This window comes from Macrobrachium rosenbergii, chromosome 22, assembly GCF_040412425.1.
Source record: "Macrobrachium rosenbergii isolate ZJJX-2024 chromosome 22, ASM4041242v1, whole genome shotgun sequence".
In the NCBI taxonomy this organism is placed as follows: Eukaryota; Metazoa; Arthropoda; class Malacostraca; order Decapoda; family Palaemonidae; genus Macrobrachium; species Macrobrachium rosenbergii.
Window position 1 is genome coordinate 48,264,435 of NC_089762.1, and position 71,210 is coordinate 48,335,644.

The 71,210-nt window shown below is 36.8% G+C and overlaps 6 protein-coding genes across 10 annotated transcripts in view; 4 read left to right on the forward strand and 2 right to left on the reverse strand.

The window, feature by feature from the left end:
• LOC136850851 (uncharacterized protein DKFZp434B061-like) overlaps positions 1 to 6,661 on the forward strand; it is a 168,360-nt gene extending 161,699 nt beyond the window's left edge. The window contains exon 4 of one of the 2 annotated variants that reach the window (XM_067124880.1): positions 3,192 to 6,661. In XM_067124880.1, coding sequence (XP_066980981.1) covers positions 3,192 to 4,517 — 1,326 coding nt within the window. In that variant the 3' untranslated portion in view covers positions 4,518 to 6,661. The remainder of the gene's footprint in view (positions 1 to 3,191) is intronic. The other variant, XM_067124881.1, reaches the window with a different exon arrangement.
• A 12,177-nt stretch (positions 6,662 to 18,838) lies between these two features.
• On the forward strand, positions 18,839 to 38,237 carry Noc1 (Nucleolar complex protein 1). 2 transcript variants are annotated; one of them, XM_067124882.1, is made up of 19 exons: positions 18,839 to 18,946; positions 22,331 to 22,518; positions 23,076 to 23,213; positions 23,614 to 23,722; positions 24,128 to 24,319; positions 24,949 to 25,145; positions 26,146 to 26,381; positions 26,654 to 26,789; positions 27,171 to 27,373; positions 27,929 to 28,076; positions 28,815 to 29,075; positions 30,320 to 30,520; positions 31,476 to 31,629; positions 31,958 to 32,090; positions 32,769 to 32,944; positions 35,531 to 35,686; positions 36,965 to 37,023; positions 37,164 to 37,314; positions 37,750 to 38,237. In XM_067124882.1, the coding sequence occupies exons 2-19, from the start codon at positions 22,354 to 22,356 to the stop codon at positions 37,965 to 37,967; spliced, it is 3,033 nt and encodes a 1,010-aa protein (XP_066980983.1). In that variant the 5' UTR covers positions 18,839 to 18,946; positions 22,331 to 22,353; the 3' UTR covers positions 37,968 to 38,237. The 2 variants fall into 2 exon arrangements, with proteins under 2 accessions (XP_066980983.1, XP_066980984.1); XM_067124883.1 differs by having other exon boundaries at positions 18,844 to 18,956.
• Positions 38,238 to 39,046: 809 nt separating this feature from the next.
• Positions 39,047 to 42,338, reverse strand: LOC136850853 (NADH dehydrogenase [ubiquinone] 1 beta subcomplex subunit 2, mitochondrial-like). The gene is given in 5 exon segments (XM_067124884.1): positions 39,047 to 39,318; positions 39,320 to 39,346; positions 40,010 to 40,032; positions 40,035 to 40,132; positions 42,151 to 42,338. Coding segments are annotated over 5 exon segments (279 nt in total). The 5' UTR covers positions 42,234 to 42,338; the 3' UTR covers positions 39,047 to 39,270.
• An 8,347-nt stretch (positions 42,339 to 50,685) lies between these two features.
• KFase (kynurenine formamidase) lies at positions 50,686 to 55,421 on the forward strand. The gene is made up of 8 exons (XM_067124885.1): positions 50,686 to 50,796; positions 51,301 to 51,374; positions 51,620 to 51,812; positions 53,416 to 53,547; positions 53,763 to 53,890; positions 54,473 to 54,615; positions 54,775 to 54,910; positions 55,108 to 55,421. Exons 2-8 carry the CDS (start codon positions 51,318 to 51,320, stop codon positions 55,240 to 55,242), a joined length of 924 nt encoding a protein of 307 aa, XP_066980986.1. The 5' UTR covers positions 50,686 to 50,796; positions 51,301 to 51,317; the 3' UTR covers positions 55,243 to 55,421.
• Positions 55,422 to 56,059: 638 nt separating this feature from the next.
• Positions 56,060 to 64,169, forward strand: LOC136850856 (leucine-rich repeat protein 1-like). Its single transcript, XM_067124889.1, has 8 exons — positions 56,060 to 56,242; positions 57,357 to 57,535; positions 57,997 to 58,129; positions 58,772 to 58,935; positions 59,812 to 60,042; positions 61,253 to 61,365; positions 62,537 to 62,737; positions 63,642 to 64,169. Exons 2-8 carry the CDS (start codon positions 57,365 to 57,367, stop codon positions 63,865 to 63,867), a joined length of 1,239 nt encoding a protein of 412 aa, XP_066980990.1. The 5' UTR covers positions 56,060 to 56,242; positions 57,357 to 57,364; the 3' UTR covers positions 63,868 to 64,169.
• Positions 64,170 to 64,944: 775 nt separating this feature from the next.
• LOC136850855 (mucin-2-like) lies at positions 64,945 to 70,882 on the reverse strand. Of its 3 annotated transcripts, XM_067124887.1 has the most exons (4): positions 70,791 to 70,882; positions 70,316 to 70,495; positions 68,215 to 68,385; positions 64,945 to 67,236 (listed from the first exon to the last, which is right to left on the reverse strand). In XM_067124887.1, the coding sequence occupies exons 3-4, from the start codon at positions 68,383 to 68,385 to the stop codon at positions 65,038 to 65,040; spliced, it is 2,370 nt and encodes a 789-aa protein (XP_066980988.1). In that variant the 5' UTR covers positions 70,316 to 70,495; positions 70,791 to 70,882; the 3' UTR covers positions 64,945 to 65,037. The 3 variants fall into 3 exon arrangements, with proteins under 3 accessions (XP_066980988.1, XP_066980987.1, XP_066980989.1); XM_067124886.1 differs by lacking the exon at positions 70,791 to 70,882 and having other exon boundaries at positions 70,316 to 70,522; XM_067124888.1 differs by lacking the exons at positions 70,316 to 70,495; positions 70,791 to 70,882 and adding an exon at positions 68,499 to 68,604.
• Between the last annotated feature and the right edge of the window lie 328 nt (positions 70,883 to 71,210).

Consider the following 71,210-nt stretch of genomic DNA (forward strand, 5'->3'; position numbering starts at 1 on the left):
TTCTCAAGTCAGCGTAACTTCTCAAAAATATTCGACGGAAATCTCCAACTTGATAATTGAATTGAACTGAATATAGAATTTAGGCCAAAGGCCAAGCACTGGGACAAATGAGGTCATTCAGCGCTGAAACGGAAATTGACAGTATAAGGTTTGAAAGCTGTAACAGGAGGAAAACCTCAAAGCAGTTGCACTATGAATCAACTGTTAGCTGAGAGAAAGAATATGAAAGGGGGTACAGTAAAAGGAACGAAAGGGGTTGCAGCTAGGGGCCGAAGGCACGCTGCAAAGAACCTCAAGTCATGCCTACTTGATGATCCCATCCATATCGAATAAATCGAAAATGTTGGTGAACTGGTTGGAAAATCTATAACTTCATCCGTGACATTTTCTGAAGCATTCTCCAATCCAAATGGAGGATGCCTCATCCTCTCTAGAATCCTCAATAATGCAATGGAGGATGCCTCATCCTCTCTAGAATCCTCAATGCATCTGCTTAATACAGTCTCGTTAGAACTGCATCTGCGCGATTGTTTAAATGGATTAAAGACCATTGTGGCTGGAAACTGTATGTTAGGCTACATATATTTATATGACATTGTACATCTCATTTTCATGTCATATACATCTGAATCTAACTGGCAAACGACAAAATGAGTTTCAACCTTCAAGCGGTGAGAGAGAGAGAGAGAGAGAGAGAGAGAGAGAGAGAGAGAGAGAGAGAGAGAGAGAGGGTACATTTAAATCAACGACATGAAAAGAGATGTAGTGTCGTGTAAATGCATAAAAAAACTTTCCATTCTTGGTTTCTTATTCCAGAACGATGCAGTCTACATATTCAACTGTACAGACATCTTGTTTCTGAGAACTCTCTCCCTCCGGGAAGACTGTAATTTTTCGGCATAAAACTGCGACTTTGAGAGAAGATTCTAGTCTTGTTTACGAGGTGGAAACAATTCCACCCTGCCGAGTGTGGATCGCTCGGTGAACAGCCACCCAATGCACTTTACTGTAACGGCTTTCAAGATGGGTTGCCATTTGTCAGAATCTTTCGTCATGTCGAAAACCGTGTCTGTATGTGTATGCGCATGTTTGTGTGAGTTTCTCTGTATGCGTAGGTGTATGTTTGCCTCGAATACTGCATTCCTCCAGATAAGAATTTCCCCAGTTAGTCTGGAAGACGATAAAATGTCGATAAGGAATTTTCCGAGTTGCCAACGAATTCTTTTCTCTGTCGCGTCTTGATTTCTGCAAGATGCACCTTCGTTTTCATGACTTGTTCATTTCCAAAATGCCAAGCAAGTCATGCAAATTAAGTTCGTTTGAAGCAGGTAATAAATATGATAAAATGCAAGGAACGAAACGCATTATACATTTATATTTTCTCTCTGCTTGACCTCGTTTTTTCTCTCTCTCTTGTATTCTATTCTGCCCTAAAATGGAAAACTGCAGTATCTGCAAAATTTTCGAAATTGAGATATGCCACTTATTGGGCTCATGAAACACTAATACACAAATTACTGCAGTTTCAGAATGATTCTTCAATGCTTTCCACGAGTATTTAGGGGTCCCATTTGCAGTATCTGCAAAATCAGTAGTAAGGCAAGGGAAAACTGCAGTACCTACCATTTTTCTCATTTTTGTATATTTTAAGGCAGTATTTTCAACCAGCCTCTAACACTTCTGTAAGAAGGGTTCCTAAATGAAAAGTATTTTGCTGAGAACTGCATAGTTTTAATGTGTGATAAATGAACAGCTACTTTGAACACAGAATTATCTTCTTATTTTATTTCTCTTGTTATTGTCATTATTGTTTTTATGTACTATATATTCTAAGTATCATTGAATTCTGCTTTAATTTTCATCTTCCCGTGAATTCTGTTTTCATTTCTATCCCTTGGTTTATCATTTTAAACCAGACGCTAGTTAGACTTCCAAGTTTTCCATCTACTAAAAAAAAGCAATAAATTTACAACTGAGTGCAACTGAACCAAAGGGAATAGGCAGCTATAAAAGATTTGTTATGAAATACAAGAAAATCTCCTCTAAAAGAGGCTGAGCTTTTCTTTGAGTAAAATCTGAGACAAAGGCAAAAATTTTGCTTTGATTAACCCTTTGCACTGGTCAGAATTTCAGCTTCCATCAAACTATTGTTTAATCGCACAATCCTCTCAGTGATGGGTGGTATGCAAGCAGGCATTACCAATAATATCCTTAAGCTAACCAAATTAAAGTGGTTATCCTAGGTTTGATTTGACTCACGCCACCACATTCTGTCCTGGGCTAACTCAAGATCTCCCTAGCACTCGTCTTCTGCTTCCCGCCTCATTGTCCTCAAACACATCTCCTTTGGCCTACCTCTACCTCCTCTACCAAGGGCAACCAACCCTGGTGTATCTAATACTATTCCCTGTCTTCTATACACATGGCCTAGCCACTTCCAGCGTGAGAACCTAACATACTCATCGACCGGTTGCACCCCCATTACTTCTCTAATTCTTATTTGATATCCTATCCCTCCAAATAATAAGCAATATGCTTTACTAATATTTGTTTAGATGATGCTTACTGAGTACAGAGTTTGTGATCTGCATTATACAGTGTAATTAATAATTTCAGATCATGATGTTTATAAAAATAAGAACAGTGCAATACACTGAAGTTAACTATCTCGAATTTTTATCTGATTCTTAAATCTTATTTTTCTATTGCCATCTAGTGCAAATTCTGTTCCAAAATCTGTGTAAAAGTTATTTTGTTTAAAAAATTTTTGAGGATTGGATCAATGCTAACCATGGCTGAAAATTGCAACCCAATGCAATAATTCAGTCTATGATTGGTGTGTTTCTGTGTGTGCACATCAGGGTCACAAAAAATAAAAAGACTAAAGTAACAAGGCTCAAACTGAAAAGGTTCTGTAATTGTCCCAAATCCTCCTCCAGTAGATTTCATTGTCAACCCAGTAATTGCAAACTCAATCTCCAAATAAACATTGAAAAACTTGACACTTTCAGGCTTGCCAGTTAAGAGATAAAAATGCAGTTTGGTAAAAGAATAAAATTCAACCACTTCAAATGATTCATCATCTAACCTGAAAAGGAGTACTTGTAGAACTCTTACAAAAACCAAATAGCTTTAGACTTGATATTAGTGTTTCACTTTCTCCACTAAATCAGCATATTTTTCTCTTTCAGATGAGGCGGGCATCATATTCACCACTGGATCAAAATCCACCATTTGTAGCAGATCCTGATGGTCAAGGGACAGCAGGGTCAATATCTCCTGATGAAGAAAAAGAAGCTCCAAGTTGGGCAAACTTCAGGCAAAGGATATTATCCTTTACCCGTGGTCGCAGTAAGAGCCCTACAAGCAGGAGCCCAGGAAGTAAAAGTCCTTGCAGGAGTCCAACAAGAAGAAGCCCTGCATCTCGTAGTCCAGCAAGCAGGAGTCCTACTTCCCGCAGTCCAGCTTCTAGAAGTCCAGCCAGCAAAAGCCCTACTTCACGTTCTCCTTCTAGCAGGTCTCCCACTTGTCAGTCACCTAACAGGTCACCGACAAGTAAATCACCACCCCTTCGATCTCCAACTAAACACTGGTCACCAGTAGCTCCATTAGCCCTTGCTAAAAGAGGGTCCTTCTCTAGAGGCTCATCACGTGAATCGAGGGGATCTAGAGAATCTCCAACAGGAGGAGCTGCAGCGGAGTTTGCAGAGGTATCACAAGTACGTCGAAATTCTGGATCAAAAGTAAAACGATGCTTGAAAAAAGCATTTAGTTTAAACCTTGAGGGAGGAGAAGTGGAAGACACTGGAGAACTCGGTAGTCCTATTGCAGCAGCAGCAGTGGGAGCCGTTGGAACAGGGGGCCGGAAGGTAAAGCTCAAAATACGGTCATCACCAGTTGAACAGGTACTAGAGATGACACAATTAGAGGATGAAGAGAGCCAAGCAGCTGCTCTGAACAGAGCTAGAAAATGGTCTTACCACGGGACAGCAACACCTGCTTCCCCTGTTGAGGCACCTAAACGTCACTCATTCAGTACAGGTACTGGTAGATCTGGAATTGTAGTAACCAATAATGATTTGGCATCTTTACTAGGGCCAACACACCGTCTTACACCCCCAGGAGTGCCACTTCCGGAGGATGTTGCACCAATGCCTCCTCCCCTTCCAAACCCAAGAGCACGAGGTCGATCCCAAAGCATTGCATACTGTTGGGACGTTCAGCAAAATCCAGCCACTGGTGCTAAACCAGAAAGCGGTGTTCCTATCACCATCCGCAGAACTGACTGTGACCACATAGCTGCATCATCTTTAGACTATACAGAAGAGGAAGAGGAGGCTGGAGAGGACAGCGAGAAAGAAGTCGACGAAGAAGGCAAACTTCTTTGGGATTCTTCAGGTTCTACTATAGATGCTAGTCTTTTGGGGTCAGTTATAGAAAGCTTTTTAAAGACAAGCAAAGACGACGAGGCCAGTGGGAGCGTTACTTCATCGCTCAAGGGCTTGCAAGTCAAGTGACGCCCAACGAGAGGCAATCGCTTACAAGTGACCACAACTTCAGTCATACGTCGTGCTTCTGACCCTAACCGGGCTTCCTCTTCCCACTGGAGGAAGCCCACCATCCGCCGGCACTCCTCTCACGGAGAAACTTCCAGACCATCTGTCTCAAGCGTCTCTCAGCCGCAGCACCACGTGGTTATCAACATGGACAGCGCCGAAGAAGAGACACAATTCAAAGAAACCATAACCCCTTTCGATCGCTTCTGGAGACCCTCATTCAACTCCCTGGACGTCATTTCTATGCTTCCAACTCTCATTAACTGTTTCATGTTCGACGACTCTGCCTAAGAAGCGATTACAGTATCTTGTCCTCATAAAAAAAAATAAGTTCAGTACAGTATCTTAGTTTAACCAGACCACTGAGCTGATTAACAGCTCTCCTAGGGCAGGCCCGAAGGATCAGACTTATTTCACGTGGCTAAGAACCAATTGGTTAATAACAAAATATCACCTAAAAGGGTTCTTGAACTTTGGTTACCTATACCTTTCCAACTACAGTGCTGCAACGCCTAAGTACAAAAGTGATTAAATAACTTTCAGTTATTCCATTGGGCTTTAATAACTTTGGTACTGTATGGTTATTTTCTTCATATCGCCTCTCAGAAAATAAGTGTGATATCGAAACAATAATGAATACAAACACTATCTTTTTTTAATGAATGAACTCCCAACAAATCTAGGTCATATCAGCAAACTTTGAACCATATCATTAGTCGTTTTAACTTGAAAGAACGTGCTCTCTCTCTCTCTCTCTCTCTCTCTCTCTCTCTCTCTCTCTCTCTCTCTCTCTACCTTTGTCTCTGATCTCCAAAAGTGCAGGCAATACCTCCAAGTGACGTGAAGTGACTCTCTTCCCGTACTTGGCAATTTGTACATATCCCTGAACAATCACTTTCGATAAATGTTTGGTGTGTGACTCCAATGTTCCTGACGAGTCTGTATTCTTATATGTGATGATGCCTCCGTCAAAGCAACTGTAAAGTACTTAGAAACTCTCAAAAATCTGACAGCAAAAGTGGATACCTTCCTCTTCGAAGGTGATGGAGGCAGTTCTGACGTATCTCCGCGTATCAGTGATGTTTGTGAAGTGAACGACAGAATCAATTTCCGCTGAAAGGGGTGGCATCGGGTCCAGCCAGAATGGTTGGCATTCGTGAGAGTCTCACTTTCCCTTCAATCCGAAATGCACTGTGACGTTTTAGCCCGGGACTATATATTGGTTTTACGCGACGTTCATTTGTTTTTCCGCGTGGACAAAGGGCCATGGTGCTTGTTTTACGCTTCGGTCACGAAATCTATATTCTTTTTCTAAAGTGTTCCTTTACAGTACAGTGGAAAACGAATGCAGTGACAGGGGAAGTGTAAAACCAATCCAGCAAGGAATCAATGGTCGATTTATGTAAGACATTCCGATTCAGTCCATAATCATAATGGAGTTTTAAATCATTTAGAAATATGCCCATTTTCCCCCTTCACTGAGAACTGATGAGGCTAAGGCTTTAATCAATTTCAAGTGCTCTGACGATGAAAAAATTCCTCAAGAGTAAACAAACGCCCTATCGACTTGTTTCAGAAATTTGAATAACCTGACTTCAGATTTTGTTATTCGTTTCAGATCACTGATAAAATTGGTATCTGCCGAGAATTTGTATTCATCTCTTTTGCCGTTTGCTAAAATGGGCCTGGTTTGGTATGAAAGGTCTAACCTCTGGAGTGACAAGGTCTTTCATCAAACAAACGTTTCTAGTCAAATACGGTTGAACTACTTTAAGCTATATGAATTTCACGATAAATTCAGCCACTCAAGGGTGATCTTTACCTGAACTATCAAAAGACACCTCTTAATTCATTAATAAGAATTATAAAGATTAAATGACTCATATGTTACGCAAAAAAAGGCTTGTTTGAAATGTTCTTTCTTTACTGACAAAAGCTCGATTCTATGTCATGGTCCATTACGGCCGTCTTAAAAATGAAATAAGAATGAATCGGATGTCTTTTAAACAGATGAATTTTAAAATGTCACATAGAGTATTTTTACTAATAAATATGAGTACATTTTACGTGAGAGCAGAAAATCTAAATAAAAACTTCATTAAAAATTAATCCAATATCTCAAAATTTTAGTTTTCGAGAAATAAAATGTACAATGGTAGTCAAAATGATTTCATACACAGTGGTCTTGCAAGAGGAATCTACAGTTGGAATTGTATATATATACTGTACATGTATATACATACATATATACATATACATACATATATATATATATATATATATATATATATATATATATATATATATATATATATATATATATATATATATATATATATATATAAATTCAATTGGAAATAATTCTTCACAGCACACTATTTATCTACTTTTGATTATCTTTGTGCATTATATTTTACTCTCTCTCTCTCTCTCTCTCTCTCTCTCTCTCTCTCTCTCACACACACACACACACACACACACACACACACATACACACACACACACATACACACACACACACACGCACACACACACACGCGACCGTGAGAAGGCGCGAGCTTATTCGCACAAGAAAACACTGGACTTGAATTGAATCTGTCACTCCACCGTGCTTTTTAGAAAGGTATTCGCACAACGTTACATTTCCCAGCTTCTTTCTTTTCTAACTTTTGCTTTAAGTTGAAATTGCTTGGCTATTCTCACACTTGTCGGTGCCCTGTTTAGATTTTATCGTGACAAAAACCTCTATAGTTTCAGTCGTGCCTGTGTTGACAGAAAAGTTAAAAATGTTAATTTTTGAGTGTCTATCATGTATACAATAGAGTTGTTCTATGCGTGGTTCCTTTGAGAAAATCCATTGTGATATACTATTACAAATAATGATAATAATTAAGCTATTACGTAAGACTCGAGACCATAAAATGTTGACTGAAAACAACAAGAAGAAGAAATTGCAATGTGGTTTTTTTTTTTTTGAAAATCTGACACAGCAACTTTTACCATTACAGCTTTTTGGGTTATTTTTCCAATGCTACGATTTCGTTAAAATATTTTCTCATCTTTTCTTCATCAAATTCACCGAATTTTATTTTAACGTTTGTCCATTTTCTGTGCTTGTCTTGATCACATTCACATCATTCTGTTTTAACGTCTGTGCGCATGCGTGTGTCTGTGTGCTCTGTTGAGTGAAGGCAATTTTCTTGACATAGTCAGAGTTTGTGGATTTCAGCCAGAGAGAAGTACTCGTTGAATATGCGAGAAAATCTTCCACGGGCAATCGTCCAAAATAGCAGATTTAAACTTCCAGGTAATTAAATTCAAACATATACATCACATATAAGAATACATCTCCCAGAGCTTTTTTTCTTTCGAGAATCTGTTCAAGTATATCGATGGTGTCCTCTGACTACGTAAGAATTATATATATTATATATAAACACTACCATACCTACCTACCTACCTACCTACCCCTTCAAACCCGGCCCCCAACAAAAAGAGATCTTAGATGTGTCTAAAATATTTTTATTAGGCGAAAAAATAAACAGAATGAGTTTGAAGTCATAGACGGTACTTTTGTATGTTTCAATATCATAATCATAGGATCTTCTCGTACTCAAAGTTCATGTTTTATACGCGTTTCCAAGACTTGGCTTCTCCCAAGAGATAGATATCTTATATTTCTCTAAATAAATGGTGTAGAAAAGAAAAAATAAAAAGGAAACATGGATTTTTGTGGATGTTTTACTTCAACCTTTCAATGTTTCGTGCTGATGGCAAATCGTGGTCACGCGCTCTCTCTCGAATGGGTCTGCCCCGGTCTTTGTACTTTCCACTGTGCTTCGTTTTCCCAGCGTTTATCATTTCTTTCTCAGCTTTCCTTCTGTCGTTAACAAGGATGACAGCTGAATAACGGAAATGATAGTAATGATGATGATAAAAAGAAAAACAGATAAATATACAGAAAATCTCACTGCCCTGAAACCCATCTTAATACGCCTATACTAATCAGTTAGGTTCCAATAATGCATTAAAGGTATCCTTATGGAATGGAATGGATGGAATGGAACACAGAATTTAGGCCAAAGGCCAAGCACTGGGACCTATGAGGTCATTCAGCGCTGAAACGGAAATCGACAGTAAGAAGGTCTGAAAGGTGTAACAGGAGGAGAATCTCAAAGCAGTTGCACTATGAACCAATTGTTAGGAGAGAATTGAAAGTAAGATGAAAGAGAGAGAATATGGAAGGAGGTACAGTAAAAGGAACGAAAGGGGTTGTAGCTAGGGGCCGAAGGCACGCTACAAAGAACCTTAAGTAATGCTCACAGTGCCCGGCACGAGATGCACTGACGGCACTAACCCCCTCCGGGAGAAAAAGAGGGGGCAGGAACATCAAAGCATTCTGATTTAAAGCATTTTTTATGTGTTGACATTTCTTCCCATTGAATCTCATAAAGCCAATTCTTCTAAAGCCGAAGGCATCAGTATTACAACCGTGCAACAGCAGAAATTCAATTTAAATCTGTAGTTTATCGCTAATCGACTGACCTCGTAAAGAGGCAGACTCTTAGAACGCAAAAACAGTGAGACTGAACTGCCTCCAGATTGATCATTTCGATTTAAACTCATGAAAACTCTTAATCATTCATAAATAAACCAAAACACAAATTTATCTATCTATATAGCCTATATGTCTACATACCTATCTATTTATCTATCTTCCTTTATTTTTGGAAGTCTTTCCATTGGTCCCCATTCAGCCTAGGTGCCCTGAGCAGAAAAGTCCTATTTTTCACAATAAATACATTCCCTGAATACAATTTACACCTCCTATTTCAGACGGTCTTTTATGGGAATTCCAGCCATACTCTTAAAGAAATCTGATGCTGGCAAGGCAATACAATTAAAAAAAAACTAGACGCCGGTAAAACAACTGAGATTTTCAAAGACAAAGAAAGTGAAAGATGAGTCATCGATAAACTCTAAGTCAAGCCTACGACAAAAAGCATGAAAAAGGAACTAAACGAACGCAAAGAATGTCTCTCCGGGCGTCACTACTAAACCTTCCTTCGATGGTAAGGGTTCAGAAAACACCAATGTACTAAATCAGGTTCTTGTTTAGTGATCATCATTGTTCGTTTTAACGAAAAAAATATGACGTACATTTCTTCAGTTCAATTAAGAAGCCAGGAATAGGGTTCTGAAGTTATTCAATACTTTATACCATTATTTAGTTTAATATACACAGACAAAAGCAGAGTCAAGAGATTACAGATTGACAGAGCACAGGACATTTCAAATATATTTATAATAAATCAGAGAAAGAGTACATGAAATTCTTACAAGCAAAAATATATAGATAAGAAAATGGTTGTCGTGTGCCTTCACTATAGGGCTAATATTTGAAAGAATTAATACCCTTATATGATAAATAGGATACATTAAAGAATATCATCATCTGTAGGCTAATTTATCAGTTTACACACCACATGCAATTTGATTCAAACGAAAAATGTTTTTAAAAAATCCCAACTTTTCCCCTCATTCCCAAGGGTTCATTTAATACCCCTCCCGTTCACTTTTCCAGTTTTAATTTTACTCTACTGCTACAATCTATAAAACGAAACCTTGGAGGTACACTTGAGGACGCAGTGTAATGAACTCCGGTTCTTTCAGAAATACTGAGAAACACGATAGCTGAGGAATCTCAGATTTCTCTTCTTCAGTTCCAGTGGGAAAAGTATGTACGGAATTCTAATTTCGCTTTCAACAATGGCCCTTTTCCGTCTTTCTTTCCAGGAATGAAATGCAACACTTACTGGAAAAACACAAACATACACATACAGTCTCGCAACTGGACGTACACACAATATGTTTTCTACACAAAATGTCCATGTAAGACATAGGCTAGCATTTCAAGAATAATTAAAGCAGTGATTGTGGTCCCATGTAGGCTACCTCCAAAGCCACCCCCACTACAGTATTTACTGTATATAATATATACCCATAAAATATACATACATACATACAGACATACATGCATACACACACACATATATATATATATATATATATATATATATATATATATATATATATATATATATATATATATATATATATAAGCATATTATAGATGCTGTACTTAGGCTAGGTTAGGTTAGGCTGCATATCTTCATAATATTTCATTTCTCTCAACACAAAAAACCAGTTTGCCCCTCTGTTTCCCCACTGTTGTGAAAAGGTATGTGGTGGGTTAACCACGCATTACTGATAGTTATGTCAAATTCATCAAAACATCCATAGTATAACTATCAGAAAACTACATTTCCCATTTCTGAAAAGTAACACCAGTATGACTGTGAAACCTTGTTTAGAAAATTCCTCTTCTTATGCTATTCTACAATATTCCTCTCAGAAATAACATATTTAGGACTACCAGACGAATTTCACAGCAATAGTCTGCATTATATTAAGTGGATCTACTTTAAAAACCATGTAACTAATTGGGCCAAGTGTGGAACACTGTTACTGTCACCTGCCCTGCCAGGGATGAATTTAATTCAGTTCAGTTTCAGCCCTGTTGTGGTTAAGGAAGAATTGTATGCTTCTTGTGATTTTACCTCCTCAAATTTTTCACCTTTTAACAAAATCAATTAGCCTAAATTAGTTTAACATTTGTTTCATGGATATTTCTTGTTGCCTAATGAAAAATTGTGTTGTAATTGTACACTAAGAGAGAACAAAAAAAGCATTACATGGCACTACCGTGTAGGCTACCCTATCCATAAGAAAAGGAACAAGCATTGAATGATTCAAGTCCCCTAGGGTCAGGTTAGGTCACGATGCTCTACGCTAGGTTAAGCTAATCAGTGTTATTTTGAATTTATCTAGCTTGAAATGTTTCTGCCAAGTATTTCCTGTGTTTTGAAACATTACCTTACTGATTTTATGCTGCGAATACATATTTCAAAAGAGCTGCTCAAAATTTTTCCCATACCACATACCCTATTAGGCCTGAAAGCAGAGTTTTTGGGCAACAAAAACCATATGTGACCTTAAACTTGATCAAGCGACTGTGGAAAAAGTCAAAATATGTCCGACTTGTAGCAAAAAGAAAATATACCTCATCTGCGGACGTCCATAAATACAAGCAAAGTAAACGAACAAAAATGCAGAAATCTATGCCTTTACCCTGAGTCTACCCACAGTTCTCTGTGGATATAAAATTCTGGATGACGGACTTAAGAACGTAGCTATTCATTACATAACTTTGACAATTTTATCAATGTCATTTTCTTAAGAAAAAGAAAGAAATACTCACTAAGTTTTATGTTGACAACCGCAATGGAGTCATCCTCCTTACATCTGCGAACAGGTGTATGTCACCAATTCCGTAAAATCACCATTGTCTTCGCTTCCTCACCTCATACTTAAGTCTCCCCTTCGTTATTATCGCTTCCTTACTATCACTAAATACCACTATCATTTTCACTAGCATCACCAGACTGCAATCCGTGATTTATCAGTTACATTCACATATCGCGGTCAACAAGCATAACACATGACATGAGTTCCTCATTTGTTTACCTTACGTCATCAGCTACGTTCTCTCCCGCTTGAGATTCAAATAAATCACTATAGTTTTCTGCAGATGGAGGAGGTGGATGGATATAAGCTATATTAAGAATTTCCGAAAATATCTAAAAACTTTACAGAACAAGACACCTAACCAACAAGGTCACAGAAAAACTATATGAAAAGACAAGTTTTAGATGATCACTTGGAAATCGTTGTTTATCCAATCGTCGATCTTTAAGCTTGTGATGACACAATAATGGCAAAGATATTAAGTAATTTCTAAGTGAATAAGCAATCGCGCCCCTTTCTAAGCCAATAAAAACAGTAAGAAAGCAAAATTAGTTCCAAAATTCAAAAAATTTGTCAGCCGGCACCTCAAAGCGCGAGCGTTTACACGCAACTTTGGAATAAATTATGGTAAATGGCACACGGACTCGATAAGGGGTGGTTATTGAAAACCTTACCCCGTAATTAGAAGATTTAATAGTGTGGGCAAAGAACACCAAGTGATTTGGCCACCTTTAAACCAAAAAATTCACCTGTAGCTGGATAAAATGTGTATTCACGAGTCTGCATTGCGGAGTGAAACATTTATTCCCTCTCAAGGGCTGCATTCGGCAGTAACATGCTTTCCAAAAAACTAAAATTTAAGGCTAAGACTCAAGAGATTCCTGGTGAGTTATTGCTTACGACTGCCGCTTAAAAGGTAAGTAATTCTCTCTTAACTGGTCTGTAGTTATTTGATAGCATTAAACACCAAACGACTCGAGAAAATATAATGAAATAAGTCTGCAATAAACGATGATGAATAATGATGATAAACAACAAACTGTACAGCGTGCCATTTTCCAAAAAAAAAAAAGAAACATTGTTGTGTACGGCCATTTGAAAGGTTTTTCGCCAAAAGAAAAAAGGTATAATTATTCATGGCGACCATTGGTAGCCGTGTACATACAACGATAGTTGCGTAGATCTAATGGCTTATTTAGTGCATAGGCCTATGATTGTCTGCAACAATTTACCTAACTTTGGAAAATATTCTTAGAGCGTGGGATTGAATTCCCCGTCTTTTAACATGAATTAAAACTTTGGACACGTCACTAACATTGACCCATTCGATTAAGCAATTCATTCATCAGAAAATGCGTCGCATGATAACGAAAGCCAATCACCATACTCAAATAGAGCTAAATTCCAACGGTACACAAATCCTCGCCAGGGAAAATGCAATCAGATCGGCAGTGCCTTCGGAGAGAGAGAGAGACGGGGGACTAAGTTTAATCACATTTGGCTGCCGCGTCAGATGTGGAGACTGAGCCAAGCCCTCGGGACAACTTAATTAGTCGATCACTCTTGTCCTTATTAAATCACTCTAGTGGCCCCGGGCCATGGTTGAAATGGCTTCCGAATCCATTCGTTCAGTAGCCCTGCTGTCGTAGGATTCTTCCTGGAAAAAAAGGGATATTGTGGGTTTTAAAAGTAGTTTTATTTTCATTCGTTATTTATTTTTTGAGGCTGCGGAAATGAAAAATGTATATATCAGTATGTGATATAACTGATATCGATGCTGTTTAGACGGTATAGAGGTTGTTTGGTGCAGAAGGTAAAATTTTTAGAATACTGAACATCTTTTATGATTAAAGCGAAATGTAACTTACATACATACAGCGCCTGTTAGGTTTCCGTGGCTATTCATAATTTTTATGGATAAAAACGTAAGATGAACCAAGTAACGGAAAGAAGGACTCAGGGTAGAAACAGCTCGAAAAAGTTCATAAAAATAGTAACACCAGGTAGGGGTTGAGTTAAGAGGAGATATATATATATATATATATATATATATATATATATATATATATATATATATATATATATATATATATATATATATATATATATATCTTCGTTCAGAGTAAGAACAAAATTCTTGCTAATTACGAACAACACGCAAGGGAGGACGTCCATTGATATGCAGAGAATTAGGAGGTGCTGATCCCCATAAACAGACGAGTGCTCATCCTCCATCTTATCACTACCATCTCATTACGAGGATTTCCGGTAAGTTTACTGAAAAGATAAAAATCCCTTTCATCGTGAGAGGATGCGGGGATTTTTTTTCATGCGCTGAATAGAAAATGAGACGGTAACCGTTGCTGCTTCAAATAAATAATGTTGAACGAAAGTGATTTCAAGGAGAAATCTGCTAACGAGTTATGGCGCTGGATCTTAAACACCGATGTTCAGTTACGTGTTTACCCGCAAAAACATATGAAGGAATAAAATCGTGAAATAATAACTTTATACCAAAAGATTTTTCATTGATTTTTTTGTTGTCTTTGGATAATTGCATCATATGAAATAAAAGAGTGATTCGAATGAATTAATGATCAAGTAAATTCAACAACGAAAGGCCTTCTTGAGAAATAGCAAAAGCAACCACCGGGAAAAAAAAATTTTAAAATAAACTTTCTCGTGTACAAAGAAGAAATTAATGTTGCTGTCTTGAGATAAATACAAGATGGGGAATAAAAATAAGTGATACTAGTGAATTAATGATACAATGAATTCAACGATTAAAGGGCGTGAAGAGACTCACCACAAAAAAAAAATTAAACTTTCTAGTACGGAAAGGAGTTAAGAACCAAAATGACAAGGAAGAAAAAGAACATTAGTGACAAGATATTGCTAAGACTTCAGTCAAACATTTCGAGGTTAAGGCAGTAAGAAATAATAAAACAAGTAAAAATTCGCCGAAGTTTCTTCGGCGCAATCGAGTTTTCTGTACAGCATATAATGCTGTATGGAATTTTCAGTCACAGTCTATGAAACTCTCAGCCACGGCCCATGAAACTTTCACCAACAGCCCAGTGGTGGTCTGTGTTATTGGCACCTATAGCGGTGCCAGACGCACGATCATGGCTAACTTTAACCTTAAATAAAATAAAAACTACAGAGGCTAGAGGGCTGCAATTTGATGTTTGATGACTGGAGGGTGGATGAACAACATACCAATTTGCAGCCCTCTAGCCTCAGTAGTTTTCAAGATCTGAGGGCGGACAGAAAAAGTGCGGACGGACAGACAAATAGCCATCTCAATAGTTTTCTTTTACAGAAAACTAAAAAAAAAACTTGGGCACAAAATACTATAGCAAAAAACAGTATAGGGCAATCACGAGCAGGCGTCATCATGTAGCCAATATTTTCTCGTTGCTCCCACCATTAGCTAATCAATAATCAATAAGAACAAAATGACTAATTTCCTGTCTATTAGAGGTATTAGTGCTCTGTTGGATTTGCCATCATTCTTTATATTTCGGATCGTTCATTGATATGCTTAGATACTGTATGTATTAATAGCAGTGGTAACAATGGCATTCATCATCCTCATTATAGGAATGGAATATGGAGTTTAGGCCAAAGGCAAAGCACTGGAACCTATGAGGTCATTCAGCGCTGGAAAGGAAGTCGAGAGTAGGTTTGAAAGGTGTAGCAGGAGGAAAATCTCTCAGTTACACCACGAAATCATTGTTAGAGAGGGTGGATAGCAAGATGGAAGAAAGAGAATATGAACGGAGGTACAGTAAAAGGAATGAAAGGGGTTGCAACTAGGGGCCGAAGGGACGCTGGAAAGACCCTTTAGAAATGCCTACAGTGCATCCCGTGAGGTGCACTGACGACACTACCCCACTAAGAGGACATCATCATTATTATTTTTACAGTGTTTATAATCTTAACTAGTTTAAATATTCTAGTACTTAAAACTGATCTTAACTATTTTAATAATTCTAGAACTTCTTTGTGTTCTTAACAAAGATTTAACAACAAATAATAAAATTGAGTATCTAGACGATGGCAACACTCCGTACCCCAAGTGTCATGCTATCCATCCAATCACGAACTTTAAAAAAAAAAAAAAAACAAAAACAAAAACAAAAAACAATTCCGCTAAAACATTTTCAACCGAGTGTCAACAAGAGGTAGAGTGTGCCGTTGCCATGGCAACCGCTTCCATCATTCCCCGATGCGTTGATTAGAAACACTTGAAAACCTCTCGTATGGCACATGAAGGGATCGGGAACACAAGAGAAAACACAACGGCGGCTCTAGTAAAAATAAAGCCAAGCGCCACTCTTTCATTAGCTTGGCTCTTTTGCCAATCATGCATTTACTCCCATCAGAAAATTATGTGGTTCTTATAGCCATGTGTACTGTACATATTAGAGGAGGTTTGTGTCCTGTTCACTTCTTTTAAAAGGATTGGATTCAGGGATATTCATCAGTTAGTTCAATTGCCTCATGAATACTGGAATTGGAATATAAAATTTATGGTAACGCCAAAGCGTTGGACCTATGAGGTCATTCAGTGCTGAAAGGGAAATTGAGAGTTAAAAGGTTTGAAAGGTGTAACAGGAGGAAAACCTTGTAGTTGCTCTACGAAACAATTGTTAGAAGAGGGTGGAAAGTAAAATGGAAGAAAGATATATGAACGGAGGTATAGTTAAAGGAATGAAAGGGGTTGCAGCTAGGGGCCAAAGGGACAATGCAAAGAACCTGAAGTAATGTCTACAGTGCACTGCGTGAGGTGCACTGATCACACTAACCCCTACGGAGTATTTCCTAAATTCTTTTCTCTCCACCGATAGATGTCGTTTCTGTCTTCTTCTAAAGGCACTATTTTACCCATTGTTCCACTGAAGTTAAGGTCCTTCCTCTGCTTATGCAGTCTCTTAACTATCATCTGGGTGCCTAGTTTCGCATTTATTCTCTGAAAGTCAACTCCTTGAGTCTTCTAACTTCTATCCACTAAGAGGCAGCTTTATCGTTTCCTTCAAGTCTAAAACCCACTCTTCAGCCTTGCAGAAATGACCCCAATCTGGACAAATATGGGCGACATTTAGTATAACGGTTTTTGTGTTGATAAAACTTTAGTCGAAAATGAAAATCAACCTTATTAAGGTATGTTATTTAAATTCCAACAGGAAGCTGCGACTCACGCCACTTAATGAGCATCACTTTCACCTGAACCACCTGACAGTACAAGGATTTATCCCTAATGTCTCGGTACGAGTAATTGTTGAGTGTTTGTCTCCTATGCTTCAACTCTCAATGTTTGGCGGGTGACCTAAATTAAAAGTCAAGAGGCCATTAGCCTTTGTCAGCTAGGAACTGCGCACTTCTTGAAACTGGCTTTTCTTTTGTGGATTTAAACAATAAATCCAGCCACAGCAATGGATAAACTAAATTTAGAAAAAGAATCCAGTCTCTGGAGATGCTAAGAATCTCCTGGTTTATAAATAATAAGGATAAAACTAAAATAAGAATGTAAGAACTAGAATCAATAGCTAAATATGAATTAAAGAGATGTGGACTGGACATATTGCCTGTTTGTGAATGACAGTGCAGAGGAATGGGTAAATTTAGATTGAATGGTGTAATGTGTATATTTATTCGCGAAGAGAAGATGGAATTGATAAGAAAAAGTAGGCAGGATCTTAACACCAAATGCAGAAATGGCACTGGCTTACTGGAAAAATGTGAGCAGTAAATTACTGTTTACAAGATTCAAGTCAAAACAGTGCAATATTAATTATTATAGTGTGCCATGTACCAACTAAAGAACTCCTGAAGAAATGAAAAGATGTACTTTAAGCAGAACTGCAGAATTTTGTTGATGAAATATTAGAGACTTATCAGAATTGTTTTTGGGAATATGAATATAAATGTTACTAGGAACAATGGAGGTATGGGAAATGTGAATGGGCAAGAAATGCCACGGAGAAGCAGCAAACGAAAATTGGGTGCAATTTATTGCTTTTTGAACTGCAAATAATCTCATACTTCCAGGCACCCGTTTCCAAATGCCTCCGTCAACTTCATTCAAACATTTCCAGATGGCAGTCATAGAAACCAAATAGATCACATAACCACTAAACGAGAAAGAAAATCAACTCTGAGGAGTGTTCGGAGCTGTGTGGGAGCAAATGTTGGTACATATGATCAAATTGTCATTGCAACGCAAAAACTGAAATTAAAGCTTCGAAGATGAATACTAAAAGGCTTTTACGATATGATATCGAAACTGATTCGCAGTTTCGGAACCATATCTGAGTAGGTGTAAGCAATCGTTTAATACTGCATTGGCGTCAGGAATGTATAGCAGTCTGGTGGAAATCTTGGATATCGATTAGATCTGGCAAATGATAAAAAAGGTAATCAATAAAGAACTTGATGGAGAGTGCCGGGCTGTGGTAGAATCATCATTTAGATTAAATATTAAAGAAGGGGCGATGGAGATTGCGTAGACATGTCCTTCGCACTACCCAAGGTAAAGTAGTACTTGATTGGGTTGGATAGGCTCCTGTGAGTACTAGAGGAGTTATGATACCCAGACGCACATGGATAAGAACTATGAGAAAGGGCTGGGGACCTGGAAAGTGCATTTTGATGCCTAATTGCCCTTCAGCAGGTTTCTTCAAATGGTAAGAAGAAGAGTGGAACCCGTTGGAAACGTTTATTTCATAATTTTGTCACACTTTCTAGATGAATTATTTAAATTATACATTACCATAAAAAATATTAATTTAATGTTAATTTTATATATATAAATATTTAGATAATTTTAATATACATAGATTTAATGACTTTTTTCCCTGAAAATAAGTCATAATAGGTTATATCTACTCTTATGTCCAAATGAACAATACCAAGTAACATGTGTTAATGTTTACATATTCTTGTCCGTTCTCGTGTTCGTTGCCCTGACGAAATCGTCGTAAATTAATAGTTTAACGCCTATTTTATAATATTATAGCGTAAGTAACGGTAAGAATTGACATTTTTTAACATTCTAGCTTAGTTGAAAATACAGTGCTGCGTGTAGATTTAGATGAGAGAGTAACCTAATGTCGGGTACAATTCGACGTAGGAGTCTAATTTATGTTCATTTAAAGAAATGCAATGAAGTGAAGGTGTGACACAGGTAAATGGAGTTAACTGTGAAACACTGACCCTTCCTTCACATCGAAATGGGCGATGTAGGCTTAACCAGATTGTATGAAATATCCCGTAGTGTAGACGATCAACTTTAGCCTAACTTAACATAGTTTAACTTTAGGTGCCATAAATTTATTTTTTGACTGGTACCATCGGTCAGATAGTTTAAGTTGAGCCATATCCCCATTGCAAAACGACTGGACTACCTGCAAACGGAGGCTTTGTTCATTGTCTCCAGTGTTAAGTGTTACATTGGGAGGTCTAGGAGGGCTGAAGCCCCCCAGCCAGGTCAGGGCACGGCCCCCTAGGCGAGGTTAGGAAGGTAAGGTCTGGTTAGGTCAGGACATGATATTCTAGGAAGGGCGAGGTTTGTTTTCGTTTCTGGAACCTGTTCCCGTCATTATGTTTTTGCCTTTTTGTTTATATTTATTGTCTTTCATTTATGTTTTTACGTTCATCCCTACGGGGCTGGTACTAAATGCGCACCAATTTTGCACGTACGTAAACTGCTGGTTACCGAGGTAGGCTAGTAGTCTGCAGTTTTACCATCAAATGTGACCTATGCTCATATTGCATTATAACCTAGTGTGTTACCTTATACGGTATTCATTTTTTATATGATGATGGTTAGCTCTTTAATATGTAACTTGCATAAAAAAAGATTTGATTTGGCAGTAGAATAGCGGCATTCACATCTTTTTGCTATGCACAATGCCATCTTTGGGGACCAGTGTCCAGGACTGCAAAGTTTGACATGGCAACTTGTATATAACTTATAACATACCTCAATCATACCTTTTTTTGTTTATTTTTTCGTCTGTTTCAGTTTTCTTATGAACTGCTTGGTTTTGTTTTCTCCATTCCCTTGCTTATAATAATTATGGAGGGCCCAAGTTAGAAACCAGGGCTTTGTTGGGGAAAAAATAGATAAATTACTAAGAAAATTTTTATAAAAAGCACAAATCACAAGATAATCAGCCCGATAAATACATGGTTCCTGCCTGTAATCAGTATCAGTTACAAATACATTATTAGGAAAGAAATGTCACAAGGCCAATTACAAGGATGTATCTTACCCTTACTGTACCTTCCGTAACCTAACCTAATGTAGGGTGCTAGGTCCTTACCTGATGGTTACCATAAGTCATAGAGTAAAATACGGGGATGCATCCTAACCTAGCCTAGGGTGCCAGATTCTAAACTAACTGAGGACTTCAACCACCTCCCCTCTTAGGGTCCCCTTCCCCACCCCTACCAGACCTAGAGTGCAGTACTCATAGGATAAAGTAAGATGTGATTATCAGTGGAAGGGATTGCTTTCAGGTGGATAGAGTTTTGCTGTTTCTTAATTTGGCATATGATAGATATCATTTCTTGAGATTTCCATCATCACTTGTTATCCTCAAGGCAGCTACTGTTAAACTTAACAGACTCGAGAAAAATGGCCAAAGCTTGAGCACATTTGGGTACTTGATCTGAGAATTTATAAGATTTTAATTGATTGAAAACTATTAAGTACTACTTAACAGAAAAACAAAAAAATTACACAATCGTGATTATGGCTGTCACCACCCAACAATTTCCAAGAACTTAGGGAACATCTTGAAAACAACAACAATGGACAAGCCTTCATAGTGTTATTGGCAGAAATGGTATGGACCTCCACATTTTTTCAAAATTGCTGGCAAATCTTAGTGTTATAAAGTTCTCGCTGCAACAGAGATCAGTCCTTACATGCTTCACACATGAGTTTGGGTGAGCATACTTGACCCTTGTAGGCACTGCACACAAAATGGGATCTGTTCTCAATACTGAACAAAACTAAGACAGTCTTTGTCAGGAGCACAAATACGTTTGATGTGTCATATACTAACAACATACCATGGTCATCACAGAAAAGTATAGTACGCAGTAGGTTATGGCTACAAGACAAACCCGATAAAGATGTTATTATTGATGATAGTAAAGCTGTTGAAAATCCTAACAAGAGAATACTTGTATCACAGATGCTTTAGGTTAATTTTAAAAGCTAAACCAGTTAGGAAGGTACGAAGCTAAGGCACAAATAATACCCAGTAAAAAGTAAAATACTACTGTCAAAACAAAGTAGTCTAGAAACATAAACTTTGCAATGATGAGGCACTGCTGAACTTAAATACTATATATAAATGAGTTAATGTAATGACAAGCAAAAATTAGTAATAAACCCAACACTAAGTGGAAAAAGAACCTATTGTTGCATTTCAGACGACTGGAGAAAAAGCCTACACTGACTAAACAGCTGAAACTGCAAACCAAATGGCTTTTCAAAGGAATAAAATAACCTTACTACTCACTGGGAAAGGTGAAGAAAGGCACTTAGGGAGGTGTGGTGCCCAGCTGAGCAAATCTAGCAACTGAGAAAATCATATTTGAATTAAAAAAGGCTAACTAATTAGTAACTAATACCACCGAGGAGGTTAATAACATAAATAAGAATGATTCAAGTGTAAATGTGCAAAGTAAGCACAAAAAGTCAGGGAACATGATTGAGGGTTTTTTAATAACAAATGCAGAGGATGTCCAGTTTCACCATTAGGGATGCTCAGGGGCCTGAATGCAAAAACAGAGGGATGGAAAGGAGGTCCCTTCTTCTTCAGTGAACTGTCTGGAAATTGATGGTGCACAGTAATGGGTTTTGTGTTGCAACAATCCAACTTTAAAAATACAGTATTTTTTCTTATCTACTTTAAAGTAATAATATAAATAGATATGTAATTGCCTTGAAAAAGAGTTTTTGGCAATCTGAAAAGCATTCATTTGCCATCTGGCACATTAAGCATGGGAGAGTTAAATGATTACGTTCTTTACCATTAACTTGATTATACGATAGTAGGATAATTCTTGACATTTGATCTTTAGCCAGTTTAAAATGTGTATCCTTAGATGGGGACTTTGCGTTATTAATTTCATTTAGTGGCTGCATTTATCATTCAGAGGAATTAAAGTACTTTAGTGTATAGATATTTTCATGCGAAAGGCTTTCTGTATTCATTTCAAGAAATAATTCCATCTGAATTTCTGTCAGTCAGATTTGTATGAGACTGGTAACAAAGATAGGACAACCTTAAATACTGCAGTTTTACTCAGTGTTCATTATGATGTAAATGTGAATTGTACAAGTGTTCATTATATTGTATTCAATAAGTATTTCTGTCTTTCAGGACTTTGAAAATTTCTTTTAAGCATGAAGAAGATAAAACTGGAGACAACAGAGGGTCAGTCCACTGCACATATTACAAAATCCAATGATGAAAGTTCTCATTCTCTCAAGAAAAAGAAGAAGAAGAAGAAGAGTAAATTCAAGATTCAAGACTCGGAGGTATCTACTACAACTGATGTAAAACAAGAGGTAAGAGCTGTGTCAAACAGAATTTCTGAAAGTACATTGATATGTACTTTTGACTGGAAAAATAACTTCCAGTGTCAGATCATATTACAGTAGTTTTTCTAGGAGTATCACAAGGAAGTGCAGTTCAATTAATATCAAAAAGAGTTAGATACAATCATTTTACCAAAACAGGTAAATTTTATGTAATTGTAAATGTTTGCTGTAATTCTCAAAAGTATGGTGATAGACACGACTGATGAATTCTCATAAAAGAGCAAAGGATATTGTATGTTTTATGTGAAAAAAGAGTGAAGGATATTGTATGTTTTATGTGAGAAAAGAGTGAAGGATATTGTATGTTTTATGTGTGACCTGCCCATTGTCTCATCTGTATTTAGGGAGTATTACTGTATCACATTTTTTTTTAGTCACCATTGTGATTATTGTTGTTCCTCTTTGAACTTATTGATTATGGTGAATATATCAACGGTGCAATATTCCCTCAATTAATCTGTTAAATTACTCTTCATTCTTCTGTGTGATATACGGTGGGTTAAAAATTTCTTTCATCTTTTCAGTTGCCAGTACCTCTTGACAAAATAAAAACTGAAAAAGGTGAGGGCAACGATTTAAGGGGTAAGCTGAGTGTGCTGTGGCTTAACTACAAACCTCGCTCAACTACTCTTATTAAAAGTGGAATCAGTTGGTTTGATCAGGTAAGCATTTTTCCGTTTCACAATGTAATGTAGGCATTGTTGATAAACATTTTACCGTTGTGTCATCTTGTCATGAGTTTGCAGTGGTTGGTGTATCTCAGGCTCTAACTGTTGCCATTTAGTATACATAACCCAAGTATATATTTGCTAAGTTTTTGTTAAATCTGAAGCTGTATTTGGTAATTCTGGGTAAATTTTGATTCTGCTATTTTCACGCTAATCATAACTGGGCATTATGTGTTACTGTGATGCAGTAAGATCTGGATTCGTGCATATTAAATGGCCATGAGAACATCTGATAAAGGGGCAATTCAGATTTTCTCATTTGTGGAGAAAAATCTTTTAATTCTCATCTTATTAATTTGCCGTTTAGTCAATTGTTTCTTTTGTTTCTTTACAGCTTATTGGAGAGGATTCGGAAGGAGTGCAAATTGATCCTTTAACCAAGAAGGATTTAAAAGGCATTGCCTCGAAAATACTTAGCCAAGATACAGAAAATTACAAGAGAAGTAAGATTCAATTCATTTGTAAAAAAACAAATTGGGTTTTAAATGCATTATTACCAGTATGTTTGTTGTGTTGCAACCATGCTAGGATTAGAAAGGCTATCTAAAAAATTCCTTCCCAAAACTAAAGATGTCAGAGATTGTTTAATCTTTCTAGTTTAAATGAGGAACTGAAACTCATTCAGTTACAAATATTCAGGTTTCTTTGTCCAAGTTTGCGTAGTATATACAGGGCATTGTTTTATTTTACTTCATAAAATTCATTGAATTCATGCCAGTGTTTTTCTTTTTTAATCTTCAGTTGTAAGATTTTTGTGTGTGTGAATTCAGTGACATTAAAATATCCAGTATAAGAAAATGAAAAATATATGAATTACTGTAATAAATGCCCTGAATGCTTCATTTCAGTTGAAGAGAGAAGCTCGAAAAAGGGTGACATGGATTTTCGCAAGACTGTCTACAATGTTGGCACTTTCCGTGACAAGCTGGCAGCCCATGTTCTGCGATGCATGGAATCTCCTGCTCACTCATTACGTAACTTGAATTCTATAATACTGATGATATCTCCCAAAGCCAAAAATGAATTTGAAGAAGCGTTAGGTATGTATAAATTTTTTTTAAATTTTTGTGTATTAATCATCATTCGTTTGGTTTTGTATTCCATGTTTTAAAATCAGTGCTTCCTGAAGGCTGTAAGTGCAGACATATAGTTATTATCTGTTTGTTTGGGAGGCTAAGAAAAATAGAGTGCTGGAAAGGAACATGTTATGTAGAGCATAATGGAGGGTAGGTATACTTTATAAGGAAATTAACGTGCTTTCAATGTTAATTTCCGTTGCTTTATACTTAATAGCTTATTGTTGTATTTTTAAAAAAATAATCCATGTAATGCTTCTCCAGCTCTTTCTAGTCAAGAGTAGTTACTTTCTATCATAGTGTAGGCTGTATTTGTGATGTACAGACATTTTTTTAACTTAAAGTTAGTGAATTATTCATATTGTTTTCTTTTGTTGCTTCATTGGCAAAATGTTGATATGCATAAGGTAGGCTAAGTGAGTGATTATTGTGCCATTACAGTTTAGGATGAAACACATGTATGTGGTAATTTAACTGGTAAATATTTTCCATGCTTACATATTGTGGTGGTTTGTGGTCCAGTTAAACTCTGTAGCATTGATAATAATAATGAGGAATGTTGTCATTATTAAGTTTTATTTATTTTTTTTTAGATTCAGTTCAGAAGCTTCTTGATTCCACTCTTCTTCCTGGGAAAAGAGTTGCCCGGAAGTTTGAGGACCACAAGTTTTCATGCCTTGTGCCTCTGCTTGCAAGTAATAGGGAACAGGCAGAGAAACAGCTTGCTCTTTGGTACTTCGAAGATCAACTCCTCTGTGCCTTCCAGAGGCTTGTTTCACAGCTTGCACAGGTATAACTGAAATAGTCTTCGGTTTAGAATATGCATTTTTTATAGTTAGACTGTACTTATACAAAAAATGAAATGCTCTATGCAACTGTTGGATGAAAGGAAACCACTTAGAAGACAAAAAAATGTTGACATCCAACAAGAGAACAATATTCCAAGTGGTAAAACAAAATATCTGAAGCATTGTGTACTATATAACTGATTTTGTACACAATGATGCTTTGTGAACAGCAAGTGGCTTTCTTGTAATATTCAATATTTTTTATGTTCCGCAAAAAAGCGAGCTTGATGTCAGAAGTTGAAATTGACTGTTGTTAAATAGAATAATTAAAGAATCCTTTCTGTGTTCAGCGAATCATGAGTCGTAATGCGGTACAAGGTTATCCTTATGGTTAGCGTACATATGTGTGTGCACTACTTCCAGGTTACCAAGTTATTTGGTTTATCTGGCATCATGCATCCTACAAAGTTTGCATTCTGCAAATAAATGTAAGCACTCTGCTCTTTTGTACCCACTTTTTACTGAAGATAAATAGGAGGATGTGTTTATGAAACTTGAAAAGGATTTTAAATTATGTCATGCTTACTTACATTTTTGCAAACTTTTAGAATAAACAAAATTTCACTGAATAATTTTTTTCTTTTATTGCAGGTTTTAAAGTAAAATTCTCATAGATTTTCATTCATGTACTGTTGAACAAAAGTCCCAGTTTTGAATTAGGATCATCTTTCTTTCATTGATGTATGGTAGCATTTACTGTATGGGAAACGGTGTTTCATTCAAAACTACTTCATTGAATATATCCTAATTTGAATAGATAGCACAGTTGTACCTTTAATTGTGGCTGTATTACTCTACAAAATGTAGTGAATCAAAAGAACAACTTTTATCTTAAATGGTAAATAAATCTAGAGTGAAGTTGAACTGTACGAAAGATATATCTTGTACTGTTATTCCCTTTGTTTGTTTAATGTAATATAATGTCTTGAGTACTGATTTCAGGTAACAAGCTATACAGTAGATAACACAAAGATAGTTGGAATCAAAAGTTTGGTAAATCTTGTAATAACACATCCCGGGCAAAACACAGAAATTGTGTTGGAAGCTATAATAAACAAATTGGGTGATCCGTCTAGGAAAGTGGCCTCTCAAACCATGTATTCACTCCATCGGTTTCTGCAGCGATGTCCCCATATGAAAAATATGGTGGTGAACTTAGTGGAAATTTTGTTGTACAGGTTAGTATTTGATCGTTTCCCTTGAAAATTACAGAGTAGGTTGACATCCATATATTTTTACGTGATGCTGAAATGGTAAACTACTTACAGATTTAAATGCTGCTTTATTTGTTGTTATAGATTTAGTATTAGTAGTAGTGTATTCCTTATCGCCAAGTGATGAATTGGAGTTTATTTTACTCCTACTTATTAAAGTATTCAGCTTTTCAACAAGTATACAACTTTTGTAGGAGTAAGTTTCATTGTGTTATTAATTTCCGTTTTCATTGCAGACCCAATGTCACTCCAAAAACACAGTATTACTCTCTGTGTTATTTAAAAGACATCATCTTCGGTAGCAATGACTCCAAGCTTGCCGCTAAATTGTTGAAACTTTACATTGGCTTTTTTAAGGCCTGCACAAAGAAGGTATTTTGAGAAGTAGTTTTTGTTCTCCCTTTTATTCCCATACCTATAAGTTATTTAGAATTTAATACAAGGATGCTTGCCAAGCTGATAACCATATCAAAGATTAATTACTGTGAAACTATTATGGAAACAAGGTGCAGGAAACTTTAGCTAAGTCAGATAAATAGATGGACCATTCTATACCGTACCATTGTACACACATCCTGAATTAAGCAAACAATGGTAAACCAGTTATTTTGTACAGATTGTAATAGTCATTCATAATTCACATTTACTTAGTTTTAGATCATCAATAAATTTAATAACGAAGATGTTGTTGTAGTAGGTAAGCATTTGTTTTTCCAATTGGCTTGAACTTTCGTCTATTCTTACTTGTTCAAGGGTGAGGTTGACACAAGAATGATGTCTGCATTGTTGCGTGGGATAAATAGAGCTTTTCCATTCTCACATCTGCAAGGTGAGGCTCTACAGGAGCAGCTTCAAACACTTTACAAACTTTGTCACGTCGTGAACTTTGCTATAGCTACTCAGGCATTGCAGCTTATTTATCAAGTAGTGACGAGCAAAGATCAGGTTGAAGACCGGTAAGTGTATTCAACATTTTGTGATTTTCAGATTGTTTCATCAAACTTTAATAATGTGTTTATACTCACTGCTGCCTTTCTTTTGGGAAAATCACTTGCCATTATATGGTTTTGATATCAGTTGTAAAATTTTTCATTGTGTATTTAAGAGTTGATCATAAACCTTAGAGAAAGAGGTTCATTCATTACATGTTGTGTGACAATGTACAGACAAATCACACTACAGTATTGTGTTTATTTTCTCTTTCAAAGTAAGTTTAATAATTAGATCTTTAAGCTTTGCACATTTTACCCACACATTATCACCAATATTAATGAGTTATAATTAATTTGAACTTATACAGTTCAGTTTAAAGAGTCAGGTTATGTTGGACATTTTAATTTTGTGTGATGCCTTTGATCTTGTCACACCAGTTTATTTACTGCTTATTTGGATGGGGGCTACCGTAACCTTAGTGCCACTCCCTGAAGACATGGCTCTGTCAACATCACCAGCATTTAATTTTGTATGTCTTAAAATGCTGCATCTAGAATTATCCTTATGAAAATTTTCAGCTTCTATCAGGCCCTCTATGGTCAGATGCACGATCCAGCATTCAGCACATCATCTGGGAATGCTGCATTTTTAAATCTGGTATTTAAGGCTATGGTGCGAGATGACTCACTGGAGAGACGTCAGGCTTTTGTGAAAAGACTCCTACAGGTAGGGTGTTTAGTTTGATTATCTTTCACAACTGAGTTACCATAATATCTTATTTTGTACATAACCTTGCATCAGCATTTCATTATTTGTTTTTTGCTTTTGTCTTCCTCCTCAGTCTTGGGATTTGGATTATTATATCAAGATTTTTCATTTTAAAGAAGCTGAATTAAGTAGAAAATTATTTTGTAATGGAAACCCTGGGTGCCTTCGTAATTTATGTTAACAGCTTTTGAATTTTAGTAATTTCTAAGATTGCCACATGATGGTCTTATTTGTTGTACATGGATATAATGTGGTTACTGTATTTAAATGTACCTAGCCAGAATCCATGATACTGTGGTATTACCAGTAATTACTCAAAGATCATAATTATTATTACTACTGCTATATTGTTACAGTAAAATGCCTCGTAACAGGCACCCTTGAGACCAAAGGGTAGCTGTTTAATTGAATTTGCCCAGTGCATCAAAGAAATCCGACTAAAATGCCAAACTTGTATCTGGACTGTCATTTTGCTATTCATTATCAGTAAATAAGCTTATTTTTCACAGTTTTATCATTAAATAATTCCTAACATCTTAAACCAAACCCTGTCCTGTCCTCACCTAACTATGACGGTGGCTTGAAGAGTGTTCAGATCCATACATTGATACAGTAGACTTGATACATCAGACAGTAGAACAGGCACTCTAAAAAAACTCACAGCAATTTACTAATTCTTATAATTTTGTCTTTTAGGTGGCCCAGTATCAGGCACCTCATCAGATTTGTGGAATCTTATTCCTCATTTCTGAAATCATTAAAGAGAAAGCTGATATGAAGAGGGCCATTCAGACAGCGTTGCAGAGCCTTGCAGATGGTGCTGACCCAGATGATTTTGAGACATTTGAAGATGTAGATGATGCTGACGTTGAAACTGATATGAAAGAAGAAGTCAAAGAAGAAGTTGATCCTGTTGAGAAAAGCAATATAAAGGAGGAATCTGATGATTATAAACAGGTATATGGAGAGAAATGGAAATTCAAACTAATTTTTTTGACTTTCATGTGATGTGGTGTTCAGGGGTATAACTGTATACCAAGAAAATAAATTGTTCTTTAAAATCTAATTATCATAACTTATATCATGCCAGCCTTAAGCACAGTCTTCTCCAAACTTTAGAGGCTGAGCTTGCATTTTTATGTTGGTTTTTTACTGGTGGCTCTGTAAAGCATTACCAATGACTTTGAGTCCAGGCTTGCTAAAATTGATACTAGTATTGCCTTTTGACCAGGTTACCGACAGGATAGTTTTCTTTTCAGTACTTGCTGATAATATGATCGTTGGAGGCTGTTTGGCAATTTTTTAAAATAGTGCACTCCCCTCTTGCACAAAACAAAGTTGTTGTTGGTCTGACCGATCTCTTAATGTACTCCAACTCCATGATTCTGTTGAAATTATAAAATTAATGCCATGTGCCTCCCACCTTTTGTTTTGCTATTGCTGAAATGTGGATCTTGTGTATGGATGTCCAAAGCCCAGACTAATAACGGTGTACTGCTTACAGTGTACTGTGTGTCACCTTTCAGAAGTAGTAAATGTCCTTTGCACTGACCCTTTAGTTCCCAGCTGCAATGCTTTTTACATATAACTTTTCATATTTTCTGTTTGACCTTGCTTCAGTTTTCAGGTCTCATTTAAAAAAATAAAGCAGCCTTCTAAGATCTTGTGTTTTAAACACATTTGTTTAAAACAGTTTCAGTTTTCCCAGCAATAGCAGTTGTCAATTAGACCATTGCAACAGTGCCATAGGATCAATAACAGTGCAATATAAAACAGGTTATTAAAGATAGTGATCAAGAAGGTTTGTAGTTGTGTAGCATTGCAGATAAGTTATTTTGCTTCTGGGATTTTGAATGTTCACTGACAGAAAACAGAAAAATAACTATTTTTGCAGTCCACATTTGGCAACACATACTACGGCGCAACAAGGAAAAAAATGAAGCCGGTGAAAATATGGTCGGACGTTTTCTTTCCTTCAACACTACTGTATAGTGTTAAATATTTTTCCCCATGTGGTGCTGAATTATCTTGCCCTTACCATTTCTTTGTGTAGTACACAGATCATTGTCTAATTATTGATTTAAAGTACAATCATATGAAAATGTTTATACAAAATATTGAATATATTATTGGAACATGTTTGACAGCTTTATATACAAATGTCTCCAGGTTATATAAATAATTATTTCATATGCCCACAGGATTTAGATGAGGAGGACGACTCTGGTTGTACAAAATCACAGTCAGTTTTTGTGCCTGCTCCTCTCAGTTCATCTTGGTTTCACTGTACAAATACTACTGCGACAAAGACATTGAAAAGAAATTATTATGATCCATACCTACGTAACCCCCAGTATTGTGGCGCGCACTTTACCTCACTGTGGGAGCTGCTACTTCTACAGGTATGTGGGAAAAATATTTGCATATTCTGCTCTCCAATTGATTGGCAGTGATATTTTTCATCACAGCTTCATGGTCATCAAAACATTACTTTGTTTAGTAATGCCTCTCATTTGCTTTGCCTGTAGTCACTCTTCACCTTTAACTACACCTAGTTACTCTAGGCTAGCCTAGGCATTAATACGAGGTCCCATAGGCCAGCCTGTCATAGCTAGGAAAGACAAACAGTGAAGAAAGTATTTTATATAAATATTTTCTGATGAAACTACAGTAAAAGGTTCTAATGGTTAAAAGTAAATAATAGATAATAATTCAATACATTTCATTTACTTCAAACTAGAGGATGTTTCTGACATAAGTAGTTCATCATATACTACTCAGTCATGAGTCAAGCAATGACTTGGGACAATTATGTTCAGAATCAGACTACTGTAGTATCAGTGTAATGTTTAGTAAATTTTATATCTTGGAATAACTTGTATGGAATCTATAGAAAAAAAGTAACATGGTGCTGTATTAATAATGCAGGAATAATAGTATGTAGATGAAAAGTGCCAAGCAGGCAAAGAACAGGGCAACATAGTAATTTATTAACAGTCTACAAAGTTTACTTTGACATGAGAAAAGGGCAGGGTTGACAGAGATACTACTGTACAATACAAGGACCCTGACACAAGCAAGGATATAAGGCTTTTTTATTAAATATAAAAATTATTTTTTACAATATTCTGTATATGTCCATTAAAGATATTTTAACTGTACTTGGATGTGATGACCATTGCATGCAAATTCTTTTCCATGTGTTCACCACCATATTTGTTTTTTTTTTTATAACAGTGCTTACAGTAATAATGTTATTGTAGGTCATTTGCTCAAGAGTACGGACATTATAGAAATTAGTGTCTTGACCCAAGAGAAATGTTTCAAATCCTTGATTCCACACACTTTTTTTTCCAGGCTCACTACCACCCATCGGTTGCTGTCTTTGCTGAAAAAATTATAACTGGAGAGTTGGTTAGCTATTCAGGGGATCCCTTACAAGATTTTACTCTCATCAGATTCCTAGATAGATTTGTTTATAAGAATCCCAAGAAGGATGTTGAAAAAATGAGTAAGTACTCTGTTACTTAATAAGTAAATGAAATAAAAAACTTGGATCGCAATACCTATAAAATAAGTAGATTAAGCATTCTGACCTATTCATAGTTTGAGTTTTGGGTATACTAGTGCAATGTAAAGTATTGTATGTACTTATTTTTGTCTCCCATCACTTCTTGTCCATCATTCTGCTTTTTGTATGTCTTTGTTGAACAATATTAATGGATGGATATTCCCGAAAACTAAGGTCACATTGTAAGTTTGATACCCAGCAAGGGAATTGTAAGTATAATTGAAATAGTACTTCACATTAGCCAGTTTAATGCATTTTTCTTTCATAGACCCTACGGCATTTACACTTGGAAGTCGAGCATATTACACTCCAGATGGTGCACGAGGAATTGCTGTAAACAGTGATGACTTCATTAAATTAGAGGGTGACAAAGTTCCTGAAGACCAAAAATTTTTCCATAGGTTAGTGTTTTGAGTTTTGTCATCATGAATTGTGTTTTAAGTTTTGTCATCATGAAAGTATGAATTATGTCTATATATTTATTCACTGTAGTTTAACTTTTTTTAAAGAGTTCTTTATTTTTCTGATCAGTTTATTGTTTCCACAAGGGTTACGAAACACTATTCTTCAATACTGTAGAACTTTTATATTGTTGCTCTAGCCAAATTAGTAGGGGTTTCTTGCCCTCTACTTTTTTTTTTCTTTTAACTTTTAACCTTTTCTGGATTGACCTTTGGTTTGATCACCCTTACTTGGGTTTGAATCCAGTCTTGATTTCACTAAAGAGGATGAGGTTGGACAGCACATGTCCTCGTTCATTCAAGTAACTGACATGGTTGAGCGAGATGAAAGAATATACGTATCACAAGGATATGTGGAAAGTAGCCTATTGTAAGAATAATTTTGATTAAATCACAGTTTTGTTTAGAAAATTTCATCTGTAATTGACTACAGTAATAAAATTCTGTAATACAGTAATGTTTTTCAAAAGGTATCAGGGAAATCACAGAGCCGTGGAATGCAATTAGGGTATTTACATTCCTCTTATAGAAATAACTTATTTAAATTAATACAAATTTAGACAATCACATTATTGTGGAATATTACCCAATTTTCATTTGTAACTTTGTTATTTCCAGCTATTTTACCAAATTCAAAACTCAGATAAAGAAGAGGGAAAAAGATGATGATGAAGACAGTGTGGATGATGATGAATTTGACGCGTACCTTAATAAAATCAGTGGTGCAGGAAGTGATGAGTCAGACATTGATGAAGATATAGATTTTTCTGCTGGGACATCTGGCACTCCTAAGGGTATGTTTTCTTTGTGTGCTGTTTTTTCAAATTTAGATGTATACTGTACTCACATGAGTACATAAAGGTGTTTTAAAATATATAGCTATTAAGGCATGGGAGGGGTATCATTCATTAGTTGACACCACCAGCAGATAACGTCAACTACCACAGAGAGAAGGGATACTAACCATCCTGTTTACTTCTGCTCCTCATAATGTTTATGCATTTTGAATGTTTACAAACCCATTTGTGATTACTATATTTGATTGTCCCCAAGAAAGAATGGTCATGGGCTAATCCTTTACTTCACAACACCTTTTGCTACCTTGACATTCATTGCTAAACCGTGGCTGACTTGCATCTGGTGTTACTGATCAGTATGTCAGGAGGGCTCTGGAATGCTAGCATTTGCCTGATAGAATTTATTTTCCATTATGTTTCAGCCATAGTTGAGGTGAAAGTCTGGAAGTTTATTGGTATCCGTGACCATTGTGCCAAGGATGTACATCTCAGTTCATATTTTCTGAAATTTATGATAAACTCTGCTCGGAAGAAAGCGAAGGGGGTGGTATTAGGCATTTTAGCTTGCTTCATCCTGTGGAAATCTATCAAAATCCAGACTAATGATCAACCTTGGTTTGATGATTCATGTAGACAGGCTTGCATACCATGATAAAGTTCAGCATATGAGACAAAATCCCACTCAGGTGAACTGCCATAGCTTTGTGGAAAACATCACGAAGCAGATAATTGTTAACAAATATATGAGAAATCATAACTCGGCCTCATCTCTGGTAGACTGTGTTATAATGTGACATAAGTGGATCTAGTAACCTTCCTAACGTACTTTGACCATGACCCTTAACTTTCCATTGTCACACCTTTTCAGAATCTCGGTTACCTTTGAAAGTGCCTCTATTTCTGCTGCATAGAATAATGCAGACCTTATGTACCCAGCATAAGTCTTTGCTGTCTGTACTAATGGGGCATTTCTACATCCCAGTAGTCTATCTATCTCTTTATTTCATCCCTGCTGCAGCTACTTTTTTTCTTAATCGTCTGTCAACTCTAAAATTTCAGTCTTCCCCCAAGGTAGCAGATATAGACTACTGTACTTCTAAGTCATGCCTGTCTGTCACAACAGGGTTCTCAACTCCCCTCAATTCCAAATTTGCTTTTGTTGTACATTTAAGGCATCAGAAATTTGTTACTCTGTGTTCATTTTGCAATCCTCAGCACCATTATTGACACCATTTACCACATGTGATACACTGTATATAGTTTACCCTCACACCTTTCCCCACAACATTTTGTAATCCTCAGCACCGTTATTGATGCCATCTGCTACATATGGTACACTATACAGAGTTTGCCCTCACAGCTTTCCCACACCAACCATATGGCCACTTACCTGACTATACTCTTTCCTTTGCTTCATTTCCAATAGTCATGTTTTTTATTGCTTACAGTGATTGTCAGTTGTTTCCTCTTCACTCCACTCTTCCACCTTTTATTTCCACCACCAATGTCTCAGATTTTGCTGCTATTGCTAGGGTATCTGCATAAAGCGTCTCCCAGGCCCCCCCCTTTTTCTGTGTCCTTCATGGCTTCTTCATTAGCATTATTACTAGCTTAATGAATACGTCTGGAAGCCTCTGCCTTTGTAATGGCCATTTAATTATCTGTCTCAATACTGTCAGATGCATTTTTAGGATCTACCAATACATGGCATCATTGCTTCCTCTAAGTGCAGCTGAGCCTGCCCAGTGCTACCATTTACCTTTGGAAAATAAAGATATTACTTTATATAAAAAAAATTAGAGAAAAAGTTTGTTGAACCAACAATATGCTCTAGTCAAGGTTTCTGCAGTTATGATTTTCTCCCACCTTGCTCTGTTATTCATCATATATAAAACTAGTTCCATATGCAAGTAAGGCACATCCAGAATATTTGAATTGGCTTGTTAGACCATCGTTTTACATGAGATTAAACTGATTGATGGCAAATAAAAAGAGCTATAAGGAGACAGACATGTTTTTGCTTTTCTCCCCACTTTATGGTAGCTTACAATGTCCACCTTCAGCTCACAGATTATGTAAAATATAGGTTTGTAGTTTAAGGAACATAAATATATTGCAGAGGATATATTTGTGGATTTTAAGAAACACTAAAACTGCACGTAAAGCATTGCATGTACCACTAATTTGCAGGGACATACACACTTGCATATTTTCATGTATTACTGAAAAAAAGTTTCTAAATGGAATACTAATTGTGAAAATTTTGAGTGTCCTTTTTGCCTTAAAAAAAAACTATATATACTGTTATAAATCTCACATGCTTCCTGTGTTATTCAGTTGCAATAACATTAGCATCACACTGGAAAAATTTAAAACATAATTTGTCTCTCCTGTATGTTACAGTGGTTATTTGTGTATTATAGAGGAATACAGAATACAGTAATAACTGCAGAGTAACCACTTAATACTGATATTTCGGCATTGTATAAAATATTAGGCAGTTTAACAGTAAAACATTTTTGTTTTATTCTCTTTTCCTTATATATTAGCTTTTTGTTGTTTAAAAAGTTTTGTATTATGCAGGTTCAGGTGAAGATGCCATGGAAAGTGATGAGGACTTAGGTGCTAGTGATGAGGAAGAACCTGTTTTTGAGGGTTACTCTGACGCCTCTGAAGATGATGATTTGGGCAGTGATAAGGAAGACATGGACTTTGACGAAGAAGATGTTGCTTTTTCAGGTAAGAAATCAGTACCCAGATGTGTAAACTGGTCAAGAAAACTTTCCTCTCAAATCTGAGACAAGATTTCTGTTTATGATTTAGACAAAAGATGTGGCTCTGAAAATAATTTGTGAGATGTGGATTTTTGTGATGAAAGCTTTATATATAATTTAGAACTTTGTATACTGATACTCATTTTCAAAGTTCAGAATTTCAAAAAGTCAAATATTTAACAATCTTATTTACTGGTTGACCAGCAGTTTCTTTATACCTTATTTAGACTGTTTCTATTAATGTTATAACTGCTTGCTTAGTCCTTGTCTTACAATTCAGTATGGCTTCTGTTTCTCCTCCTTCACTATTAGCTCCTCTAATACTTGTCAAACATCATTAATATCATATCACACTTAAACTTCATAATTCTGTATGCTACATTCAATATGCACTTGTGCATTATCCATACTCCTTACCCTGTCTAATGCTACTTTTGCTTTCACACAATCTTCATTTTGCTTACACAAATTTGATCTTATCTATTCCACCTTTCATTCTTTTAAAGGTTATTTATCTATTCCACCCTTTCATTCTTTTAAAGATTAGTTCATCCACATACACTGACATCCCATTTTTGCAGTCCTTTGTACCTTAGTACATTATACTGTGATACTCTTATCCATTCCACTCTTTCATTCTTTTACAGATTAGTCCATCCACATACACCCACTTTCCTTCGTAGCAATCCTCTGTAGCTTAATACATCATACTGTGATAAACTGATTTATCCTTAATAGTCAACAGCATTATTTCAAAATCCTCTGACATACATGCCACTGTCTTCCGTGTAGATCTTGTACCTTGGTAGAGCACCATCACTTGCTCAAGAAGTGTCCTTTACCTTAAAACCAATCCCATTGCTTATTGTGGTATTCTTGATTGCTCTTTCAAGATCTGCTGATACTGAACTTTTTCCTATTTAGATCTGCTGATACTGAACTTTTTCCTTTTAAATATTGTACTACTTTTGTGGTTTCCTTATAACAAACCAAACTGGAAATTAATCATTCTAAAAATTTAAACTTTCAGTGTTTTCATAGAGGGCTCTTCAGTACATCAAAAGATACAGATGACAAAAACTTTAGAACTGTATTTTTTATAAAGACACTGCAATTTAATTTCTGTGCCTGAATCTGAATTTTATTTTGAAATCAAGTAGAACTACCTTTCTAAATCCATGAATTACTTCAAGAAATGGCAAATTCTGCACCGTAATAAGTTGTCTTTTTTTCTTGTTTTTAGATGATGATGATGAGTTTGATGGTGGTTTTGCAACAGCCAAGAAAAAAGGAAAATCAAAGGTACCAAACTTTTCATTTATTTTTAGAATTCTGTTTTTCTTTATTTATAAAGTATGCGGTACTATACTCAAAATATTGATGTTTAACACAGTACTCTTTTGTATTTCCTCCTGATCACCATTCTGATTCAAAATTTACAGTTCCAGAAGAAAGGGAAGAAAGAGTCTGATTCACTGGACTCCATGTTTGCAAGTGCAGATGATTTTGCTCACTTACTAGAAGAGAATGCAGAGGATGATGCCGGTCTTCCAACAGCTACGTCGAGGGAGCTCGCTAACAAGGATCATGCTCGTAAGTAGGGCACGAGTTAAATCATTTAAATATAAGACTCCTCTTGAACTTGGGTTTCTTGTAATCAGCCCTCATTTTCTCTTATATTCTTGAATACAGGTGGGTGGGGGGATAGTTTAAATTGACTTTTCATAATTATTCATCATAACAATACTTCATGAGTGAGTGCTACACATCTGTTGAGATGCAGTTTATTATTTTCATGTATAGTATTTGTAGAATGTAATATATTTTAATAAATTTGCAGTCTTAGTTAAAAGCAAGAACACTATAAACAATTTCAGATATCAGCTTGTACTACTTTAGTAAAGCAGAACTGCTTTTGGAGATATCAATTTACAAATATCAGTAATTTTAAGTATTATAATCTTGCAGTTTATTCAGACGCCTACAACACTGTATTAGGTAAATGACGATCTTCGATTTTTCTCACAGATGCCAAACAGTTGAATTGGGAAGTCGATCGCAATGACAGAATAAGAGACCGCGGTCGCTACGGAAATCGAGGGCAGTGGAAGAAAAGAGGACAAAATAGACCTTCCAGAGGATCGGGAGGTCAAAAACATTTCAAAAACTCGGTCAGAGGACCAAAGAATAAACTCAAGATTAGGGGTAAAGGCTCCTTCAAAGCAAAAAGGGGTAGAAGAAAATAGCCTGTTATCAGCCAGTATGTTTCCTAATTATTCCTAAACTGTTGTTGATTCATGATGTATGAAACATTTTACGGAGCAGATTTTGACATTTAGATTTGTACAGAGATTGTTCTGTTATGACATAAATGTATATTGGCAGTGCATGTCATCTTGGGAACAGTCACACTGAATGTTATAAAACAATAACATGTGACAGTATAGAACTGCAAGATCCATTACTATTTTGTTAGGGGTACGCCTGTGTATTAAAATAAAGTTGTTGCTAATTTTGCTGGTCTTTGTTTTGTATTATCAATCAAGCATTTATATGTCCAAGATATGCAGTAAGGTAACCTACCATTTAATTAATCTGTATAAAACTATGCCACCCAAGGAGGGGTGAGTGTAGGGATAACATCTGTTCATAACAAAAGGGAATTACCAAAACTTCCATTTGACCCTGGAAGTCATGTGTGAATGGCCATGGGGCGCAAAGAGACCCGAGAAACTAGTGAATGATGAGTACAAACATTCAGTACATGATGTATAAGTTTCCTTACAAAAACAAAATACTTAAGCTATCTGAGGTAATCCATATATGCAAATCTTGTTTATTTGTCTTAATTATGTAACCACATTTTTACCCGTAATAACTCGTCCTATAATTTAAGAGGCATTTCAAAAATTTTCTACCTCTTTTTAACTACAATTTAAAAATAACAACAAAAAGTCCCAATAAACAGGATTTTTTAAGTGGTAATTACAGAGCCTCTTCAGTTCACCAGGTTCATAACTTTGTGTGGCCAAGATGGCTACTGAAATGCATTCATGAACAAAGCTGCAAAAAATTGCTATATACACATAACAATGTGGAGCATGAAAAACAGCTTATTATGACCATCAGTTCTAAAGAAAGTAAAATTTGAGAACTGCATCAATAAGCAGCTAGTTTTCAGTTTCACTGCAATCTATTTTTTTTTCCAAGGATGAATTCAAAAGTTCAACTGGATATCCAGAAACCACTGTCAATATACTTGGTTAAACAGCAGAGCACTTGGATGGAGAAGAAGTGATGCTCTAAAAGTAATAAAAACAAGAAGAACAACTGAACATATATATATTTACAGTACATTACATGTCGGAGCCCAAAATTCTAAACATTCTAGTACCCAGTTAACTTTTATTGAAACCACATTCAATAATGCAAAGTGCAAACAATACGGTTGTTATGTAAATAAATATATCACTTTGCTTCATTTTCACAAAAGACTAAAGAAAAATATAACCTATGACTTACACCACACATACCAGAAAATAGAAAATTTTAGTCTTCATCATCAGGAGGAATACCGAGCTCTGCATCTGTCCACTTTGGCGGGATCAGGATACGGGAATTCACCCTGTAAAATAAATACAGAATTTTAACAAGGGAGCTAGACTTTGGTCTACTTTTACTGATAACATGATGTTCACCGAAACAAGAAAATCTATCATATTGAGCTGGTTTAATAAAACCAGACCTTTACATTGACGTTTTTAAATCATACGGGGCCAACCCAAAAGGTATGGTCTTAATGATATACAGTATCTTATTAAATCTACTGCAGCTCCTTAAAAATTTTATCACTTGGACAAACTGAAAATCTTGATTTGGTCATCACTAAAGATACATTTGACTGTAAGGTTGTTCTACATTCTCTACTTTAAGGGGGTTGGGCCATGTGGGCTATCCATCAAATATCCATGAGTCAGCCAACTCCCTTTTATCTGAAGTACTTATCAATAGAGTACTGCACATTCTAGCATGCCAATCTCCATCCTGAGAGTGAGGAAGAGGAGGGTACTAGTTACGTCGCGTGGGTTTTTATAATATCTTGTTTTTATTGTAAAATAAGTTTGTACCAATATCATCAAGTAGCCTGAACTGCTATTTAATATAAAAAAAAAACAAACATAAGTGACCTAACTGTATTGTACTGTGCATAAAACAGAGTGAAGTCTTCTACTTGTTGCATGCAAGAATGACAACCTTGTCAAACTTTAATGAAATTAACAAGACTTACTGTAATATGTTCAGGCTCTGTAAAAGATGATAAAGGATCCACCACCACATCACAGCTCCTACCACTTCAGCTTTCAATACCGTTACCTTAGAAGGAGCTTGGGGTGCTACACGATATGCCCATCTGTGAAATAAAGGAAAGGTTTAGTTGCAGCAACTGCAGATTGTAGCAGTCAACATCATAAGAAAAGATGTAATAATCCCCCACCACCCAAACTTACCCACCTCTCAGTGAAGAGGGTGGTATACCTGGGGGAAGGAGTACAGAAGTGTTTTTGGCAAGGAAGAAGCAGTAAGCTAACTCTTCCACAGTATCTAGCCTACCTCCTCTAGGCTACCAAACACTTCCCAACAGCTGCAATGGAGTAGTACATGGTGGGGGATCCATCTTAACAGAGGGGATGAGAATTCACAATACTCACTAATGCACTTCACACCTCCATTAATGACACTATTTTCAGAGTAAACAAATCATCTCATAAATACAAAAATTCCAATTTATCCATCAGTAGGAGCGTAACAAGACATCCTTACTCAAAAGCACCCATAGAAAAAGTGCTTGGTGATGGCAGGCTCTCCTAAAGCAACAGACTAATAGACTGTTAGCCTAAGTGGGGGCAAAAACCTAACGGGCCCTGGTTAGGTTAGGAAGCATCCCTATTTTTACACATATCTATTACCCTTACTTAAAAATCCCATTTTCATACTGGGAGCCCATATCATTATGTACCTATAAGGGATATGTTATGGATTAACTATTTGGTTCCTGCAAAAGTTTATGTCAAATGCATCAAAATCACATGAGAAGCTATTGGAAATTAATTTCCATGATGAACTAAAGTTTGACTATAAGCTTGCCTACTAGTAGGCAACTTGCAAAACTTTAGCTTCCCCCTCCCCCATAGGCTACAGTCTTCTGTAGCATAACAAATTTCCATTCTAGGAGCGGATTCAGAGCAGGGAGACAGGTAGGCGTGAGAAGTCCAACTGTGAAAACATGCAAAACCTAATCTTTCCTAGAATGCTGTGTCCTGACATAACCAAACCTTACTTTCCTAACCTAACAATGCGCACTGCCCTGACCTGGCCGGGTGCCTTCGTCTCCCATCCTGGACCCTCCCATCCTGGACCCGCCCCAACTAGGCTAACATTGAAGGTAATTCTAAGTATTAGCTCCGCTCCTGTTTTTACCTTGGAAACTGGTTTTTTCTACACTTTTAGGGCTTCTGATATTGGCAGAGCATTTGTTTGTTGTCGGCCAAATGCAGCCAAATGGAATGTCCCTTCACCGTGCTTAGTACTGGCCCGGGGGCGGCGGTACCCATACGTTGACAAGTTATTTCACATGTCGGATGGGATATGAACCGTTTCAAACAGACGTACCTGTGCTCTGTCTTGTGAAGATCGCGTATGGAAACCCTTGTTGGGTGAACTTCGGGAGTTAATTACAGGTTAATTACATTCGTGTGACAAAAACTGAAGGTAAATCCATAATTAGCAATCAAAAAACTGTATAAAACATCAAATTAGAAGGAAATTGCCGCCGCAGAGCTAATGCTTAGACCTACCACACTGAATATCAGAAACACATCGGCAGGACTAAATTTCTGTTCCCAGAACTTACCTTACTAACCTGAATTAGGGTGCCGTTCGCTGACCTGGCCAGGGGGGCTTTCTCCCTCCCGGACCTCAGCAAGTAACACATAGCATTGAGTACATAGAAAAAAATTACTTTTTGCAGAAAAATCCTCGATTGACAAACTGTCGGAAATCAACCATTAGAGTTGCTTTTCGAGTGCTTTTGAGCATGCAGAGTAACTTTTATCCTATTAAAGTTTCCGATACAGGATATTACCAACTTCTACCAGTGTCTCCACACTCTGCATACTAGCCTACCCGGTGTCTTTGCCTATAAATTTCATTATACTACCCAAATTCTTTGCCTATAAACATTAATAATTCCTATGAACAATTTGGGTCGAGTATAATCATCTAGCCAACACGGCAAATCCTATTTGAAGTCGGCGACAGCCGAAGGTATACGGTAAGCAATCACACGGCGAGACCAAATCTACCCGAGCCTGACGGGTAACCTAACTCTTTTTACTACTCTTTTATTACCGTTTTATGAATGAAACTTACGCTCCTCCAAACTTAGTGGCCGAAGTTGAGATTCCTCTTTTCAAAATGGGCACAGTTCTCAAGACAGACCTTAGAGGCAACATCTTTCTTCCCGGACCACGGCCGATCAGCTGTTACTATTTACAATGGTGGACGAAAGACCAGAGACGGCGGCGTTCGGTCAACAACATTGTGGCCCCAGTTCATAATCACATGGGTGGGGGAGAATATTCTCTTCTGTGGACATAATACGCTTTGTAATATTCTGTTCTGTGGTGATGTTAGCTTTTACTGTTGGGTTTCATGGAGACATTCGTTTGTTCAGTGTGAAACTAAAAAAAAAAAAATGTTAGAATAAAATATATACTGTAAGATAACTCTGATGTTACTATAAATATACGTGTAGCCACTGTAGCTTTGTAACATTCCGCCGTGTGGTGATGTTAGCTTTTACTGTTGGGTTTCATGGAGACATTCGTTTGTTCAGTGTGAAACTAAAAAAAAAAAAATGTTAGAATAAAATATATACTGTAAGATAACTCTGATGTTACTATAAATATACGTGTGGCCACTGTAGCTTTGTAACATTCCGCCGTGTGGTGATGTTAGCTTTTACTGTTGGGTTTCATGGAGACATTCGTTTGTTCAGTGTGAAACTAAAAAAAAAAAAATGTTAGAATAAAATATATACTGTAAGATAACTCTGATGTTACTATAAATATACGTGTGGCCACTATAACATTCCGCCGTGTGGTGATGTTAGCTTTTACTGTTGTTTCATGGAGACATTCGTTTGTTCAGTGTGAAACTAAAAAAAAATGTTAGAATAAAATATATACTGTAAGATAACTCTGATGTTACTATAAATATACGTGTGGCCACTGTAGCTTTGTAACATTCCGCCGTGTGGTGATGTTAGATTTTACTGTTGGGTTTCATGGAGACATTCGTTTGTTCAGTGTGAAACTAAAAGAAAAAATGTTAGAATAAAATATATACTGTAAGATAACTCTGATGTTACTATAAATATACGTGTGGCCACTGTAGCTTTGTAATATTCCGCCGTGTGGTGATGTTAGATTTTACTGTTGGTTTTCATGGAGACATTCGTTTGTTCAGTGTGAAACTAAAAAAAAAAAGTTAGAATAAAATATATACTGTAAGATAACTCTGATGTTACTATAAATACACGTGTGGCCACTGTAGCTTTGTAACATTCCGCCGTGTGGTGATGTTAGATTTTACTGTTGGTTTTCAAGGAGACAATCGTTTGTTTAGTGCGGAACTAAAAAAAAAATGTTAAAACAAGATATATAACAACTCAGAAGTTACTAATATACTCGTACATGTGTCAATGCGCTATGCAATATGCTGTTCTTTGGTGATGTTAGATTTTCCTGTTGGCTTTCAAGGAGACATTTGTTTGTTTAGTGTGGAACTAAGAAAATTGTTAAAATAAAATATATAACATAATTCAGAAGTTACTAATATACAATGTTGTCATAATACGCTTTGCAATATTCTGTTCTGTGTTGGTGTTAGATTTTACTATTGGTTTTCAAGGAGACATTCGTTTGTTTAGTGTGAAACTTAAAAAAAAATGTTAAAACAAAATGTATGCGGGTAACCGCGCAGCATCCAAATCCGTCCGCACAGGTAAATAGTTCAACCCCGACCCTATCCGACCTAGAGAGTTAAGTTAAGTATATCTTAGTTTAACCAGACCACTGAGCTGGTTAACAGCTCTCCTAGGGCTGGCCCGAAGGATTAGACTAATTTTTACGTGGCTAAGAACCTACTGGTTACCTAGCAACGGGACCTACAGCTTATTGTGGAATCCGAACCACATTATGACGAGAAATGAATTTCTATCCCCAGAAATAAATTCCTCTGATTCTTCTTTGGCGGCTCGGAGAGTCGAACGAGACCTGCTGACCCAGCTCGACCATTCTAGCACAGAATTCAAACAGTTAACATGGCGTCTTCTCATCCCTCTCATGTTCAATTTGCCGCTGCAAACCCGGTTACTATTATTGATTTGGTGAAATTATGTGACAATGAAAATGAATTGCGTTTGTTTCTGATGAAACTTATTAAACAAACGGAACAGCCCGTGGTCGAAAACAAAAGAAGAATCGACTTGCCATATTGGTCCGACAATTCCGATTTCGAATGAGGTACATGTGTTTTTTATTTATATAATATAAGGGGGTATGGTAGGATTCTTTTGGTTAGGAATTAGGATAGTAAATCGTCGATAACTAGATGTTAGGGGTACAATTTCCCCTCTTGTAAGTTGTAACCCGCGTGGCTAGTGTGTGCAGTGCAATATGACCTCTTGCCAGAATATATGTGCCTGCCAAGAATCAGGCAAAAAGCGGATAAGGCGCGCAGCGCCGTTCTGCCCTGGTGAAACTGTGATCAGAATTGTGTAAAAATGACCGCTAACAACCACCGGCTTCACAGTTTTCGTCTCTCCGCCATTTTTGTTGTGTACTGTTCCGCCAGTTCTCTTGTCAGAGCTTACTGCCATTCGTTTGTTTAGTGTGAAACTAAAAAAAAAAAGTTAAAATAAAATATATAACATAACTCAGAAGTTACTAATATACATGTGGTCATAATACGCTTTGCAATATTCACTCCTGTGGTGATGCTAGATTTTATTATTGGTTTTCATGGAGACATTTGTTTGTTTAGTGTAAAGCTAAAAAAAAAAAAAAATTTATATATATATATATATATATATATATATATATATATATATATATATATATATATATATAAGTTAAAATAAGATATATAACGTAACTCAGAAGTTACTATAATATAATATGCATGTAAAACTAAGAAATAAAGTGGCAAACAAACCATACTCAGGAGTTACTAATATAGATGTAATGACAAAAAATAAACGTTAAAATAAAGCATAAAAAGCTAAGTGTACCTTAGTTTTACCAGACCGCTGAGCTGATCAACAGCTCTCCTAGAGAGGGCTGGCCCGAAGGATTAGACTTATTTTACGTGGCTAAGAACCAATTGGTTACTTAGCAACGGGACCTACAGCTTATTGTGGAATCCGAACCACATTATAGCAAGAAATGAATTTCTATCACCAGAAATAAATTCCTCTAATAATTCAGAAGCTACTGATATAAGCGTAAAACTAACAGATAACAGTAGGTAAAATGACAGATAACAGTTAAAGTAAAACATAACATACCGCAGAAGTTACTACCATAAATGTAAAGCTAAAAATAAAGGTTAAACTAAACATAAAACAACTCATAAGTTACCAATATAAATGTAAAACTGAAAAATAAATGTTCAAATAAAACATAACTCAGAAGTTACTAATCTAAATGTAAAACTAAACAAGTAACAAAATGCGCTTTAGTTTCTTTGGCGCAATCGAGTTTTCTGTACAGCATACAACCAAGGCCACCGAAAATAGATCTATCTTTTGGTGGTCTCGGTATAATGCTGCATGAGTCTCGGCCTATGAAGCTTTCAGCCACGGCCCGGTGGCGGTCTGTTGTATAGCATTGCCAGAAGCACGGTCATGGCTAACTTTAACCTTAAATAAAGTTTTAAAAACTACCAAGGCTAAAGGGCTGCAATTTGGTATGTTTCATGATTGGAGGGTGGATGATCAACTCGCCAATTTGCAGCCCTCTAGCCTCAGTAGTTTTTAAGATCTGAGGGCGGACAGACAAAGCTATCTCAAGTTTTCTTTTACAGAAAACTAAAAATAAAGGTTAATATACAACATAAAAACAACTCAGAAGTTACCAATATAAATGTAAAACTAAAAAATAAAGATGAAAATAAAACACGAAACAGGAGTTACTATTAGAAATGCATGTCAAGAATCTCTTTTGGTACATATTTTCGTCTTTCTGCAAGTGAACCGGACCAACTGTTTCCGAGAGCCGGCTTTTGATTATTTAAAAATATTTCTACTCAAATCATCTACGCCAGGTCAAACTTGAATGAAGGGACAGGGCCCAAAGACCCTGGCGATAGCTGCAGGCTTCATAAAAGCCTGTGACCTCTACGACAGGGCCCAAAGGGGATATCGAATCTTATTTTTGGGTTCGTTTTTAAATTCTCCGAAAATAAATTATGTGGGTGGTGTTAAACGTAGGAGGAACCTTTTCAAATTATAAAAAAAAAAAAAATCCGAAGTAAAAAAATCTAAGAATAGTGTATGATATGAGTAACTATTAAAAGATTGAAAAGACGTGAAATTTTAAGTGCGTGGGATTTTTACGTAAATTTTGTTAATGTACTTTACTTTTTTCTTAGTTTTTTATCAATTCGACCATTTTTTTAGATAGAAAAATTCCCTTACTTTAAATAAAGTGTTCAATAGAAAATAGGGAACCCATTGCTTCACTGAGCATTAAATGTCAGAACTAAAGGAAAGTACAACTTTACTCTGCTACATAATATATTCAGCGGGAAATGGATCCCTTCATCAAACAAAAGAAAAAGTAAGCATGTACATTTTATTTAGCGTCACTAAGATTCATCGTCGCATCAGTGACAAGTGACGTCAGGTTTGTTAATACCAAGTCCTTGCCTAACTCATTTTAACATTTGCCAGGCCAAATTTCTGCCACCAGATTGAGCTACTCTGAAATCAGTTAGCTGCATCTAAAAATTATCGACACGAATCCACTGAAACCAGCGAATGCTCAGTTTGTCTATTTCAAGATCGTGTATTTCATAAATTTTATCTTATCTTCGAATCGTCTTACCTTCATGGAGCCTAAAAAGATACTTTCGACACTTGATACTGAATTTTCTCAAATAGCTCATCAAGACTGGTCTGCTACGCGATAATTATGTAGATCACTTGTGTATCTTTTTATTTGCGGCATAAATCTAAATCTATTAAAAACGCCTGGCTTCATTCCAAACGCCCGCATGTTATCGAATATAACATCAAGGGTATTGCCATGGGTCTATAATTTGGTGTTCAAGTCATTTAAATGAGCACAGAACTCTTTAAAGAAATAATTTTACAAATACAGACGATGTCAGACATTTCTTTACAACATATTTTATTGGCTATTCGAGAACAGATTGGCTTCACTCACTCATTCAACATCGTGTCTCAGAACAAAACTCGGACTCAGTCTGCTAACACTAATAGGAAAGTATTAATTTTTGGGTCTACGCAGAGTGCACCTCACTCAGTAGAGTCTGGGGGTTTCTTTTATTCCAGATACGTGCGGATGTACAGGGTGCCCCACGAAAAAGCCAGGAAATCTTAGATTTACATTGTGTATTGTACACACTGTTGCATGGTTCAGAGCCAATATTCCTGACTTCACTGAGCCTAACGAATGGCCCTCAAAAAGTCCAGATCTCAACGTAGTGGATTTTACAATGTGGAGTTTACTGTTACATCAACTTCAGTCACAGAGGAGAGGTGTCACAGGCATACAGTCCTGAAAAACTCTGTTGATGGAAGCTTGGAGCAATGTCCAGCTTGAAGTCATCCAAAGGGCGACTGGCAGTTGGCTAGACGGTTTATGTCGTTGTGCAGCTGTCCACGGAAAGCACTGTAAACACCACATCTAACACCTGTGCTTTTTTTCTGTTTGAACAATGTTTCTGCTAACAGCAACTGTTTCCAACAGTTAAATAATCTGCACCAAATTTCTTGGCTTTTCGTGTGGCACCCTGTAGAACCAACATTTTTTTTTGTAATTGTCTGCAACTCGTTTGGAGTTCCTGTGACAAAGGAGGCCTGCTCGCGCATGATAATTGTGATTTAGTTAAAACTTATCAGTGGGTGACATAGGAGAGAATAATAATTATGGGACGGAGACTGCTTCTGAAATAGCAGTCTGCCGATCAGATAATTTGTCTATAAATTCATGTTTCCTCTCTCATGTGGTACGCTCAGGTAACGTAATGATGTTCTGTTAAGTATAATACATTAGAAAATAAGATAACCTTAAGTTCACCATTTATGTTGATGCGTTTGCTCTGCTCTCTAGCGGCAGATATATGAACCACTAGTGTAAATAAAAATCCCCTCTGGGTCTTTACAACGGAAATTTTGCGTGTTATTTAAAATCCCCACACATCTCATTTATCACTGTAAACATGTCTTACGATCTAACATGCTCATAATTTCTTCGCAAATTACGCTCCCCACAAAGTCGACCGAAATTGTTAGCCTAGCTGATGGCGTAATGTTTACGCTATCATCTAACAAAATTTCTACTCACTTAATCTTGTGTAAACTATTCTGTGGTATTCTTTTCCATCTCGAATATTGTGTCTTTCTACTCACTGCGAAGTAATGCCTGCGGGTTTTTTCCTTTTTCTACTCTGTCCTCTCACTGTGTCAACAGACGACCCTTGGGCAATAATTGCCCCGCTAATGGCAGAAAAAAAAGATAGTGACGCCTAAAAAAGACGTCTACTGAGGGAGTGGTTGTTACTCATTGGTAACGTGTTGTAAACAGTGAATAAACATACAATCTACTTATACTGTTTTATTTTGTTCTCATTTTAAAACTGAACTGCATACGTGATGCATAATCATGAAAAGACGCAAATAGGCCTATTCTTGTACATTGCGTCGTTACACTGAATATATTTATTCTCCTTCACACACATTTATATTTTTTACCTGTGGAAAAACTGCAAAATTATAAAATATATATCAACCTGACATGCTCATCATTTATCAGGAAGCCAAATAAGTCCGATACGTCATTTATTTAGGCATAGTACTTCTGGTTATTGAAGGGCAGATGAGCTGGCACAACAGGCTGCTCTAAAGGACGCCACTGGCTACCACCTTGGGTTATCAATAAAGCATATACATACATGGATCAGGAGTCTTTTAGGTGTCGGAAACTAGCACACAGCGCCAGATAGAGCGCGAGTGAAGCAGATCATTTCGCTTCTATAACAAGATAGCAGTGCACACTCCATATACATAGGGAAATACAGGGATTACTAGACATAGAGTTAGTGAATGCTAGACTGAGACTAGGATACAGCTACCCACGGCAGGTAATGGGAAACAAGGAGGGCAACACAAGTGACTGCAGAATATACAGTGAAACTGATGGAAATACACTTCATCACTATGTCATGGCATGACCCAAAATACAAGAGCATAAGAATGACAATCTCACACCTTTGGGGGACCAAGTAATACAACTGCAGTATGTACGGGAGGGTCCGTCAGTGACGTACTTAAAAGGTTTAAAACTTTTGCAATGCCCAAATGGATTTTTGATGTGGCCCAGAAAAGTGACAAATTAGGAATATTATTATTAATTCAATTATGATAATGCTTGTGTAAGTTTAAACTGGTGACACTGTTGTCACTTTCCAATCCTTGTCTATCTCTTTTGCGTATGTGATCTTGTGTAGATTTCCACTGTTGCAATTAATGTAGCTTGGGCTATGAACATTGTAGTTATTAGTGCTTGATATATGTATGCGTTTTTACCACTGTTATCTTTATTATTATTTCTGCTGTCAAATATGTTATCATCTTATTGTTATTACTATTATTCAACCTCAGACGTATGTTCCTATAAGGATAGGGTAACGCTATTTCTTTTTCTAATAAATGTAAATGCGAGTTATATATATAGATTTAGCTCGAACTTTACTTACTTCAATTTTAAAGCCAGTATGCCTATGACAAGGGTTGTTCCACTATGTGATAACTCTTTTTGGGCGTCCTGTATATGTATCTTTTTACTGATGCTACGCCTCTCACAGGATGGGAGGGGGCGTCCAATAAACGAGCCTCTCACAAGTCACGATTCATTTCAATTCTCTACCCAGGGCAGATAACTGAGCTAATTCAGCCAAAAAGGTGACCTGCGCAGGTCGCTTCTACACAGACGTATCCACTGTGATGAATTTCATCAAACCAACGACCCCGCTCATTTCTCAAGAAATTAATTGATAAATCTTTATTCTTTACCATACCAAAATTATCACTCAAGAATTCTTGAAATTCTCTGCTAGAAAATAAGAATATCCACGAAAATCTATCTATGGCAGCCCTGCTGGAGAATGATTGCAACGATTAAATTAAAGAGGCCAAACCAATTAATTAATGTGATTACTACACATAACTTGAGCAATAACATACGAGTGGGCAAGACCTTAAGAACTGTACAAGTTGACACGAGTACGTTACGCAATAAGTTTCGTTATTTATACAAAAGATCTCCGTATGAATCTTTTGTTTTTTTCTCTGATAAACTCTTCACAAAGATATGGAATAAACCAAATTACACAAGGCGCTTGTCAGAGGAATCACAGGTTGCTGCTGTATACGGCGTTTCAGCTGAAAAGAGAGAGAGAGAGAGAGAGAGAGAGAGAGAGAGAGAGAGAGAGAGAGAGAGAGAGAGAGAGAGAGAGAGAGAGAGAGAGCTAACACATTGCACTCATGGACTAACTTCATAAGCGTCTCAAAAAGGACGCGTAGTTCACCTTGCCAGATGTTCGATAATTTACCAGTTGCCAGTTCCTTGACTGATATTGTTTTTTTTTGTGTCGGGAGAGGGTGAACTGAGCGTGAGTTAGTATCGGACTCTGGCTACTATAGAAGGCTGGTTGCTCTGTGAGCTTTTCGTTCTAACTTCGCGGGCATTCACGGAAACCATTTTAAGTGTGAGTTATCAACCAGTTCATTTTAATACACCCTACAGGGCCAGTGCCGTCACAGTAACTTCCGCCTCAACCAGCCACCAACCTTTTCATTAAATAAAACAGAATATAGGAACGCAACCATAAAGCAGGAAGGAAATATCTGAAAGAGAGAAACTTAAGTGCAATATAAAAAAAAATCCTACGGAGCACAAGGTGTGGTGGAAAACAATAGTGTGAATTTTGTAGACTGAATGTTAGGAGGCTAAACTTATATGGATGCAATGAGGAGAGAGAGAGAGAGAGAGAGAGAGAGAGAGAGAGAGAGAGAGAGAGAGAGAGAGAGAGAGATTAGTACTCCCTAATTGCCAAAAGCATCCAGAAGTTAATGTATGAATGTGACCAGTGATCATTGTTATTTATTTCTCTGTGAGAAGAAACGGCTTAACGTTGAAAAAAATATTTACGTGTACGTTAGAAACCCAACATAATATGTACTGTTAAAAGTTTCACTGTTTTTATCGACAGAAGTTCCAGCATAGAAAATGATTAACTGCTTCAAGGACGACCTGAATGCGCCCTGGAGGGACATGACTGTCGAGGTAATTACCAAAACTAGTTTGCTATACTTTTTAATAGTCCGAGCACGAAATTCTTCATCTATCTTCTATTATCCGATAATTAATCTTTCCCCGTAGTGGATGTAGTTGATATTGTTGGCGTTCCTTAATAGATTATAGAGAATGTGAATTTCATACCTGATAGAGTTGCTTGGCCTAGTTCAGATGAATTTGCTGACCACAACGTAAAGCTAGCCACACTGAATAACTTGTTCTACCGTCAACAGGTGCTGGAAAGGGAATATTCGCCCTCCCAGTGGTCCAAAAGGCTCTCAGCACAGGACATTATACCTGCTCACATAGAAATGGTCAACAGACTATCAGAGGCTTCTCGCAAGGAGGTGCCTAGCCGCCAGAACCTTGCTTATGGGTCGGGAGCGAAGATGGTTCTAGATGTGTTTGGAGAAGATTTGCCCGGAGGTTGGTAACGCATTACATTAAATACTTCTCTCTCTCTCTCTCTCTCTCTCTCTCTCTCTCTCTCTCTCTCTCTATATCTATATATATATATATATATATATATATATATATATATATATATATTTGAAAGTTATTAAAAGAAAAGACGTGTGAGATGTTTGTTATGTTGTTAACTATTTGTAAGTGAAAACATCCATTTGCTTTTAAGCAAACCTATCCGTTGATTACATATATAATCCCGGGATATGGTTTTATTACCCGCGCCACAGTAAATATTAGAGTGACTGCTTTGATGAGATTGCTTTTTTACACAAGTGTTTTGTGTCCCTTTTATATATTTATGATCTGAGCAATGAGGGGGGCCACAGAGAGAATTATTTTCAATTAGTATGTTCAAGGTTTGATGTTTGCAGATAATAGTGTTAAATTATCATTGTATTAAATGAAAATATGAATTCCCGCGTTTTGATGCGTTTTGTACATTTCTGTACTTAATTTTGATAGTGAATTAGTAGTTTAAGAGATAATGGACTACTTATATCGTACAATTATGGGGAACCACAGAAAGAAACCAGAATTTCTGGGATAGGGAAAAACATATAAAACGAGTGGAATAAAAGATATTCTCACCAAACCTAACCTAGGGTACTGGGTCCTTACATAGCCAGGAGGCTTTGGCCTCCTCTGTAGCCACCCAGCTGGCTCTGTCTGCGCACTGTAACTTGACCTAGGACACTAAATCAAAATCAAATAAAAGGGGTTCTAATTCTACGCAGCCACACGTACCCTAACGTACCCTAGGCTGCCCGATCCTGCCTAGGCGGGGGATAGCCTAGTCTTCCAATGCCACTCCCAACTTACATAACCTAGGGCACTGTATGTCCTTACTTATACTTGGTGTCACCTTGCAAATATTAAGTAAACTGTACCTTAATCACCCAGTCAAATATCCCGGTCTCTTACTTCCCCCAAAATTGTAGGTTATAAAAGGATCCATTTTATCTTTAAAGCTGTTAATGAGCCGAGATAATCCAAGGGACAAGGACAAAGCGAGAAAACCGGTTTTCTCAAGGAACACCTGGATTCCAAAATCCCACTCAATTTGTGAAACTTTGAACAAAAGTACCAATCAGGTTTCAGAATTACGTTCTCACCAACATTTCCAGATGAAAATAATCTATGACAAAATCCGGTGCGTTAGTCCCACTCACATGAGCGTCAAAAAAAAAAAAAAAAGACTAGGAAAGTATCCGATCAGGTAACCACATTCATCAGTAACTATCTCGGCAACAGTAAATTTGTGGTAGCTCTTAATATGCTTTCCGTATATAACATACTGGGGAGACTTAAGAAAAAGACAAAACAACAACAAAAAAATCCAATATTAAGAATTAGTGTTAAAACAAAACCTAAACAACGAATTTTGAAAGTAATCTGACCTTTTCGTTGGTATCCAAGCCGCAGCCGTGATCAGATTCCCACCTCAGCCACCCCACTTGTCCCTGATGCCGAAGGAAAAGAGAGGTATTCGCCAACTTGCAAGACTTTGGAAATATATTTTTAGTAAGCTCGTTAAACTATCTCTCTTCCCTTCCACAGAAAGCTTCCGTCTTCGTGTACATTCATGGCGGATACTGGCAGGAACTCAGCAAGGACTTGTCGGCTTATGTGGTTCAGCCTCTTTATAAGAATGGAATCTTGTCTGTCGTCGTCGAATACGAGCTGGCGCCCAAAGGTAAGGTGACTCGTTGGTGGATTAGTATTTCCCATATGACTCGTTGTTGTTATTGATTTAGCTGGCCTTAAAGCCAGTACAAGTTCGTGCAGTTGGTCAACCTGTAATAGGCCTTTGTAATTTGCTAAGCGCAGCTACATACAGATATCTTTTCTGTAGGCATTCTTATATTTATTCGGTTATTTACTTGGTTGTATATTTCTCTGTCTCTTCAGCGACGGTGGCCTCCATTGTAGAGGAAGTGCGGGGAGCCATTGTATGGACTTGCAACTTCGCACAAACCCGTGGGAGTAGAGGGGTCGTTCTCTGTGGCCATTCTGCCGGTGGTCATTTGATAACTCAGGTCTGTAGCACCGACTCCTAATGACAAGTTTTTCTCTATTCTGTTATAAAAAGAATAGAATCAGACGTACAGGATTCATTATGATAGAACTTTTTGTCTTTTGGTAGCATTTTATGTCTTGTTTCCCAAAGAAATTAGAGAGAGTAAGGATTACCTTGTCTAGTTCCTCCCTTATCTAATTAATGCATGCAAGCTGAGATGTGGCTGTTCATATTCTTAACGAAGAGAGAGAGAGAGAGAGAGAGAGAGAGAGAGAGAGAGAATGTGTGTACTTGAACCTGTGAACTCTATAGTGGAATTCAGTATCTGATACAAATTCCATAGTGAACCTAACCAACCTTGTGTTTGCTTATTTAGATTATAACCCCTGATAGGGATGGTTTAGCTTTAAGTAAAGGTGAAGGTAAAACGCATTTGGAGTAGATACGTCATGTTTTGATCACGTACGGAAACCAATAATGATTACTACAGATATTTAGGGAGCGACTTGTATTTTTTTCTAAATTTAGGAGCAGATGTAGGTTTTGACAAGAAAATAAAACACTTTTGTACAAATTGCGAGATTTTATCTGTTTTCTACAGGTACTTTCAGGTAAAGGATCACAAAATGAGAATGATTTCGCAAAATACAAAGATTTAATCAAAGGCTGCATTCCCATTAGTGGCGTCTTTGACCTTAGGCCACTGGTCAAAACATACGTGAACGATCCCCTCAAATTAACAGAGTAAGTTGATTTATTTCATGTTTGAATGGAAAACATAGACAGTATTCAATAGTTTAACTCTAACCGATACATTAGTAAATAAAATCCGAATAAATAGCACTATGCAAAATGTCCCCATTTTTAGGAATAACCAACAGCTCTCGCACTTTTGACAATCAGATCCTCGGCTTGGGAACTCTCGCCATTCGCGAGAATTAGTGAGTTCGCACGAGACTGGCAGAAGTTAAACCTCCTAGTTGCCGTGGGTGACCAAGATTCTCCCGAATTTCAGAGGCAATCGAAGGAATACCATCGGGTATGTAGTGCAACACTGGAGAGCTAGAGAAAAAAAAAGTCTGGGGTTTGCTTCATACTCTGATTTTCAGCCTATATTGTTTTGGTTAGGTATTCTCGAAAGCGTTCCTTGGTCACCAAGGCACGCGTTCGAGAATAGTTAAAAAAATACTGAGCTCGCATTTGAGTCTAATCATTTCTTTCTCCGTTTTCTTTCAGAGGTGCCTCCAGGCTGGGATGAAGACTGAATACATGGTAGTTAATTCAGCAGATCATTTCAAGATCGTGGAAGATCTGGCCCGGGGTGAATTTTCCCTCACGAAAAAGATAGTTGAGTTCATCAAACATCTTTAAATCACTGGACAGCACCGCTAATGAAGCACATGCCAACATGATAGAGTTGTTTTATATTTTTTCAAGTGATGTTTGTGTGACATGATTGCAAATCCATTCAAAGTATTGCACATGCACTGCATTGTTTCAATAAATTCTGTCCAATGTCAGAGTGTAATAAAAACGATTGTAGTATTTCAGTAGTCTGGTTTATTGTTTCCTATAGCCAGGATAAAGCCATATTATATGCTTATATATACACACAACATAAATCCTTGCCTGTCACATCTTATTTTAATATCTTCGATGGGTCTGGCATATATCAATAAAAATTCACTTTATATATGTTCCAGTGGCAACTAAACAAACAAACGTACAGATGGTTCAAGACTGCCAACAACAGTGAAGGACAGGAGGAGTAATTCAATTGTGTTTTCCCAATTGCTAACACAATAGTCTGACCGAAACAGAATTTGTCACATGACCCACATAAGAATTGTCTACACACCCTTTGTTCGTACCTGGAGAGTTCTTCATACGTGCTTTGTTCACTATATTATTGTCGCATTTACTCCAAAATGTTTCAATGAAATGGGGAACGTGAATTTTTAGTCCATAATGTAAACTTAAATTACAACAGAAAAAGGCCTTGAGTCCGCTTGCTCATATTTTGAAATTACAGAGAAACTAAGATGATATACGAGGGTGATGTAAATTTAACCCAGACTCCAAAGGAAATTTTTAAAGTTTAAAGTTATCAATAAAAATACCAATCATAGACACGCAAGAGGCCGCAAAAACAGAGAATTTAAGGAGCCGTTACACAGGCAACAATCTCGTCTTACTATTATCGAGACCCGCGAATGCGATTTTGTTTTGGACAACGGAGGACCACCGTCATTTGAGTGATGGTTTGAATTCGCTGACCGTCCCTCGATCACTGACTGATCTCCTGCAACCTATTAAGTACAAATTCGCCGAGCTTGCTGGATTTTTTGTCCAAAACATCAGGACATATCAGGTAATGAGAGTCGTCATTTACGGCGGCCTGGTTCCTGCCAGTCGCCGACCGGAATATTCACCGTCATTTGGTTGTGTTTTTGTTCATCATTGTCTTTCGTTTGTATTTTCGTTTATATTTACGTCAATTGTTTATGTTTGTGATATTTATTATCTTTGATTTACGTTTTTGATCAAACCGAAGACTGCTACAGTGTCGCCGAGCGGAATATTTATTTACCTCCCTTTGTTTATGTTTCTGTTCACGTTTATATTTTTTTTTTTCATATTTATGTCTTTTGTTTATGTTTATTTATTTAAAATCTTTGGTTTACGCTTTTGATATAACTGAAGGCTGCAACAGTGGCCTGGTTAGGCCAGTTGCCGACCGGAGTGTTTGCCGATTTTTATTTATGATTTTGTGTGTGATTGTCTTTAGTTTGTTTTATGTTTTTGGTCAAACTAAAGACTATTACGGCGGCCGGGCTCATTTGTTTATAATTTTGTTCATATTTATATCCCATGTTTAGAGGCCTAGGTTTATGGTATTTAGGCCTACCATCTTTTCCTCATGTTTTTGGTAAAACTGAAGACGACTACAGCGACTCGGTTCACTCCAGTCGCCGACCGGAACAGGCCTATTTACTGTCATTTATGTATATTTTTGTTCATATTTATATCTTGTTTATGGTCCCGTCTTTATGTTCTGACACTCATCCCCAAGGGATAATACTAAACACGGTGCCACTTTTTCACGTACACTTATGTCACCTACCGTACAGACTATTTCAGATGGGTAAAAATGTCGATAAAATCTTTATAGAACAGGGGCGTAGGGCACCCTGGTCAAGTCAGGGCACAATGCCTAAGGTCAGGTTAACAGGTCCTAAACTAACCGGGCCTGTATTTACAAAAAAAGTCCTAGACCAAGTAAAGTTTGGGTGCAAGATTTCATGTGGGAATTTGGTGTCTTAGACACAAATTGAAATCTGTTGATGTCATTCTGGTAAAGAAGTTCCTTATAATGCCCCTTCACTTTCTGGGGAAGTAATTGCTCTAAACCAGATTTGTTGTAGATATGTGGGTATTGATCGTCTGATTTAATTTTATAATCTAGCTCTATTGTTTGTCTATAGGTACAAAAATGAGGATCAACTGTGAGGTCCAAGTCAGTAATCGGAGTGCTGGGTCAGTGAGCAAAAAATGTTGCCGGTCGTCGTTGGGTCTTGGGCGTCTTCCAGACTCAAAAGCTGAAGTCTCTAGTCTGTTTATTCACTTGTGTACAGTACAGAATAAGCAGGGCACCAAATATAAGGTTAGTGTGTAAAATTTTCCAACATTTTTGTTACCAAATTCAAGGAGAAAAGGATGTACCACCAAGCAGAAAGCATAGAGGGGGAAGATTACTTGAGTATAAGTTTATGGGTTAAGTTATTGTAGGATAGCTTGAGAAAATGAAAGTTAAAGATAACAATTGCAAGGAAAAAGACAATATATCAGATGGTTATTGCAAAGGTACTTGTTACGGGAAAGGCTGATGGATAAAGTGAGGGTTTTGCATTGTAAGCAGATTTAGAAGAGAGACATTGGCAAGCATATCAGAAGCACTATAAGTAAATGTTGTTCATTCCTTTTGTCAGTTCTTTCATACCAAAGTTGCTGCTGTAGTAAGGCATTAGTTTGTGCAGTACTCCATATAAATACCCATTGTTTGTGTGCTTAAAAAAGGTGGAATTGTGTTAAGATTTTCCTGTTTTAATAGCAAATGATTTTCAGGTCGCTGGTAACATTGAAGGCGTGTTTACAAAATTTGTTGCTGAAGGAAAATTCACAATTCGTTTCAAGGAACCCCCGCATGACCTTTGTGTTAAAGCAGATGTAGTTTTAGCAAAGAGCTTCCTTTCTACATGTAAGTATAATCTAAGTATAAATTGCGGTTAATAACCATTGTCTTGGAAAAGTTTAAAGAGTAATTGTTAGGAGTTTTTATAGTACTGATGTGTGGTCAGTATCAGGGTATGGCTGAATAACAAGATTTTTTATAAAATTTTCGTGAACCTGTCTAGCTAGGTGTATTTTCTGTGAATACTGTTATTGTAATATAATTTGAGGTAGCTGTGGCTTAAAGGGGAAGTGCTAGTGGTCCTGGTAAGCAGGGTGAAGGTTATAAGGCCTCCATAAAGATATTTGCTCCTCCAAGTTAATGTTTATAATCTGTAAAGATTGGTCGTTGTCACAGTGGCTACTTTATAATTCCAGAAGGAATTTTAAGCACTCAGAGCATTTTTATGATAAAGGAGTTTCGCCCGCATCCAAGCGACCAAGAACCACCGGAGAGAGAGGAGGCCTCCCACACGGAGGATACTTTGTCCATTACAAATTCCTGTGTTGCAATTTAGGAAAAATTTTACTCAGCTTATCTACACCATTTAATATCCAAGCATCAGTCGTTTAAATGAATAGAGATTTGAAAGAGTTTATTTCAGTGACTATTGTGAATACAAATAGGAATAAATCATCAGTTGTGTCTTTTTTTTTTTAACTTGTACAGTGAAAATGGCCCTGCAGAATAAAGAAATAAACAAGATGCACTTGTCAAACCTTGCACCAGCAAAACAAAGTCAATTGGAGAAACCGAAAACGAAATTGGTGATCCTAAACAAGAAGGATTATCCCATCACCACTGCATTTCCCTATTCTTTAGAAAACTTACATGTAGGTACATTCTGTATTTTTGGGTAAACAGTAGCATTGTAATCAATATTATTTTAAAACAGCCTCATCAGTTTACAACTGCCTAATTCTGTGGTCTGAAGCTGTTGAGACACACTTCAAAGGAAGAAGTAAAAGAAAATTTGTTTGGTCAAGTATGTACCATTCAGGTAGTTAAATTTCCTCTAGTGGTTTACCTAAATCCCCGTGTGTATGGCAAGGAGTTCATGCCTTGCTTTTGCTCCTGATTACTATATTGCACATTGTTTTATAGGGATTAACCTTTTTTTTAACCATAATATCCACGCATTTGATGTCCGTCTGTTGTACAAAGAAGTATGGTTACATCAGACAGTTCCATGGTTGTGTATCTTTGATTCAGATAAATTCAGAAATGGCCAGCCATATTTCTTCTAGTCATGAAAATTTTTGAGAGGATTAGCAAAAGGCAATGATGAAACGTCGAGCATTCGCCTTTTTGCATCTTGGAGAAACCACTGCTATTCACTGTTGTTCACACACTTAAAAGATTGCATACCTCAGTAGCCTGGTGCATTATCCCTTCATTACTGATTTGGTTGTGTTAAATCAAATCAAAATTTTATTTAAAACAAGGTTTACCTTTTAAGATACCTGTAAGCCCATCATTTTATAGAAAGTGAGGTAAACCACCAGCAAAGGTGCTGACCTAACCGAATGTATATAGTACCCAGCCAGGTGGAAGTATCTTCCTGCTTAATGTCTTAGGAGCTGCTGACTACAGGATTAGGTAGTTATAAACGAATGGGTTTGAATAAAATTAGATAAAAAAAAATTTAGTTTTATTTTGAGTCTATATATTGTAATTACTACGTAGTTATTCTTTATTCCACTTTGCAGGTAAATAACGTTGATCTTAATAGAGTAGAAAATCGAATCATTGGTTTGAAGAGGCTAAAGACTCTTGATCTGAGCCACAATGTCATCCGTAAGTTACCAATGGCCATGAATAGGATGCAGTCCCTAACCGAGTTGTATCTTAGCCACAATGGTCTTAAAGAGATTGATCATCGTGTTTTCACAGGGAGACTCTCTAGAACTCTCAGACGTCTTGATCTTTCCAATAATGAAGTAAGTCTCTGAGTTTATTTAGTTTTCATTGTGTGCAATTCATTTTTTCAGATATTTGGAATGGGTATAGTTTCTGAAAATTTTATAGGTCTTACACATCAGATCTATCTTTAAAATTGTTTGTTGTTGGTGAAAGTTAGGATATTTGTATTTGTCTGAACTTGATCAAGTGTTACAATAAGATTTTAAAGATCCAGATGAAGTAAAGATGTAGGCACAGTACTTTTTTTTTTTTTCTTGTAACCAAAAATAACTAAATCAAAAGGGACCAAGGGAAGATAAAGCAGATTCCAGCCCATAACAAAATAAGTAATTTATTGAAGAGTAATTTTAAAAAAAGGTGTGAACTATTTTTCTTATTGAGAAATCTTGAATTATGAAAATTATAATTTATAAAACAATCATTAACAAACAAAAATCAGGGTAGTATTAAACGCCTAAGAATTTGTAAGATTTTTAAAGTTACTACGGTATACTTAGAAATGTGTATGGTTTTGACATTACTACAGTGCTACATTGTATGAGAAAGTAAGAAGAGATATCTTTAGTCAGGTTGAATTGAGGAATCAGATAGTGTAAAAGACATCCAAGACAAAATATTTTTGTTCTTGAAGATTTAAAGCAGAACAATTGCAATTGTACAATTGGTCACCAACTGATTTTACATAGATAAATACTGAACAAATATTGTTACTAACATGATTTTGGCTTCTGTTTTAATGTCTGGTGTGTTATGTGAATCTCATAGATTTTGAACATAGGTAATATTTCCAATTGGAACTTCTAAAGTTCAAGTAAAGATATAATGCATTACTACCCTAATGCTATTCTTGCATTTCAATACATTTTTATCTATTTGATTTATTGATTTATTTGTTCTTTTTGATAAGTGAGCTCTCTTCTCTCTGTGTGTATTTCCCCAAAGAGCACCATATTTTTTGTAAGTAAGAATTTCAAGTCAGTGGCCCCTGTGGACTTGTTCCATATGAATAGGGTGCATCTTCTGAATACTGTATAATAATAATAATAATAATAATAATAGCTGTAGAATCTTTGTGAAGAATAAAACAGTGTTTGAAACAACAGTTTTTGAAACAGCACTTTTTCAAGTTTACTACCAGTTTTGTACCCTAATATAAAGCTGAAAGTTTAGTTAAGATTCATCAAAAGATTTGTATGCAAACCGCTGTTTCCTTTATTCTTGACTCAGCTGGAGTTGTTGCCGGTTACGCTCAAATATTTGAAGGGGCTTGTCAACCTGAATGTAAGTTCCAATAAGCTGAGATATCTTCCCTTATCCTTTGATCGATTGCAGGCCCTCAAGTAAGTATACGGTTTCTCTGGTGATACCAACTGTAAGCTTATTATTTTTACCACTGTTATGGCTGGTCAGAGTAATAATATAAGTAATTAAAAATGAATTAAGATCATCCTGTAGCTTGAACTCTAGTCGCAACAGAACTGGTTATGTTCCCCGCAAGGGGTTAGTGCCATCAGTGCACCTCACGCGCGGTGCACTGCAGGCATTACTTAAGGTTCTGTGCAGCGTCCCTTCGTCCCCTAGCTGCAACCCCATTGATTCCTTTTACTGTACCTCCTTTCATGTTCTTTCTTCCATCTCACTTTCCACTCTCTTCTAGCAATTGATTCATAGTGCAGCTACAAGGTTTTCCTCCTGTTACACCTTTGCAGCCTTTTATTCTCAATTTTTCTTTCAGCACTGAATGACCTCATAGGTCCCAGCACTTGGCTTTTGGCCTAAATTGCATATTCTGTATGGTTGTGTTATCACCATGATGCATTTCTCTTGTTTTCGGTAAATTACTGTGCAGTACCAGCCTCACTCTACTGAACTGCCTGTCTGTTATCTATGAATATATAGCTATTTTTGTGTCTTAGTTTATTGCTCTACATTTGTGAGCAAATATAGAATTGACTGGTGTATTGGTGTTAGGATTGCACATGAATGATGAATACTCGGCCAGAAATGATTAAAATGAATATTAAGTTATTAATGTACTTGAATTGGGTTTTTCTTTATCATATATATCATAATGCATTCATTCACAAATTCCTGAATAATTGATTACTTATAATCCATTACCTATAATTTAGCCAGGTTTGTGTATTAGCAATCTATCATTTTGATGTTTTATATATTTTTAAAACTTCTTACTTTAAATGTATGGTAACTAATATATTCTTTAAAAGATTTTCATACCTGTCATTCCATTATAAAATTTGCTTATTGACTGTCATTTAAAATTGAGATTAGGAAGCAAGTTGATAACCTACTTTTGTATATTGACCACCTCTAGTCCGCAAGCAATTAGGCTTCTTAGTAAGTAATTAAGTTAAAAGGGAATGATGAGGTATGTGAATTCAATCACTGGTGAAAAGTTGCTGCATATACTTAACAAAAAGCAGGCATTACAGTTCTGTAAACACTTACACCTATTAGTGTATTTATTATTCTTATTACGATTTTTCTCAGGTTTCTCAGTGCAAGTCATAACAAACTAGAAGTACTACCAGCCACATTAGTTCACCTACAGCTAGAAGAATTGGATGTTTTTGGCAATCCTTTCGTTGATGGTGACAATAGAGAGAGGCTGAATCTTGTTGCTGCCAGCAAATCTCAAGGACGTTTTCCACGCCTGAAGGAAATTGCTGCTTTGAGTTGCATGCGTAATGGGTAAGTGGTTATGGAATTTGCATTTTATTCAGGCAGAAAAGGTGAAGAAAACAGATATATCGATTTTTAGATGATAGTGAGTTATCACTAATTCACATATCACGTAGAACTGAGAAGGCAAAATGATGAAAAGGTGAGTCACATGGGTGATTCGATGATTTGTACTGTTGTAGGGAACCGTAAAGTAATAGCCAAAGTCTTCTGAGTTCCGTTAAGGTGTTGTTAGAACTGCAGGCATGAAAAATGAGGCAGTTGCTGCTGGTGCTTGTGAACTCGGGAAGGAAATGTACGGGCAAGATTGTTTGCTAAAGAAATATTGTAGATTATTGTGAATTTTGATGTATAGTATTTAAAATTCTTTATTTTTATAGGCATGGATACATAGTTTATTCAAACTGTATGTATAGTTTATTCCTGTGTTTGAGAATTTTATGTGAAATGCCTTTTACGATAAAATGTGGGTTTAATCTGTGAGGAATAATAGTTTGCTATTTATTCTTTTGTAAAAGTAAATTGATCCATCAGTTGCTCTCATTGCTTTTTTAGACTAGATATATTGTATTAAATGTTTGTCTTACATTGTAGTCAGCCTTATTTAACAAGTAAATGCAGAATACTTACACTGTCTATTTTGTCTTGTACTGTTTAGAATTTTATTTGTAATTGACCGTGGTAATATTGAAAAGCATTAGCTGGTCTTAGAATGTAGTTTGTAACTAGTTTTGGGGACGAGGTCAGAGGGTAAAAGGAAAAGCTACAGTAAAACTTTGAAATCTATAGCAAGTAAGTGTTTGTGTTGTAAGCAAAACAACATAAAATGAGGGTATACTATATTGCAGTGTGTTAAATCACATCCCTTCACAAACGCCTTTAACATATCTTCACACAATCCCATGCTCTCCAGGTTACGTCCAACAGCAGCTGACATTCCATCAACATTAGCAGACTACCTGTACTCTTGGCTGAAGTGCTTGTGCGGAGGGTTTTGTTACGAGTCCCATACCCTTGCTTATGTCTCTCTTGACGTTAGAAAGATATCTCACTCTATCTCAGTCAGTGATAGTAATCATGTCGTTGCAGTGGCCACGCTTTGCTCAAAAAGATGCTGTGATAGGTACTGTAAAAGATGACCCACTTGTTTAATTGTGTGTCATTTTATTTACCCAACAATCAAGTTTGATGTTGCATGAGCATTATCTCTTAGTGTACATTTTCGTTCATTGTAGACTTTATTACGTTTCGCATGTAATGTCTTGAACTTTATCTGTTTTGATGATAAAATTACTTTTTGATAGATTTTTAACTATTTCTATTATCCGTATGCATTTACATTGCTTTTGCTGTTGTTACTTTTGTGGTATTATACCTCTCATGTTGCATGGAGTAGTGTTTTTTATTTATATTTTCATATCAATAAAAGTTGGTTTTGATATATCTTCTTTTTTATTTTACCTGTTATTATTATGAAAGTGTCTTATTGAAAGTTAAATATGCTGTGAGTGACTTATTAATGATAGGGTTTGCTACTGAAAGTTAGGATCTCAGATATTGTGAGGGTTTGAATTTAATACTTGTTTTGTAGATCATTGATGTAATATCATTTTCTAGGTTTCATCATAACTCTGTCAATCATTTTGTGTCCACAGTCACTTTTAGAATGTCGTCAGACGTGCACTCGCAAACTTTTGAATTCCAGAGAAAAGAGGGGTTGTTCATGCATGCACCCTGCAGAATGTTGACCCATTGATAAGTACAGATCTATAATAATTTTCCCAGCTTTTTTTTTTTTCTTGGCAGTCTTGAGCAGTTTACAGTCATCAGCGCTCATGAATACAGTTTATAAATGTATCTATAGCCACCTCTTTTTCAACTTTTACTCCATTTTTAAAAATGTAATTCTAACTTTACTGTCGTTTTTGCCTCTGCTTTCAGTGTGTACGTGTGTTTATTTTTAGTTTCTGATCCTAACGTGAAGTTTGGAAATAAATGCATTCTTAATACATTCCAAGTGCTAGAATATCGTTAGTCGGTTATTTTTTTTTATAAAAGGTTTAAAGACCATTTGGTTTAATCTATGGTTTACATCTATACTCTATAAAGTTTTGAATTGTTAATGGCAAACTTTGCTAAGGTATTAGAGACCAGAATAAGTCTATATACAGTACTGTATCAGAGTTTCATGATGAAGAAGGGTATGAAAATGTAGATTTCTAACCATGATATATATTATCTTGTTTAATACCATGCAAATGCCAGTACGAAATGGCAGTTTTATTGTATAAGACCAGAGGACATTTTTATCATGCGTAATCCTCATAGTTGTAGTCATATTTATAGTACTCGTAATTGTCTGGGTCGAAATTGAACACCTCGGCCATTTCGGCGTGGCTGAAGTCTCCGTGGTCGTAGAATTCTCTGAGTCTGTCGTGGACTTCTACATCACTGAAGACGTCGGGGAAAGGTGGAGGAACGTAGGCTTCCTCCACTGCCGTTTCTTCGTCTCCGCGGATGCTTGTGGAGGGCGGGGAGGCTGGAGGCTTCCATTCGCTTTCGGTTAACTTTGGAGGGTGTGTTTTCACTGTAGTGGTTGGGGGATACGTACTTGATGTGGTGGTTGTCGAAAGAGGAGGAGGAGGTGGTGGTGGTGTTGTGGTTGGTGGAACAGTTGTAGAAGTGGTTGGAGAAAGAGTTGTAGTTGTAGAAGTGGTTGGAGAAAGAGTTGTAGTTGTAGAAGTGGTTGGAGAAAGAGTTGTAGTTGTAGAAGTGGTTGGAGGCATAGTAATAGTTGTAGAAGTGCTTGTAGAAACAGGTGTAGTTGTAGAAGTGGTTGGAGGAAGAGCAGTAGTTGTAGAAGTGGCTGCCATAAGAGGGGTTGAGGTTGCAGAAGTGGTTGGTGAAGTGTAGGTAGTGGTGGTGGATGGAGAAGTGGTAGGAGCATCTGTAAATTTAGACCCAAATGTTGTTGTAACATATTCAACCGTCGGAGCGGAAGTTGCAGCTGTTGATGTAACAGTCGAAGCTGTAGTAGAGTGTCGAGTTGTGGCTGGAGAAGTAACTGTAGTGGAGACTGAAGATTCTCCTTCAGGAATGGTTACGAAGTCTGGAGATGTAAACGAAAGAGTTGACGAACTTACGGCCTGGGTAGTGGAGGAAATATTTTCGGTTAAGGGGACAGGTGAAGATGATAACGTTGTCGTCTCGTAATCATCTTTAGGGGCTAGATCTGAGTGTAACGGACGCATTGTATTTACAAATATAGGCTTATGAATATCTACGAATGCTGTAGTGCTGACAGTTGAAGATGTAGTTTGAATACTAGTTTCAGTATTGCTTATTACATTAACTGAAGCTGTTGTGTTTTCTGAAAAAGATACTTCATCATTTGGTTGGTTCACCGAAGAGCTTGATGTAAATTCATCATAGGGAGAAACAGCTGTGGTGTGGAATGTTTGTGTGGGAGAATTCATAGTTGTTGAATGAATGTTGAAATCGGATGTATCGATAGCTTTTGTTGAGGATGTTGAATACTCTGTTGATACTGAATCAGTTAAAGGAATGCTCTTTGTAATGGTAGGTGATATTCCTTCGGCTTCTGTTGAAAGGATGCTTGTAGTACTGTCAACATTATCTCCCAGATTTGCCTGGGTAGATGACTCATGTAAATACACATTCTCAGAGAAGGTTGATAATGATGTCTCAGTTGTGGTGTCTTCCAAATGTAATGTACTGGTTCTTGAATCAGGTGATGCCGTGTTCTCCGTCGTAGCTCTTTCGTATTCCACTTTAGTATCTGTGATGTTCGTCTCTGTCGCGAGGTCCTCTTCTGCTGAGTGAAATTCATCCTCCTCCTCCTCCTCCACTGTCTTTTCTGGTTCTTCCATTGTTGTGAAATACGAGGAAGACTTATTCGACAGCATGCCTTCGTTGCGGAGAATTTCAGTCACGGAAACATTCTTATTCACAACCTGCGATCCGACGACCTTCTGGTCAGAGACGTTGACGTGTATCCCGATCTTTTTTAGAAGTTCCACCGCCCTCTCGTCTCCCGATTCCACTTTGTCTTTTATGCGGTTGGCGAGAATTTTGAACTTCTCGTCCGGCCCTGCGAACCTGAGGCGAATCTTCTGATAGCCCCGCTTGACGGCCGACCCAAATCGCTTGGCGCCCTTCTTGATGGTTCTTCCCGCCTTTATTGTGGCGTTACCCACTTTCTTGACTCCCAAAGCAATGGCCTTACCGGCTTTGTAAAACCCGTCTTTCGATACGTCGCCTACGATGAGCATGCCATGCTCGTACTTGTGTTTCACCTCCGCGAAATCTTTTTTGACTTTCTGGGCTGCTGTTTTGGCTGCCTTTGAGATCTTCTCCTTAGCTTTGGAGAACCAGGTTCTCCACCTGCTCGGTTTTTTGGTGGTGGTGATGAACTCCATCATGGGAGCTGCCGTTGTTGTGGGAGGTTCGGTCGAGACCTTCTCTCTCTTATTCTCGTTCCTACGACCCTGAGGGATAGATGGAAGAAGTTACAAAAGAGGGGGAAAGGTAGTTTGGGCTGATGAATCTTTATTTATTAAGCATTATTATTTGTTATTAAGCGAAGAGTGAGTTTAGAAAATGTTGGTAACATTTGTTGGGTTAGCAAACATTTTAAAACTACCTGAATCTCGGTATTGCTTTTCCTTTTCATTCACCGAACACTTAATTTTTTGGCTATTATGAAATAAATGTCTTGTCCATGCACCTTTACTATTTTTTTATTAGTTTTTGGGAATACTATCTAGATTCAGCCACCCTTGTGCTGGCACGGGCTCTTGCTCTTTAGCAGCCCGAACTTAGTTTTTGGAACGTGAATTTCATTGAATTGGTTATACCCCGTTTTTTTTTTTTTTTTTTTTTTTCTAAAAATTTATGCAAGTATATCGTGTAGATTATTTTTTTTTTTTTTTACCAAAACTTGAGTACAGGAAAAACCTGTTCACTTGAAAATATCAACACTACACCTCTAATAATCTGCAGTTGTAATGGCCTGCATAAACCACATTTTTTAATATTCTGTGTCCTTTTTCGTAACGACTCTACTTACTGTATATATTTCCCTAACTGCACTCTGGTAAATGTAAAACAGATTACTTTTACAAGGAGTCCGGTAGATGAAGAGGAAACGGCCCCACGAAGCTATCGTTTATTGATGTTTTTTGACAAAAATATAGAAATATGAAAGTAAAAACTGAAACAAAAGACGGTAAATTTCCCATAATCTCAGTAGACTTCTTAAATGACCTTACCTGTACTGAATTATACCCTCCATTTTCTATATTCCAGTCCAAAAAAAATTATACTAATAAACGATATTTTCATGAGTTTATCTTAAGCAAGTGTATTTTACGAGTAATTTTAATATTCCCAAGGTTGATATATACAGTATATGGACCTTTGATATGACAAAGCTCGTAACTAGAGTTCTTCATATATATACTAACCCATCTCCACCACGTCAGGCGACGCATTCCGGGCGAATGGCGCGAAGCTTCGTAATAGCGATCTTCTTCATCTGGGTGATAGGAAGGGTGGGCGCTGAGAGGCAAAATGAAAATCGCCACGATTACCAGAAGCAGCCCAAGGGCCGCTGTTATCGTAGTCCGAGATGCCATCTGGAAACAATATCAATTTCGTTAGTAAGGTACGTTTGAGTTTCCATTAACGTAATAAGTTTAGTGAAGTAATATGCAGAATGTAACGACTCAAAATTCAAAAATAGCTCCACATGTTTTTAAAGATTCTGTAATGCGTTTGTTCTCGACGTCAGGCCAGAATCAGTATATGGACGTGGTGTATATGCTGATGTCATTGCATCAGTGACATCCTGCAAATGACGCAGAACATCGTTTCACGAATGGAATTTAGTCGCTGAAAGAATGATCCTAAGCGGATAAGGAGTTCTGTTGCACTAAGCGTTGATAGGTGCACTCACACTTCAACCCCGTTAATCAGTAGTTTGCCCTTTGCATTGTTGACACACTAAAACAATACATACAACAAACACATATAATATATATATATATATATATATATATATATATATATATATATATATATATATATATACATATTCAAGGATACATACGCAGATACATAACTTGTGAGTGTTGAAAATGTTATTTGCTGCAAAATTGGCTTCCTCTGGGGCAACACTTAATTATCTGCTGTTAACGTTCACAAATAAATTCGTAACATTTACTTGTTCCTCCTTGTTCATATATATCAGTTTTGATATTTAATTTCAGTATATATACGTTATATGACATAGAAAATTGCTAGGTAAGGCTATACTTAGATAGTGATGATAATAATATAGTAATAATAATAAGCTAAAAATGCTGCTGACATCCTTTGTAAACTTTCCACCCAATAGATTGATATACGTAAACTAAAAGAGTAACAGGACCAGGAGGCCTGAAAAGTAATGAAATACAAATGGGAAATGACAATTGAAATAAATCAATAAACAAATAGATGTACACGTTAATGGTCTGTCAAGGAAATTAAAGAAAAAGAGACTTAAGTTAGCAAGACAGACTGTCTTTAAATTGACCCTGGAAGGACCACTTTCATAAGGTCTTTACAGATACCTCTTCAAAAGGTTTAGAGGAGCGTGTGAATAGGCCTAGAGATTGTATATTGGAATCAATAAAAGCAAAAAAGCCTCTAATATCACATCACATTGACGAGAATAGGTTTTATTTCGAGCCGCGTGAAAATGTATTTGAATTTGACAGATGTGTGAGATGAAATCAATTCTAATTCTGCTTGGTGTTGTGGGTTACTGGTGTTTTCAGTCTCCTGAGCAGTGTAGGTTCGAATCCCGAATAGCTAGGCTTATTTCTATTCCCGACGCAATTTTACTTTATCTTTGGTGAATGCGTTTGATAGATATAAGACTGAAGCTGTCGAGACTCATTTTTTCCCTAAGTGGCTTGAAAATGACTGACAGGCTGGGAAGGAACAGACAAGTTGGGAAAAGTTCACTTTGGTAAAAAAAAAAAAAAGGGGGCGCCATTGTCGTAATTTTGTTAGGTCTTGTAAAGAGACCGTGGTTTTTGGAGGGCGCTTGGAGAAAGGACAAGAGAAAGCACGAAAGCGCTGGATAGGCTACCAGATGGGGATTGCAGTAGATTTGGCGCTCTACTAATGAGCCCTCTGTGTGTGTGGGTAGGCCTATATAAAGTGGCTAATGTTGTGGAGGTTTTTTCCGTCTATGGGATCATCCTCGGATCAGCAACTAAAGTATGAATGTGATAGTTAAAGTGTCTTCTTTTTTTTCCTAGAGAACTCTTGCTAAGAGCGCAACCTTACCTATTCAAATGCATTCACAACGACATAGTTTCATTGGTTTAACTTGTGCATGAGAAACACTTGTTTATAAAACAGAAAATTACTGAACACTTTCCAAGACCCATCAGTTATTCTCCGTTCAAGGTCCTTAATGCAAAATAAAAAAAAAATATATGCTGTATATATAAATTACGATGTGTATCTTTTACAAAGCAGACCACTTTCCAAAGTCTTAGAACTCGTACAGACCTTCCTGTTTCAATTCGTCCGAACACCGTCAGTTGCTACAGTGTACTAACAGAGATGAGAGATTCCTGCTTATGTTTATGCTAACTCGTGCCCTAATTATCCACGCCACCGATCACTGTTGTGTTCCGAGTAGCAGTCCGTCCTGTGCTAGTTGGAAGGTCGGGGTGATTCATAGCAGATCTGCAAAAGTACGTGTCTCGTACACTTGAATACGAAAGATTTCTTTGGTTTAAAGTTACGTACACACACACATATATATACATATATATATATATATATATATATATATATATATATATATATATATATATATGTATGTATATATATATTACTATACAGTACTGTATATATAAACAATGACTTATGAAATTTTGCTCCAGAAAAAAGAAGGCCAATGTCACTGCCACATTATCATCTTTTCAGCCACTGAATTCAGGATGAACCCCAGTGCAGAAAAAACTTTCTGAACAGTTACCTCTACATCTACCTACACCGAAGGCCCTTTAACAGTGTGTCAGGCTCTGTAGAATATCTGCGCCTGCGCTGTTCACTTTCATAGTGCATAGTGCCTTGCTTACTAGATTTTACGGCCCTTCTTCTCTCCCTCTAATCCTTCTATCTAGCATTTTTTTTAGGTTATCTCCTTTAATGTTAGGTCATTTTAATTTTAAAATTAGTTGCCACTTTCATGGTAATAAGTATTACTACCTAGACACTACTACTGTAATAAGTACCAAGGTGCTGTAAGTTCCAGGGCAAGGGAGCACAAATTGAAGACTTTCTGAAACTTAGTGGGGCGACATGTCATCAAATTGGCAGATTAACCTTTATTTTCTTTAGACCCACGTCAATCAATTCAAAACTGTCTGCTACTATGGCAGAGGAAGCGATACTA

What these genes read in the sequence shown, in the direction of transcription:
- Noc1 (XM_067124882.1), top strand. Translation starts at nt 22,354, where the DNA reads ATGAAGAAGATAAAACTGGAGACAACAGAGGGTCAGTCCACTGCACAT. An exon ending in AAAGATCAGGTTGAAGACCG is followed by an intron (nt 27,374 to 27,928) that starts GTAAGTGTATTC and finishes GAAAATTTTCAG; the next exon opens with CTTCTATCAGGCCCTCTATG. An exon ending in CGCTAACAAGGATCATGCTC is followed by an intron (nt 37,315 to 37,749) that starts GTAAGTAGGGCA and finishes TTTTTCTCACAG; the next exon opens with ATGCCAAACAGTTGAATTGG.
- KFase (XM_067124885.1), top strand. Translation starts at nt 51,318, where the DNA reads ATGATTAACTGCTTCAAGGACGACCTGAATGCGCCCTGGAGGGACATG. An exon ending in GGAGGGACATGACTGTCGAG is followed by an intron (nt 51,375 to 51,619) that starts GTAATTACCAAA and finishes TACCGTCAACAG; the next exon opens with GTGCTGGAAAGGGAATATTC. An exon ending in TGGAGAAGATTTGCCCGGAG is followed by an intron (nt 51,813 to 53,415) that starts GTTGGTAACGCA and finishes TTCCACAGAAAG; the next exon opens with CTTCCGTCTTCGTGTACATT.
- LOC136850856 (XM_067124889.1), top strand. Translation starts at nt 57,365, where the DNA reads ATGAGGATCAACTGTGAGGTCCAAGTCAGTAATCGGAGTGCTGGGTCA. An exon ending in AAAGAGCTTCCTTTCTACAT is followed by an intron (nt 58,130 to 58,771) that starts GTAAGTATAATC and finishes TAACTTGTACAG; the next exon opens with TGAAAATGGCCCTGCAGAAT. An exon ending in ATTCTTTAGAAAACTTACAT is followed by an intron (nt 58,936 to 59,811) that starts GTAGGTACATTC and finishes TCCACTTTGCAG; the next exon opens with GTAAATAACGTTGATCTTAA.
- LOC136850855 (XM_067124887.1), bottom strand. Translation starts at nt 68,385, where the DNA reads ATGGCATCTCGGACTACGATAACAGCGGCCCTTGGGCTGCTTCTGGTA. An exon ending in GCCTGACGTGGTGGAGATGG is followed by an intron (nt 67,237 to 68,214) that starts GTTAGTATATAT and finishes TCTATCCCTCAG; the next exon opens with GGTCGTAGGAACGAGAATAA.